The sequence below is a fragment of the Chrysochloris asiatica genome, unplaced genomic scaffold, assembly GCF_000296735.1.
Source record: "Chrysochloris asiatica unplaced genomic scaffold, ChrAsi1.0 scaffold00018, whole genome shotgun sequence".
Classification (NCBI taxonomy): Eukaryota; Metazoa; Chordata; class Mammalia; order Afrosoricida; family Chrysochloridae; genus Chrysochloris; species Chrysochloris asiatica.
The window spans coordinates 21129199-21201021 of NW_006408536.1; the positions used below are offsets into that span (position 1 = coordinate 21129199).

General features: G+C 43.3%; 3 protein-coding genes across 5 annotated transcripts in view; all 3 read left to right on the forward strand.

The window, feature by feature from the left end:
• The first annotated feature begins 1741 nt into the window (after nt 1–1741).
• Nucleotides 1742–18409, forward strand: FIGF (c-fos induced growth factor (vascular endothelial growth factor D)). The gene is given in 8 exon segments (XM_006835691.1): nt 1742–1751; nt 2016–2246; nt 7595–7785; nt 11070–11218; nt 14314–14414; nt 16652–16847; nt 18279–18366; nt 18368–18409. Coding segments are annotated over 8 exon segments (1008 nt in total).
• Nucleotides 18410–32844: 14435 nt separating this feature from the next.
• PIGA (phosphatidylinositol glycan anchor biosynthesis, class A) lies at nt 32845–39856 on the forward strand. The gene is made up of 5 exons (XM_006835692.1): nt 32845–33559; nt 34688–34820; nt 35451–35583; nt 35738–35944; nt 39587–39856. The coding sequence occupies exons 1-5, from the start codon at nt 32845–32847 to the stop codon at nt 39854–39856; spliced, it is 1458 nt and encodes a 485-aa protein (XP_006835755.1).
• A 9772-nt stretch (nt 39857–49628) lies between these two features.
• ASB11 (ankyrin repeat and SOCS box containing 11, E3 ubiquitin protein ligase) overlaps nt 49629–71823 on the forward strand; it is a 31724-nt gene continuing 9529 nt past the window's right edge. The window contains exons 1-4 of one of the 3 annotated variants that reach the window (XM_006835612.1): nt 49629–49826; nt 62434–62513; nt 67574–67681; nt 70479–70629. In XM_006835612.1, coding sequence (XP_006835675.1) covers nt 49646–49826; nt 62434–62513; nt 67574–67681; nt 70479–70629 — 520 coding nt within the window. In that variant the 5' untranslated portion in view covers nt 49629–49645. Of the gene's footprint in view, nt 49827–50893; nt 51073–62433; nt 62514–67573; nt 67682–70478; nt 70630–71823 lie in introns of those variants that run through there. The other 2 variants (XM_006835613.1, XM_006835614.1) reach the window with 2 other exon arrangements.

Consider the following 71823-nt stretch of genomic DNA (forward strand, 5'->3'; position numbering starts at 1 on the left):
GTTGTACATAGGTTTGTTATGAGTCAGAACTGACTCAAAAGTACCGAATAACAACCGTTATATTTACAATGTTGTGCAACCATCAAAAGTATTTTCAAAATGTTTTCGACACCCCAAACAAAAACTCCATATTCATATCCGTTACTCTTCCCCCTAGCCTTTGGTAACCACCAATCTACTTTATGTCTGTAAGCATTTGCCTGTTCTACATTAGACAAGCTTAAGGTGCTCAAGGTTGATCCGTGTGGTAGCATGTATTAGAACTTGGTTTCTCTTTTTAACTGAATAATATACCATTGTATGTATGTACCACGGGTTTTGTTGTTGTTGTTGTTAATAAGATTTATTCTGAGCAGTTATTCTTCATGAATATAGGGATACATTTTTGATTCCAGAAAAGGTAAATGACTTGAAGAGGTTAGGTAGAATGGGGTTTGTAAAGAGAAGAGGAGGGAGAAATACAAGTCTAGAAAAGAAACCATTGGCTAATTTTAACATGATTGATTGAACGCTGCCTTTCTCCCACTTTACTGAGAGCAGTTGATATCACGTTACTTTGGTGGTGGTGGTAGTGTGCTGTGGAGTTGGTTCTGACTCATAGCAACCCTGCATAGGGTTTCCGAGGCTGCAAATCCAAGGCTGCAAATCTTTATGGGAGCAGAAAGCCTCCTCCTTCTCCCATGGAACGGCTGGTAGTTTTGAACTGCTGGCCTTGAGGCTAGCAGCCTGACTCATAACCACTGGTACTAGAGCTCCTTATCAGGTTACTTTAGGTCTGGCTTTTAGACCCACCTGAGCTCTAGCAGTGTAAAAGGAGCTCTGATAGTGTAGTGATTCCGAGTCAGGCTGTTACCCTCAAGTTTGAATCTACCAGCCGTTCCGTGGGAGAAAGATGAGGTCCTCTGCTCCCGTAAATATCCACGCCTCAGAAACCCTACATAGGGTCACCGTGAGCCAGACCCGACTCCACGGCACACCGTCAGCCCCCACCAGAAGTCATGACAGCCTTTGAGATTTAAATTTGGAGGTAATGGTTTGACAGTTATCCTTTTCTAATAGGCTAAGACAAATTGTGGCACTGTAGACTCCGCACTGGATTGCTAACCACAAGGTCGTCGGTTCAAACCCACCAGCTGATACTTGGAAACCCTAAACAGGACTGCTATGAGTCAGAACTGACTCAATGGCACTTAACAACAATGAGAACAATTTCTGGCAGGCTTTTGCAGCTTCAGTCAGACATTATATGCTTATATTTGGACCTTCCGCTACGAACCTCAAACCCACCAACCACTCGGTTGATGAGAAAGATGAGGTAGTCTGTTTCCTTAAAGATTTACCATCTCTGAAACCCTATATGGGGTCCCTACGAGTCAGAATTGACTCTTTGGCAGTAGGTGGGTCCATTGCAGTGTGAAACCACTAGCATTCTTTTTTATTTTTATTTTTTAATGTTTTATTGTGAATTATGTGATAGTTTACATGGGAGAACATTAGTTTTACATTCATCCTATCATATATCGTTTCGTTGCTATGGTTACAATCCCCTCCATGCATCATCAACCAACCAAAGGGTATATATACCCTGCAAGGCTGCCCCCCAGTCGTCAGCACACAGCCCCTCTCCCTCTCTGGATCTAAAGGCCCTAGCTGCTTATGTACCACGTTTTGTTTATCCATTCCTATGTTGATGGGACACTTGAGCTGTGTACGTCTTTTGGTTACTGTGAACAATGCTGCCATGAACATTGGTGGGCATGTGTCTGTTTGGGTTTCTGCTTTCGATACTTTGGTTTACACCTAGGAGTTGGAGTCCTTGCGTGGCACTGGACTGCAAGGTTGGTTTGTACTGCAAGGCCGGCTGCTCAAACTCACCAGCATCTCCTCAGAATGCTATACAGAGCTGCTATGAGTCAGGATGAACTCCATGGCACTTAACAACATCAACAACATCACAGTTCTATGTTTAACTTTTTGAAGAACCACCAAACTATTTTCCAGTAGCGGCTTTTAAGTCAGTATTTTTTCTTCCAAGCAGGCATCTCAGTCCATGCTAGAACAATCTGAGCTGCAGATTAGGGCTGCCTCGAGTTTGGAGGAATTGCTTCGAATCACACACTCCGAGGACTGGAAGCTGTGGAGATGCCGTCTAAAGCTCAAAGATTTCAACAGTGCCGACTCTCGCTCAGTGTCTCATCGGTCCACCAGGTTTGCGGCAACTTTCTATGACATTGAAACACTGAAAGGTAGGTGTGGAGGCCAATCCTTTCTCTTCACCAGATAAATGTGCCAACTCCTTCCAAACATTGGAGGAGGGCAGGCACGAGTCAGAAGGAGATCCTGAGGGAGCCTTTCTTTCACAGTGCAGGCGTCACTTCAGTGTCCTGATTCCCTGTTTACTCAGCAGCGAATCTGATTGAAATCATATTCAATCTGATTTCAACATCAAGACCAACACAAGAGAACAATTCAAAATAGAGAGACAGATTTAACTCAAGGATGTAAAAGGGGGAAAAAAAATCCACAAAGACTGTTCTTAATAGAAATGAAAACAAACCCAAAAAACACTCCTTGGATTTACAAGAAAATAAAACAATTCACCAAAAAGGAGCATTTGCTTGTCATATGTACATTGATAAATACCAATAAATTGTTGTTGTTAAGTGCTATCGAGTAGGTTCTGACTCATACCAACCCTGTATAGAATTTCCGAGGAGCAGCTAGCTGGTGGATTTGAACTGCCAACCTTGTGGTTTGAAGTCCAGTGCTGATCCTGCAGTGCCACACTAGGAGTCCCACAAATAGATTGTTGTTGTTAGGTGCCATCAAGTCGTTACCAACTCATAATGACCCTACACACTGCAGAACGAAACACTGCCTGGTCCTGCGCCAAACTCACAATCGTTGCTATGTTTGAGCCCATTGCTGCTGCCACTGTGCCAATCCATCTCGTTGGGGGACTTCCTCTTTTTCTCAGACCCTCCACTTTACCAAACATAGATTAAATATAGCTTTTAAAAAAAAATTTCTTTCAAATTGTGTGACTTTTAGTAAAAATGAGAAAGTAAAGTTAGAAGCTGAGTTGTAATAATGGAGACTGGTTTTTGTTGTTGTTTAGCGCTGTCAAGTTGGTTCCGACTCATAGAGACACTGTATAAGTTTTCTGAGGAGCAACTGGTGGGTTTGAACCACCAACCTTGCAGTTAGCAGTCTAGTGCTGATCCTACAGCACCACACCAGCACTCTTCTAGTGGTGACTGGTATTACTAGTAAAATAATGGATGGGGAGAATCCTGCTGGACAAAACACTCAAGACTCCTGCCTAGAAAATAGCATCATGGGAAATTGAAGAAATGATCACTCCCTAGGCAAGTATGGTGGCTGGTCACAAGGAGACACTTATACATATGTACTGTGGTGTCATAATGACCGCAATGCTTACCAAAGAAAGTTGTGGGACCTTCCAGTTAGGCGTATCACCCTTTTGGTGGCATGTCAAAACAACACAAGAAGGTCCTCTGGCCATGCTGAGTTGGCATTGTAGATTTGGGTTACATATGATTACTTGGTAGTTGATTGTATTTATTGCTTAGTTAAAAGTGACCACAAAGTCCAAATTATTCTTTTATTTCTCTCTTGAGTGTTCTTTTATTTTTCCATTTGTAAATAGCCAGTGTGGTGCCATAGGTCTCCATTGTTGACTGCACAGGTTGGACCATGTCCATCAGACATACCACGTACATGGGGCTGCAGAAGGCCCTGTGTGCCCATGTGTACAACTGTGCATCTAAGTGAGTTGAAGTGGTTGGAACAACAACCTAGAACCCACTTTAGCTAGGGATTTGAGGCTTGAGTTATTTCTATGTGGTGAGTTAGCATGTTACCTGTAACATGGAGATACTCTTTGAAGATGCAGGTAGACCCATTAAGCCAAGACTGTTGTTAAGTGCCATCGAGTTGGTACTAGGTGATAGTTAGCATGTTACCTGTAACATGGAGATACTCTTTGAAGATGCAGGTAGACCCATTAAGCCAAGACTGTTGTTAAGTGCCATCGAGTTGGTACTAGGTGATAGAAAAGGTCACTAACTCTGACAGGTTCTAAGGAGGAAAGCATGAAAGATGATGGAGATCAGAACTCTTATCAGCTCTCTCCTCATGACATGGGGGCTCATCCAGCTGAGTGAGGAGCAGTAATGAATCCGTGTGCTACGTGGGCTCAGGCTAGTTCCTGGAGCCAGAGAAGTTCTTCTGGGCTGTAGTAAAGAATAGTGGAATGTCTTAGGCTGACTTCTCTAGAGAAGCGAAACTAGTGAAACTTATATATGTACATATGTGTGTGTGTGTGTATGTAAATAGAAGTTTATATCAAGGAAATGGCTCACAACTGTAGAAGTGGGAGAGTCCCAAGTCCGGGTCAGATGAAGTAAGATCAGCAGGTAGGCAGACAGATAATACAGCAAGCCACTGGCTCAAGTCCAAAGAACCAGGGGTTGGAAGACAAGCCAGATGCAAGATCCAGATCATATGCCTGCTCGTAGCCAATCATCATAGAGTTAACTACACTGCTCATAGCCAATCATCATAGAGTTAACTACACTGCTCATAGCCAATCATCATAGAGTTAATTCAACTGTATTAGGCTTCACCATGGGGATTACTACATCTCAACTGCCAAACCACTGGGAATCCTGGCCCAGTCAAGTTGGCACAAAATCTTAACTATCCCATGGAATTAAGGAGGCTGGTAACATTGGTCATAATTAACATGTGCTTTTGATAAAAATCTTACCAGCTCTAATTTTCAAAACTTAGCTTCATAAAAGTGGAAAAAAAAAAAAAAAAAGCAAATGGAAAGCCACCTTTAAGTAGAATCGGAAATAAAGAATGTTGTTGTAAGTTGATTGTTTATTTGTTCAAGGATTCATGATCCCTAATAGTGACCTTGATTTACAGCTAATTGAGCAAATCCTGTCTCATTTTATAGCCCTCAGGCTTTTTAGAGAAATATTCATAATCAGAAAAATTTCAAAGGTTTTTCATGACTCAAGATTTTAGTAGGAAAAAGAAAAAAAAAAATCTTAGGTGAATTGTATAATATCTGTATCTCTTCAGCTACCCAAACATCTTGCATTTTGTGTTTTCAGTGTTTGAAGAAGGAATATATGAGGAAAACTGGGATGAAGGGGGTGGAAATGGAAAAATTGTTTTAAGGGAGTAGTTGAGAGACTGGAGTAACATCTCAAAAAGTAATGTTATATCTGTACTTCAAGCAGAGATGAAACTATGCTAATATATATGGGAATCCAGAGCAGCCTGGGATAAGAACAATATAATTTAGTGTTGCTAGAATAAAGGTGGTACTGGCTTAATGTTTTATCTCACCATTTCTGTGCATCAGGAGCCTAGTCATGGTTTAGTTAGGGGTGTCTTCTTCAAGGTTTCTCAGGAGATGATCTATAATTAAGATGTCAGCTTGGACCACATTCATCCTAAGACTCAATTGTTTCAGGATCCCTTTCCAAGTTCACTCGATGGATGTTGGCAGGATTCAATTCCTCATAAGCTGTTGGACCATTGTCTCAGCTCCTCGTCAGTTGTTGGCCAAAGTCCCAACACGGTAGCTAGCTTCATCAAAATATACAAACCAAGAAGACAAGAGAGAGAGAGTGAGAGATGCCAGAGTGAAAAGAGAGGTTGATGGAAAGGCGGAAGTCAGTCTTTTGTACCATCATCATGACAGTGGCTTCCCATCACTTCTTGCTCTCTTCAGTTCATTGTTGTCGTTTCTAAGTGCCATTGAGTCGATTCCGACTCATAGTGACCCTGTATAGGGTTTCCAAGGAGCAGCTGGTGGGTTTGAACTGCTGACCTTGTAGTTCACAATCCAGGGCTGATCCTACAGCACCACTTCAGGAGTCCATTCAGTGTATCAGAAGCAATGAACTAGACCCAGTCCACAGCCAGGGAACAGGCTGACCCAAGGGAGGGGATACTACGAGGAAAGGATTTTGGGGAGTGAATTTAGCAGCAGCACCGCCACAAGAGGGTTTTCACCCCCCTCCAACATAGGATAAACTCTGCAGTTCCATAGCAAGGATGTCTTAAAATGTTGTCCATATCATATAATTTACTCTTTTCCCAAAAACACCCATAGAGAGGCCTATCCAATATTAAGTATCAACATGGCAAAATCAGTTTTAAAAATAGCTAATTTATGAGAGCAACACAAATACTGCTTCATGGGAAAGATTGGCTTTTGATTTCCAGAGGCCTTTTTCTCTCTTTCTTTTTTCCTCCAATTAGCTAGACTAACCAGCTTCATTTCAAATGATGCGATTTTCTAGCCTGGAGTCTTGATTGTTCGTCGAGCAAGATACCACCACCACCACCCCCTATTATTTTCCCAGTAATGCCAGTCTCCATTAGGAGTCCTGGTGCGGAGCATGGGACTGCTAACCACAAGGTTATTTAATGAAGACCTGTGTAGCACACTGGTTAAGTGCTCAGCTACTAACAGAAAGGTTGGCAGTTCAAACCCAGCAGCTACTCAGCAGCAGAACAAAGTGGCAATCCGCTTCTGTAAAAATTCAAATCCACTGTCTTTAAGTCCATTCTGACCTTATAGGACAAAGTGAAACTGCCCCAGAGGGTTTCTGACGCTGTGACTCTCTGTTCTTCTGAAGACTGGCTGGTGGGTTCAAACCTTTCTATTAGCAGCGCAATGCTTAACCCACTGCTCCACTAGGACACTTTCTGTAAAGATTACAGCCTCAGAAACCCTATAGGGCAGTTCTAATCTGCCCTAAAAAGTCAATATGAGTCAGAATTGAATTTGCGGCAACAGGTATAGTTTTTTAAGTAACCAACAGACTGTATTTCTTGATGGTACCTAAACCTATCCATACCTTGCTGAATAAAAGCAATTCTATCCAGTTATATCCTGTAAATTGCTTAATAAATAGCATTGACATGTTATTTCAAAGAGCCCAGATGGCATAGTACGTTAGGAGTTGGCCTGCTAACCGCAAGGTCAACAGTTTGAATCCACCAGCTGCTCTACAGGAGAACTCATCGATGAGGCTTTCTCTTCCCGTGAATATTTATGGCCTCGGGTCACTGTGAGTTGGAACCGCCTCGATGGCACGCCACCACCAGCACCCTATGTTATTTCTCTATGTACTTCCTTTTATTTCCTTGTTGTTGCTGTTGTTAAATGCTGTCGAGTCTGTTCTGATTCATAGAGACCCTGTATAGGGTTTCTAAGAAGCAGCTGGGGACCTTGAACCACCGACCTTGCAGGTCCAGTGCTTTATCCTACAGCGCCATACCAGGATTTCATTTACTTAGTGGTCAGTTTTTCCAGATGTATCCAATGTCATTATATACTATAAAGAAAAGTAAAGGAACTACATTCTCTGAATGTTTAAGAAGGTATCCTAGTGGTGCAATGATGAAAGGGCTTGGCCGCTAACCGAAAGTAGGTTTGAACCACTGACCTGGTGGTTAGCAGCCCAGTGCTGATCCTACAGTGACAACATGAATGTGTTAGACCTACGTAACCCTGAGCTACAAGCTCGCTTCCTCTCCACAGCTATAGACGAGGAGTGGCAGAAAACCCAGTGCAGCCCGAGGGAGACATGCGTGGAGGTGGCCAGCGAGCTGGGGCAGAGCACCAACACATTCTTCAAGCCTCCCTGCGTGAACGTGTTCCGCTGTGGCGGCTGCTGCAATGAAGAGAGTTTGGTCTGCGTCAACACCAGCACCTCGTACATCTCCAAGCAGGTAGGAGGCCGTCAGTCAGCGGGCCCTCCCCCAGGTCGGCCTGGTGACTCTAATGGTGCTGTGTTGGCAGCCACCTTGCTACCTTGCCACCAAGCGCCCTGCTCAGTGCTTGATGTGTGTTATCTCATTTAAGTCCTGAACTAAGCGGCAAAGGTAAGTATTTTATTAGCCCCTTCAAGAGATGAGAAAATAGAGGCTCAGAGAGGTAACTTCCCCAAAGTCACTAGGCTAGTGAGAGGCCGAACTGGGGTTCAAACCCATGTCCACGAGGCTCCAGAGCCTGAACTCAATTCAGTTATTCTCTCTCTGAAGCTATAATGTCAAGAACTGGAAACCCATATAGCCATGACTGGAGCAAAGTGTTAGGAAACAAGACAGCTTCGCGGTCTGAAGGTTGGGTTCTGTGTTGCTCAGTTGCAGTGAGCACGATGAATTTGATGAGGAGGGTGGGCAGGCTTAGGGGAATGAGGAAGGGCCATGGAGGCACGAGGTTAACAATCTCACCCTTAGATTGATAAGGCAAGGGGAGGGGGCAGTATGGGCACTTAGAGAGAAATGGATTGCAGGAGTGGTGGCCACAGGGCCACCTAGCCTGGCAAAGAGGCCCGATAAGTGAAGGTCACTCTCTTTAGGCACAGAGTCAGGTGAAGAAGGAAGGTTAGAGGATGGCGTCTCGGGAGGGACAAACCAAGACTGTCCAGCACAAAAGAGCTTTGAACATAGTTCCACAATCCCCATGGAAGAAAGCACCTCTCCATCTTTTCAAATCCCCTTTGTTCTCACTCAGTTTTTCATTCTGTCACTACAATATTGTTTTCAAATATAAGTCAAGTCAGTGCTGCACAGGGGAGCAGTAGTAACACACTTAAGAAAATGATCTTAAAAACCCACAAATCAAATGACATCCCTTTTGATTGTTGTTGTTGTTAAGCACCGTTGAGTCGGTTCCGACCCATAGTGACCCTGTACAGGGTTTCCAAGGCTGGAAATCTTTACGGGAGCAGAAAGCCTTAACTTTCTCCCGCGGAGCAGCTTGTAGTTTCGAACTGCTGACCTTGCGGTTCACAGCCCAGCTCGTAACCACTACGCTACCAGAGCTCCTTTGAGTCTGTTCTGATTCATAGCTCCCCTATATAGGGTTTCCAAGGAGCGGCAGGTGGATTTGAGCCTCCAATCTTGCAGTTAGCAGTCCAGTGCTTATTCTACAGCACCACACCCCATTGTAATAGGTTAACTATCCTTAACTGTAACTACCCATTCCCCAAATAGCCCTTAAATTGGAGTGTTTCTTCATTTACCTCCTTTTACAGAATCTTGGAGCTTCTGGAAGCTCTGACCACTACTGTTTGACAATTTAGGCGGGGGAGATGATTCAAGGATGACTCAGCCCCAACTATTGGCAGAAGCAAAGCTTGCAGACCAGCTATACCCTGGGGTATAGCTGGAACATTGTATGTCAGAAGGTGAAGTTTCTGCAAAGTAAACATTCTAAAAACAGTCTCTTCCTTAGACTCATGTGAGTTCCATTACACGTTGAAAGAGCAAACACAGTTTTAATGGATTGTTTCCACTTACGAAACAGTTGAGCGCTTTATTGTGTCTACCGCACTCAACAAATGAGTATTTTAAAGAGTGTACGTCAGTATAAGTATACAGCAGATTTTCTTTTCAAATATGTGTGTTTCAACACCATTCAACTGACCCACTGCTCTCAAGTAGAGTCTGACTCAGAGCAACTCTATAGAACAGAATAGTGCGGCCCTGGAGGGCTTCCAAGACTAAATTTTTACGAGAGCAGACAGCTTCATCTTTCTCCTGTGGAACGGCTGGTAGGTTTGAAGCGCTGGCCTTGTGGTTAGCAGCCCAGTGCTTACCCACTACTCCATCAGTGTTCTTTTTGAACACTGGTTAATAAAAACAAAACAAAACAACAAAACTGCCTCTCACCCCAAAGTTGTGGGCTAAGTGAATACTCTGTATAATGAGAAGTGCATGGCAGGATGATAGAATAGAAATCAAGCTCAAATTCTTCTGTACATTATAGAACCACTCTAGAAACCAAGTAATTGACATTTCTGTGAGTTCTGCTGGCCAAGGTCCCAGATGGCTTCTTCTTGTGGCATCAATTTCCTTTCTTTAAAGCAATAAAACGGATTCCTAAGAGCTTCACCTCTGACTTTAGAGTAGATTCCTATTGCTGCTGTTAATTGCTGCCGAGTCGGTTCCAACTCATACCAGCCCTGTATAGGGTTTCTGAGGAATGGCTGGTGAGTTTGAACCGCCAACCTTGTGGATCAAATCAACTTTGTGGTACAGTGTCCTATCCTCCAGCACCACACCAGGACTCCTTAGAGTAGATCACCCAGCTTCAAATCCCCTCTCTCCTAACCAATAGCTGTGTGGCTTTAGGCAAGTTATACAATCTCTGTGTATATCTGTAAGGATGGGGATAGTAAAACACCCACCCCATAACATTGTTATAAGGGCTAAGTGGATTCATAGAAAAATACTTACAGCAGGGTCTGGCATACGGAGACATAGGAAGAATAACATAAGTGTGCGCTCTAATTATTCGTGTATGCACGATCTTGCATCAGTCAGCTATTAGTACACAGCACTGAGTAACAAATGCCCTAACACTCAGCAGCTTCAAACAGCAATTCTCACTCATGTGCCCAAGTTTGATTATTGGAGAGTGAGCCAGGCAGGGTTGGATGCTCAGCTGCAGGTTCCGGTCTGCTCCCGGGGTTCTTCATCCTTTGGACCAGCGGCCAGCCAGATCTTGTTTTCCTCATGACTGTGGCATACACAGCAGAGAACACGTCTCACAATCCATGCACTGTTCAAGTTTGTCCTTATGGCATTGACCAAAGCAGGACCAAGTCCAAGGTCATCGGACAGAAAACTTTAGTCCTTCAGTGGAGATGGTATGGGAAAGGAAAAGGAAATAGTTTCAAACAATGAACAAATCTGCCCAAATTTCAAAGAATCTTAATACCCATAACCTCATTTCATCGTTACAATGCTGCTTTCCAAGGGTACCAGAGACACCAGAAAGTAAAGCGGTTTGACCAAACTTAAACACTTGGCCAAGTTGGCAACAACCCTGTTCTCCCAACTCACAGCTTTCTTGCATGCCGCTGCTTATCATTATTGGCTGTATTCTTAATGGTCAACTTTGCTAAAGTTAATACCATTAAAGGATAAAGACAATCATGTTTTTGTTGTTTAGAAATTGGGTTTTAGAAATACATAGGTATTCATGGTTATCTTTCCTGCCATAGCTCTTTGAGATTTCAGTACCTTTGACATCAGTACCAGCATTGGTGCCTGTGAAAGTCGCCAATCATACAGGCTGTAAGTGCGTGTCAACGGCTCCCCGCCGTCCACATTCAATTATCAGAAGGTCCGTCCAGCTCCCGGAAGAAGATCGGTAAGCTATTCTTTTACTCAATTGCACACGTTCTTGCCTTTGTTAAAGCTGTATGCAGAGTACTTCCCATTTGATGACTGTAAACTTATTGCTGTTCTGCCAAGTTCTTTAGCCTTTAGCGCTACTGGTAATACGTTTTTGACAAACATATTTTATATTAAGTGCTAGATGAGTATTGCAGTAGGACCAAAAAAAACTGCGCATGGCTCTTTGTGAACTCCTATGTTCTTAATATGAAATGTCTATTACACTGGTGGAGTCCTGGTGAGGCGCTGGACTGCTAATCCCAGAGGTTGGTGGTTCAAACCCACCAGCCACTCCTTGGAAACCTTATATAGGGCTGGTATGAGTCAGAACTGACTCGACAACACTCAAGAATATTGTTGTTGTTAGGTGCCATCGAATCGGTACCGACCCATAGCGACCTTATGCACAGCAGAACGAAACATTGCCCGGTCCTGGGCCAACCTCATTACTGTTGCCACGCTTGAGTCCATCGATGATGCCACTTGACCAATCCATCTCATTGGAAGTCTTCCTCTTTTTCTCTGACCCTCCACCTTACCAAACATGATATTCTTCTCCAGCGCCTGGTCCCTTCTGACAATATGTCCTAAGGATGAGAGACGAAGTCTGGCCATCTTGGCCTCCATGGAGCACTCTGGCTATACTTCTTCCACAACGTATTTATTGGTTTTTTGGCAGCCCATGGCACTTTTAATATTCTCCTCCAACACCATAACACAAAAACGTCAATTCTTCTACGGTCAAGAATAACAGCAACAAAACACATCACAGTAGTGGAATCCCTGGGTGATGCAAATGGTTATAACTACTAACCTAAAGGGTGGTGGTTTGAACTTACCCAGTGGTGCCATGAAAGAAAACCCTGGTGATCTGCTTTCAAAAACATTGTTGTTGTTGTTGTCAGGTGCCATCGAGTCGGAACCGACTCATAGCGACCCCATGCACAGCAGAACGAAACAATGTCCGATCTTGGGCCAACCTCACTACTGCTGCCACACTTGAGTCCATCAATGATGCCACCTGGCCAATCCATCTCGTTAGGGGTCTTCCTCTTTTTCTCTGACCCTCCACCTTACCCAGCATGACATCCTTCTCCAGCGACTGTTCCCTCCGGACAATATGTCCAAATTTTTATATGTCCAAAAACATTATAGCCTAGAAAACCCTATGGAGCCGTTCTACTTCTGTAAGACATGGGATTGCCAACAGTCAGACTCAACTCAATGGCAATGGGCTTTAATACAGTTGTCAAAATGTGCTCCGGCCTTCAGTTTGACAAACGCTCCCTTTTCCAGACCAGTAATCAACAAAACTCACCTCAAGCTGTTTCTATGTTTAAATCTTGAAATTGGAAAGTGGTGAAATGACTGGTTTCTGACATTCCTTCTCATGATTTCCAAATGGAAAAGTTTCTATTTAAATTAAAATGACTGAAAATTCATTTGATGTGCATTTCTTTTTCTTGAGAGTATTTTGTGATTCTTCATAAGACAAATTATGACACTTCGAAGTGTTCTGCAACCCAAATTAGGAATACTGATTTGGAAAAGAGCAAAGTAATGTAGAGAAGCAGATGAAGGGCATATTACAAACACTGAAGGAAATCATAAAGGAACAAATTGGCTACAGACATTTTGCAAAAGTGAAGCAATAAACGTGTTGTGTGAGAGAGAGTAGAGGTTAAAAAGGTGAGCCAGTGGTTATATATAAAATCACATGGAGCCTAGAAGACCATGGATGGCACAAAAGGTCACTAGGCTGATAACAGAAGGGTTGGTAGTTTGAGTCACCTAAAAGGCACTGGTGTGGCGCTGTGGGTTAATGCGCTAGACTGCAAAGTCATTGGAACTGTAAGGTCTGTGGTTGCAGCTCACCAGCCGCTCCTTGGAAACCCTATACAGGGTCGCTATGGGTTGGAATCGACTCGATGGCACTTCACAACAACAAAGGCACCCCAAGGACCCCTGGTGGTGCTGCAGGATAAGCATTGGGCTGTTCATCGCAGGATTGTCAGTTTAAACCCACAAGCCAATTCTTGGGAGAAAGATGAGGTTGTCTGCTCCCAGAAAACATTGCCAGCAGTGGCAACCTTAGAGAGCAGTTCTACTCTGTCCTACAGGGTCACTGTGCGTCGGAATAAACTCTCAGGCAGTGGTTACTTGGTTCGAGTCTGTTTATCTGCTTCCAAAACTCCGTCACTGAAAACGCTGGGGAACACAGTTTTACACATTGTGTCGCTGCGAATCGGTTGATTTGGCAATACCTGGTACTGGTAGCATCGAGGCCGGAAGACACCTCTACCTCTCTTACCCACAAACAAAAGCTAATAAAAGAGGACTGTTGGTTTTCTCCCAGTTTCCATTATCCTGGACAAAGCTCTCCTCTCCGTTTTACAGAAGGTAGTGTTTAGGAGCGATGCTAGAACAGTATTCACATCTGGTAAATAAACTCTGTTGTCAGCTATAATTTGTATACTCTCTAATACCAATCTTCCCAAAAAGGTGGTAACTTTTCCAAACGACAGTTTAGTTTCCAAATCGATGGTACAGAATTTCAGAATTACCATCTCTTACTGTACAGCCCATTCAGAAATATCAGTTAACAGTTGTTGCGGTTGTTATTATGTGCTGTCGAGTCAGCTCTGACTCATAGCGACCCTATACACAACAGAACTAAACACTGCCCAGTCCTGCGCCCCCCTCCCAGTCATTGTTACGCTAGAGTCCACTGGTGCTGCCACTGTGCCAATCCATCGTCTTGGGGGTCTTGCTCTTTTTCGCTGACCTTCCATTTTACCCAGAATAATGATGATATGTCCAAAGGATGAGAGACATGTTTTGTTGTTAAGTGCCATCGAGTCGGTTCTAACCTATAGCAACCCCTGTATAGGGTTTCCTAGGAGTGCCTGGTGAGCTTGAACTGCTGACCTTGTGGTCCAAACCGAGTTTGCAGTCCTGTGTATGAACCCACAGTGCCATACCAGGACGCAGGGAGACATGTTAAGATGTTCCAAATATATGATTACCCTTTAAAGCGTCTAAATCTGGTTCATTGTTTTCTTTTACTAGGTGTCCCCATTCCAAGAAACTCTGTCCTGTGGACATGCTATGGGATAGCAAAAAATGTAAATGTGTGTTACAGGAGGAGAATCCCCTTGGAGGAATGGAAGGTAATTATTGTTGTCAGGTGTCCTTGAGGCTGTCCCTGCATCATCCTCATAGTTCTTGTCATGCTTGAGCCCATGGTTGCTAACACTGTGTTCAATCCATCTCCTTGGAGGTCTTCCTCCTGTTTTTTGCTGACCCGCCATTTTGCCTTCTCCTAGGACTGGTCCTTCTCCTGGGACTGGTCCCTCCTGACAACATGCCCAAGTATGAGAGATGAAGTGTGGCCATCTCGGCTTCAAGGCACTTTCAATATTCTCCTCCAACACCATAACTCAAATGCATCAATTCTTCTAAGGTCTTCCTTCTTCACTGTCCTGCTTTCACATGCATATGAGACTTGGGCCAGGCGCACCTTAATCCTCAAACTGACATCTTTGCTGTTGGCTACTGGAGGCAGCGTGGAAGGGACACATGGGAGAGGCTGGGGACACGTAAGAGAGGAAGCCAGACAGGCCTCCAGGGGTGGAGTGGAAGGACCTTGTGAGCTTGATCTAGAGCCTGAATGTGTTGCTAAGTGCCAAGCAGGAGATTGACACTACCCATGTGAATTGCAGTGACATCAGCCTAGTGGCCACGTAGAAGAAAATGGGCTGGTATGGATGGGTTGGCATGAGAAGAAGCAGGGGATCTTTATGGAAACTAGCAATGATCGACATGAGAGGCGGGGTTTGCCTACATCACCATCACTTCATCCCTCATGATCCCATTCCTGTGGGCCAAGTTCATTGTCACTTCCTCCGTGACCCCTTCAAATTGATGATATACACTGAGCATCTTGTCTATACCCATGACTGTTGAGTCACCTGCCTTGTTTCCACAGCGCCTCCTCTGTTCTGATTGCACATATTTGGGTTACGGAATCTGAGTCCAGTTTCATTTCATCTTGCTAGATCCAAGTCATTACTGTCAATTATTTTATTTTTAAAGAAAAAATTGAGAGGTCCTGCCTCTGTATTTTAAAGTATGCAGTACTTCTCTTCCATCCTCAAGAGGGCCACACTTTTAAAAAGTTACTTTGCAAAGTGTCATCAAGTTCTTCATTAAAATGATAAAGGGTGGAGTATGGAGGACAAAACATCTTTATCCCATCATCAACCTTCCTGTGGTTGTTAAGTGCTGTCAAGCTGACTCAGAGGAGCAGTTGGTGAGCTTGAACCACCAACCTTGAGGTTCAAACCGACCTTGCAGTCCAGTGCATTAGCCCACAGCACCACACCAGGACTCCCATCAACCTCCCTAAGGATTGAAATCCATATTTTTTCAGGGTATTTCACACCTTGAATCCTGGTGTGGCTCTGTAGGATAAACAATGGATTTCTCACCAAAATGTCAGCAGTTCAAACCAACACAATCACTATGCGTCGGAACTGACTCAATGGTACTTGACAACCACCACCACCACCCTTGGCTAGTTGCTGATTTACCCAGCTCCCCTGTGTCCTGTACGTGTTGTGTTCCTTTGAACTTGCCCAGACTGATAGTGAGAACAGTCCTTGACAATAACCCTACCGGAGTTCAGAGAACATATGTGGACTGTTCCTTTAAGACACTCTGCCCAAGAACAGAACTGGTTACACCTAAAAGGTTTTTGCGTGGATCTCTGCTGCCACCTAGTGATCAATGCATGAGTTTTAAGGGCTTAGCCTTCAGAAGTTCCTGGGTGATGCAAATGCTAACGTGCTTGTATGTTGCTTATTGAAAGGTTGGAAGTTCAAGTACACTCAAAGGCAGCTTGGAAAAAAGTTGTGGCGGACTACTACTACAAAAAAATAAATAAATTAAAAATTAAAAAACCAGCCATTGGAAACCTTATGGGGCATAGTTATACTCTAACACAAATGGGGTCATCAGAAGTCAAAATCAGCTCCATGGCAACTGGTTAAAAACTCATGACTCTTTGAGTCACTAAAGCAGAGTCCAACTCATATGATCCTTGGCCCCCTATATTTATTATTGATAACTGCAGGGAGAATTTTCCAGTTTTAACAAGTCACTAACCTTAAAAGCTCTGAAAATGTTATCCAAAAAATATTTTTCATCTCAAGCTCAAGAACTCACGTAAGTTTCACCATTGTACTATAAATTCTAAAGCAAATCTCCATCCCTCTATGAAGGGGTGAGGGACTCAAATCTTTCAGAAAGGGGAAATCCAACTTATTTTAAGATACTGTAAACTAGGCAGCCTAGGGGTCATATGATCCGGGCTCAGTTACCCAAACACTTTTCTATTTCTGTTTAGAGCACTCTCATCTCCGGGAACTGGCGCTCTGCGGGCCGCACATGAAGTTTGATGAAGATCGTTGTCAGTGTGTCTGTAGAGCACCGTGTCCCCAAGATCTCATTCAGCACCCGGAAAACTGCAGTTGCTTTGAGTGCAGAGAAAGTCCAGAGAGCTGCTGTCAGAAGCAAAAGATCCTTCACCCAGACACCTGCAGGGGAATAGCCGTTCCACTTTCGCCTTGATTCCATACATCCACATGGAATATAAATGTAAATGCCATTGCAAAGAACAATTTTTGGGGGGGTAATAAAAGAGATTTGGTAACTAGGGAATAAAAAAGAGCATATACTTCTGGTGTGGCACTGTAGGATCAGCACTGGATATGAACCACAAGTTCGACAGTTAAAACTCACTAGCTGCTACTTGGAAACCCTATACAGGGTCACTATCAGTCGGAACTAACCCGACAGCACTTAACAACAAAAGAGTGATGGTTAATTATGAAATCAAGAAAATATAAGACGCCCCTGTAGCATAGTGGATTGCAAACTGGGATGCTAACCATAAAGTCAGCAGTTCAAATCTATTAGCCACTCCACAGGAGACAAATGAGGCTTTCTGCTCCCATAAAGATTTACAGTTTTGGAAACCCTATACAGGGTCTCTATTAGTCAGAACAGATTCGGTGACACACAACCACAACCAACCTCAGATCCCTGGTGTCTCTGTAGGATAAACAGTGGACTGCTAACAGGAAGATTGGTAGTTCAAACCCAACAGCAGCTGTCTAGTCCTGTAAAGATTTACTATCTCAGAAACTTTAGATAGGTCAGCTATGATATGTAAATTTGTGAAACAATCTATCTATCTATCTATCTATCTATCTATCTATCTATCTATCTATCTATCTAGTCCAAGGTCGGTGGTTCAAACTTACCAGCTGCTCCTCAGAAACACTTTACAGGCAACTCCACGACACTAAAACAGCAACATGAGTCAGAATTAACTTGTTGGCATTAGTTAGTTCAGCTGCTAACTAAAAAGTTGGAGGTTCTAGTCACCTAGAGGTACCTTGGAAGAAAGGGCTGGCGTTTTGTTTCTGAAAACTCAGCCATTGAAAACCTTATGGAGCACAGTTCTATTCTGACACACATGGGGCTGCCATGAGCAGACTTGTCTCAGCAGTAACTAGTTGGTTTATATTGATTTGTTGTTGTTGTCTAGTGCTGTCAAGTTGGTTCCAACACATAGCGACACTGTATAGCGTTTCCAAGAAGCAGCTGGTGGGTTTGAACTGTCAACCTTGTGGTTAGTCCAGTGCTGATCCTAAAGTGCCATTTCTAAACTGAAAGAGGGGTTTCAGATCAGCAAACACTTTGGTTCAATCTCTCACATTATAGGTATGTATGTTGCTGTATGCCTTCAAGTCAGTTCAACCTCATAGCAACCCTATATAGGGGTTCCCAGAGCAGCTAGTGGGTTTGAACTGGTGACCTTGCAGTTATCAGTTCAGTTGTGCATACCAGTCCAGATATGTATGCATATGTGTATATTTTTACTTTGATGGCTTAAATCAGAACAGAATCATTCCTTTGAATTCAAACCTTAATTCTGAAATCTCCTGTTTATTTCCTTTTGCCACAGCTGTGAGAACGATCGCTCCTTTCACATCCACCAGAACATGTGCTAATGGAAAACCCGCATATGCAAAGCACTGATGCTTTCCAAAGGAAAAAACGAGCTGCCCATGGGTTCCAAAGCCCAAAACAGCTCTGAATCTGCTTTTGCTCTCATGTTCCCCACCCCCCTGCCATTGTAAACAGCATGCTGCTTTGCCAAGTTGAAATCACTGTTTCTCCCAGGTGTCAGAAAAAATCCACTGTTCATAGTGTCAGGGTGAATCCCCAGCCTTGCAACACCTGCTAAGTAGTCCATGGCTCATGATAGATGTCTTCTAGCTGAAGATTCCTCCTCCTCACAAAGGATTGAAGAACAGAAATGGCGTGTCACCATGTGTTTGTTGTTGTTGTTGTTAAGTGCCGTCGAGTTGATGCTGACTCATAGCGACCCCAGTATAGGGTTTCTGAGGCATCATCTATTTCCCGTGGAATGCCTGGTGGGCTCGGACCACTGACCTTGTGGTTTGCAGCCCAGTGTTTATCATGCAGAGCCACCACGTTCCCCATCACAGTTTGGTGGTGAATAAAGAATCGTCCTGGGGTGGTGACAGGTACCATATGATGACTGATTACTCCAAGCACATCAGGAAATTCTATGTAGCCTCTGAGTCCTTTGCTCTTGTGAATTATTGGGGTTCTCTCGTCTACATAATTTGGTTCATAAGACCCGCACTGATTTTCTGAGTACTCCCCAGCTTGTAGTTTCCAAGTCTACTGAACTATTGTTCAAGGTTTCATATTTAAGTGTATTTAAAGAAAATAAACACCATTATTCAGGCCATAAACTCTCGTGTAATTCTACGTGCTTCCACTCTAAATTTTAGGCTAAAGCAAACACAGGTTTTTAAGAGAAAATAATTTAGAAGTCGGAGGTGGAGAGAGATGGGAAGTTTGAGAAACTGATCGCTGGGAACCTTAAGGCTTTATACCAGAGTAGGCAAACATGACCTAAGAGCACACTGCGAATCCTCCTTTCCTTTGAGATTAAATGAAACTTGACTAACCCCCTAACCTGTCATGGAAGCGAACCTACCAGATGCCCCTGACATCTTGGAAAGCCAAGATTTCTTCTGGCTGCCTCTAGCTTCACGTTTCTGCACTTGCTGAAACTCTCAGCCTCATCACATCTCAGCTCTGTTCCACGGCTGTCCAGAAAGGGCGAGGAAGCCTTTGGATGTCACTTGTCTCTCTCACAAACAAATTCCATAAATAGCTTGTTGGTGAAGGTTGGAAAAGTTGGCGTACTGCATCAGCAAAGCAAATAACTTGCAAATTTAGAAGCAAGGCAAATCAATTAAAATTTGCTGCCCCTCCCATAACATCTTTCATAGATAGATAAATTGCACACATATGCATCTTACATATATGTACATACATTAACCAGTTGCCATTAAGTCATTTCACATTCTTGGTGACCCATGGATGTCAGGGCAGAACTGAGCTCCATAGGGTTTTCAATGGCTGATGATTTTTGCTTCTTTTACTTTCTTCCCAGGTACTCATGGGAGGACTTAAACATTCACTTAGCAGCTTAGCACACTAACTATTCGTGCTACCCAAGGAGCTCTGGTAGCGTAGTGGTTACAAGACAGGCTGCTAACCTCATGGTCAGCAGTTCGAAACTAGCTGCTGTTCTGCGGGAGAAGAAGAGGCTTTCTGCTCCTGTAAAGATTCACTGCCTCAGAAACCCTATGCAGGGTCACTGTGAGTCGGAAGCGACTCCACAGTACACCATCACCACTACCCAAGGACATCATATCTTGTTGTATAGTTGTCATACTAATAGTGCTGCAATGTGGTTGAAATTGAAACAAAAATAAGTGAGAAGCCCCAAGAGGTACAATCAAACACAAGTGTCCAGGAATCTATTAATGAGCTAGCATCGATCATGAATCTGTGTCTAAAGCAGAGTGGTGGGAAGTCCCCTCGAGAAAGTGTTCAAACTAAGACAAATTATAGGTATATGATTCGGATGTTGCAACTCTAGAAATGAATTTCATTAACATTTATTCCCAAATATTTATGAGATGAAAGATATCCAAAAAGATTCTGCCATTTTATCATTGAGAGTGTTCTAAAATAGAGCTTGTTAAGTAAGCATTGGCCCAGGAGCTCTGGTAGTGTAGTGGTTACGAGTCGGGCTGCTAACCTCAGGGTCAGCAGTCCAAAACTACCAGACGTTCTGCCGGGGAAAGATGAGGCTTTCTGCTCCCGTAAAGATGTACTGCCTCGGAAACCCTATACAGGGTCGCTGTGAGTTAGAACTGACTCCACCGCACACCACTAACAAGGATTGGCCCACAGATCTGTTTTTGTACATAAAGTTTTATTGAACACAGCCCTGCTCATTTGTTGGTCACAGGTTCTTGGAATGATCTTCCTTCCAATCGCTGCATGATCACACTCTGCTTAGTTTTCTAGTTAGATGCCGCCATCCAGAAATACTTTTTTCCCTCTGAGCACCCATTATTTTTCTTGTATTTCTTTTATAGTCTGTATCATTTCCTAGCTTTCGCCCAAGATATTTGCATATGCCCTAACCTAGCTGAGTTCCTTGGAGTTTGTAAAGTTCACACCAGACATGCCCTACAAGTAAGTGACTTGGACACAGGTAACGGGCTCTCAGTACTCCAGAATGATGGAAGAGGGCTCATTTACATAAGAATTGCAAACACTGAATTTCAAGAGAAAGCGATTTCATGTTTATAGGCCATTGTCTTCTACAGCTGACATTGATTGGCCTCATATTTTATTAATCAGAACATAAAGTATCTAAGTATTTTATTCTAATTTTCGTGGTTACAAAGAAAATCTCTAAAGGTGACCTTGAGGTCATATCTTTCAGCAGAAGGCTATAATTAGAATGATCCTCAGATTTAGATTTTAATCCAGCTGCTACAACTTTCTTTGGCCTTTTAAAAAATACCCTGAGCCAGAGACCTTTGCTTAAGATTTCATGGACTATAAATGGAGTGTTCTGAGATGGTAAACCCAGGAGAGGTGGTGGTGGTTGTTAAGTGCTGTAGATTCAGAAAGGTGGAGTCAGAATTTGTTTACTTTTCTGTGTGCTCGCTCAGAGACTGGCTCGTGTTGGATGCTTGCAGCTAGCTGCAGCCTTCATTGGAACCAGCTGATACAGCCAGCCCACTGCTTGGCCTCCTCCTCCTTTTGAGTCCACAAAGGACTGAACCACATTGTGCCTTTGTGGGTATCTATTTATTAAAACCAGCCTAGTCTATGGTATTGAAAACACAAAGAAGCTGTTATGAAAACTTGACCTCTTTTTACTATTGAAACTGAAAAGAAGAGGCTAGGAAGGATAAAAGGCTTTGAAAAGACAGGGACTAGGTTTTAATCACGCTTGTATTACCCACACAGCTTTTTGCAGGTGGGAACTCATGAAATTTTTTCATGCTAAGACACAAAAACCAATCAACAAACACACACGCACAAAACAACAACAAAACACAAACCCATAACCGTCGAGTCTAGCCTCCGCCCCCCCAACCCCCCACCCCCCCATCCACAGTGATCATATAGGAGAGAGGTGAACTATCCTGTAGAGCTTTTGTGGCTATAATCTTCCTGGAAGCAGACTGCCACATCTAGATAGAGAGATAGAGAGATGGATGGATGGATAGATAGTTAGCAGTCAAGCACTTAATCACTGCTCACCATGGCTCCTTTTGGTGGTGGTGGTGTGCCGTCCATTTAATTCCAACTCATAGCGACCCTGGATAGGGTTTCCGAGGCTGTAAATCTTTATCGGAGCAGAAAGTCTCATCTTTCTCCCACAGAGAGACTGGTGTATTCGAACTGCTAACCTTGCAATTAGCAGCCCACTGCATAACCCACTACACTATCAGGGCTCCTGTAATAAAGATAAAGAATAGTTATTCTGGCCTGAAGAAAAAATGAGTGAAGGCTTACAAAGCAGATGATCATTTTCACATTCAACAAATCAGATATTCAATCCAATGACTGCAATCTGTTCCATGTCATAGCATTTCTTCTACTTCTTCTTTGTGGGTTTTGGGGGTTTTTTTTGTTATACTCTCATAAAGTTTTTCATCACTGTCTAACTTTTTTCCCTTACTTTATTACACATGAGGCAGTCCTCAAAACCATTTCTGAGTATCATAATTCACCATTATAGAGGTGATGTTATTAGAGAAACTAAAATAATTGAGATGGAATCAGAAGTCAGACTGTCCTGTATGAAACATGTCAAAATAGCATTGAAGATGCTGCCATGGTAACCTGACCTCCATGTTTCAAACGAAAACAATGCATAAGCTCTTTTTTTTTTTTTTAAATCAGAAAACAAACATACATGATTTCCCTTCCAGTACATGGGGAGAAAAAAGAGAAAAAAAAAGGCCAAAAATAAAGAAAGAAGAAAGCAATTTCCTCCAAATCCCTTTCTTCTTCTCCTTTCTTTCCTTCCTTTTATTTTTAACTGTATTCCCTTTCACCCCACTTAGCACATGTGTAGACTCTACCCAGTGAATAATTCTCCCTTCCCTCCCACCCCTGGTACCACTGTAGAAATTTTATTATGGAATGAAAATCTTTTCTTGACTTTTTACAGTAGTGGTCTCACACAGTATCTGTCCCTTTGCAATCAACTAACGTCACTCAGCAAAAATGTCCTCGAGGTTTCTCCATGTCTGCGGCTTTTTGCAGATTCATCATTATTCTTCAGTGTTGCATAATATTCCACTGTGTGTATGTAACCCTATGTAAAAGCTACTGGGTAATCGACTAAATTAAAAATGAAATGAAAAAGTCCCTATAAATAAATGAGAATGAAAACACAACATTCCAAAACCTTTGGGATACAGGAAAAGTAGTGCTGAGAGAATAATTTATAGCGAAAAACGCATATATTAAAAAAGAACCAACGCATTAACACAACACCTCAAACAATTAGAAAAAGACCAGCAGAGTTAACCTACAGTCACTAGTAGAAATGAAATAGTAAATATTAGAGCAGCTATAAATGAAATAGAAAACAGAAAAATAGAATCAACAAGATAAGAAGCTGGTTCTTTGAAAGCAATGTGTGTGTGTACCAAAGTTGGTTCAACCATTCCTCTGCTGATGGGCATCTAGGCTGTCTCCAGGTCTGTGCTGTTGTGAACACGGACATGCAAATACCTATCTATGCTATCGCTTTGATTTTTTGAGGATTTATACCAAGTAGCGTAGTGGTTATGAATCGGGCTGCGAACCTTAAGGTCAGCGGTTCGAAACTACCAGCCGCTCCGCGGGAGAAAGATGAGGCTTTCTACTCCCGTAAAGATTTACACCCTCGGAAACCCTGTACAAGGTCGCTATGGGTCGGAACTGACTCGACGGCACTTAACAACAACAACAAGAGAGATTGTTGGGTCATACAGCACTTTTATTTCCAACCTTCTGAAAATGTCTTCTTGGTGAAGTGTCTGTTCATGTCCTCTGCATATTTTTAAAGTGGATTGTTTGTCTTCTTCTTACTGAAGAAGTTACACTGTACTATAAATTTCAGACAGTAGTCCTTTGTTTGATATGTCATTGCCAAAAAATGTTTCCCAGTCTTTGGGGTCTCTTTTGACTCTTTTGATGAAATCTTTTGATGCACTTAAGTGTCTAATTTTTGGAGGTCCCAGTTCTCTATTTTGTCTTCTGCTGTTTGTGATTTCAGTTATGCTTGATATTGTATTTATGCCAGGGATCAGAGCACCTACATTTGTCCCTATTTTTTCATGGATTTTTATGGCTCTAGGTTACACATTAAGGTCTTTTATCCATGTTGAGTCCCGTATATGGTCTGAGATATGAGACTTACTTCATTTTTCTGCGAATGGATTTCCAGTTTTGCCAGCACCATTTGCTGAATCTCTTCCCCCATTTAATGTGTTTGGTCCTTGGTCAAAGATCAACTGAGTGTAGGGGGCTGGATTTCCTTCTGGGTTCTCAGTTCTGTTTCATTGATCTATGTGTCTTTCGTTGTACCAGTACCAGGCTGTTTTAATTAATGTGGCTGTGGAGTGAGAAGCTTCCTATCTTGTTCTTCTTTTTAAGTAATGCTTTGCTTTCCATATGAAGTTAATGATTAGCTTTTCCATCTTTTTAAAGAATGATGTTGGGACTTGGATTGGGATTTCATTACATCAATAAATTGCTTTGGGTTTTCCTCATTCCTTTTTCAGATCTCTCTTTATCAGTAAAAGGGACTCCAACTGAGTCTTGTGTGGTCTTGTAACCTGACATTTTGCTGCATCTTTCAAAGAGTTCCATTATTATTATTATTTTTAAACAACTATTTTGAAAGAGCATTGGCACCAGACTCTTAGAGGATATTCATGACAGGATTTTGAGTGGTAGCGCTGTGGTTAAGCATTGAACATTGTTGTTGTTGTTAGGTGCTTTTTTATGCACAACAGAATGAAACACTGCTAGGTTCTATGCCATCCTCACAAATGGTGTTTACCTTGAGCCAACTGCTGCTGCCACAGTGCCAATTCACCTCGTCAGGGGTCTTCCTCTTTTTCCCTGACCCTTCACTTTACTGTGATGTCCTTCTCCAGTGACTGGTCCCTTCGGATATTATGTCCGAAGTATGAGAGACGAAGTCTCGCCATCCTGACTTACAAGGAGCATCCTGGCTATACTTAATCCAACACAGATTTGTTTTGCCAGCAGTCCATGGCACTTTTAATATTATTCACTGTCCAACTTTCACATGCATATGAGGCTATTAATAATACCATGGCTTACGTATGGAGCACTTAAAGTCTTTGCTCTTGAACACTTTAAAGAGGTCTTGTGCAGCAGATTTGCCTAATGCAATGTGTCCTTTGATTTATTAACTGCTGCTTTCATGAGTGCTGATGGTGGATCCAGGCAAAATGTCTTTGACAACTTCAAACTTTTCTCCATTTATGATGATGTTATCTATTGGTCCATTGGTGAGGATTTTTGTGTTCTCTACACTGAGGTGCAATCCATAAAGAAGGCTGTGCTCTTTGATCTTCATCAGTAAATGTTTTAAGTCCTCTTCATTTTCAGCAAGCAAGATTGTATCATCTGCATGTCGAAGATTGTTAATGAGTCTTCCTCCAATCCTGATGCCACGTTTGTCTTCATAGAACCCAGCTTCTCAGATTCTTTGCTCAGCATACAGGTTGAATAAGGATGGTGAAAGAATGCAACCCTGACACGCACCTTTCGTGATTTTAAATCATTCAGTGTCCTCTTGTTCTGTTCGAATGACTGCTTCTTGATCTATGTACAGGTTCCTCATGAGCACAATTAACTGTTCCAGAATGCTCATTCTTTGCAATGTTGTCCATAGTATGTCACGATGCATACTTAGTCAATAAAGCAAAGTACACATATTCCTGGTAATCTCTGCTTTTAGTCAAGATCTATCTGATGTCAGCAATGATATCCCTCTTCCACATCCTCGTTTGAATTCAGTTTGAACCTCTGGCAGTGCTCTGTCAAATGTATGGTTGCAGCCATTAAAAAATTATCTTTAGCAGCATTTTACTTGCATGTGACATTAAAGCTATTGTCTGATGATTTCCACATGTTGTTGGGCCACTTCTCTTTGGGATGGGCACAAATATGGACTTCTTCCAATCAGTTGGTCAGGTAGTTGTCTTGCATATTTCTTGTGAATGCCTCCAGTGCTGCATCAATCTGTATTCCATCAATTCCCAGAGCCTTGTTCTTAGCCAATGCCTTTAGTGCACTTTGGACTGCCAGCTGCTCAGTTAGAGAAAAATGAGGCTATTCGCTCCTGTGAAGATTTACAGTCTTTCGGAACCCCAAAGGAGTCTCTGCCCTGTAGGTTCGCTGAGTCAGAATCCACTTGAAGGCTATTGGCTGGGTTTTTGGCTTTATGTGTTTGTTTTTACAGTGATAAACCAGGGGCTCATAAATGAAACCTTACTGTCATTCATCCCTTCCAAGATTTCTGCCCATCCTCTACGAGTGTCTGAAAACCTACTGCAGAAAATGAGAAGAGGACCTCATTGCTTTGATCTAAAGCTGTCCATCTCGTAGTGTTGCTGCAAGTTAGCAAGTCGAATAAATGTCATGAAGTCTTTATCATCGTTAAACTCTGATGCTTCACTATTAACACAGGAGACAAAAAAACAGTCGCTGTGGAGTTGATTGCAACTCACGACGACTCCGTGTGTGCTGAGACAAACTGCACTTCATGAGATTTTCATGGCTGTAAACTTTCTTCTAAGCCACCTCTGGGTGGACTTGGACTGCCAACCTTTGGGTTAGTACCCACTGGTCAGTACTTTTTGATTAGTAGTCAAGTGCTTAACCATTAAGTCACTGTGGATAACAGAACCAAACACTGTCCAATCCGGCACCATCCTCACAATTGCTGCTAGGTTTGAGCCCACTGTTGCAGCCACTGTATCAATCTGCCTCATTGAGGGTCTTCCTCTTTTTCACTGACCGTCTACTTAACTAAGCATGATGTCCGTCACCAGGGCCTGGCCTGACAACATATCTAAGTATGAAAGATGAAGTCTCTCCATCCTTGCTTCTAAAGAGAATTCTGGCTGTACTTCTTCCAAGACAGATTTGTTAGTTCTCTGGCAATCCATAGTACTTTCAATACTCTTCACCAACACCATAATGCAAATGCATCAATTCTCTTTTCTTCATTTCTGGCTTATTCATTATTAGCTCATTAACACACTTCAATGTTGTTGTTGTTGTTAAATGCCATCGAGTCGATTCCGACTCATAGCGACCCTATATAGGGTTTCCAAGGAGCAGCTGGTGAGCTTGAACCACCGACCCTGCAGTTCAAACGGCTTTGCAGTCTGGTGCATTAACCCACAGCGCCACACCAGGACTCCAACATACTTGAAATACTGCAACCAAATTACTCTTTGAATTATTGCACTTTTGATACATTTTATTGGATATCTATGAGTTGGAAGCAGTGGGTTTGGTGCTGTTGGTCGAAAATGTCAGAGACTGTGTTGGCACTGGGTAAAGAAATTCATTAATATAAATAAAACTTATTTAATGTCTATTATCAGGAACAGACCCTTCCTCAGCTTACTATCTGATGGGGGAAGTCTGACATTTAACAAGCAAATGTAATTGTCAAATTTCAGGTGAAAAAACACAAAACAAAACCCATGTGAGATCCAAGAAGACACAAGTCATCAAGCATCAGGCAAAGGAAGTGTGCCTGGAAAATGGCATGGCACTAGTATGGCCAGAGTCATATACACAAGAAGGACTGTCCCATTCTGTCTGGAGGTTTGAGGAAGACATCAGAAAGGAGCCAAGGTCTTCCTGGATGAATAGATTTTCTCCAGATTTAAAGGTATGTTGGTAATGGTGTGGTGATGGTGCTCTGAAAGATTGTCTGTTCTTCAGAATGCCAGGCACCATGACAGGGCTGGGGAACTCTTAGTATCATTGCTGAGGGATGGATGATCGTCAGACCACTTCCACTGGTTCTCAAGCCTCCTGGCCAGACAGATATTTGAACCAGGCTTGCTAAATAGAGTACAAGACATTCAGTTAAATTCGAATTTCAGATAAACAAGGAATAATTTGTAAAGCATGCCCCATTACATATTTGGGACATAATTAGATTGCAATTGTTGTTTTTTTACTTATCTGAAATTCAAATGTCAGATTATTTGCTTTATTTATTTATTTATTTTTATTCGTGTAGTTTTATTTCCTAATCCGGGCAATCCGACCACGATGCTAAAATGCAGCACGGTTGTACTACGGCACAGGTATTCAACAACAAAACAACCCACAACCCTGGCTTTCTGTTGTTTTCCCACGTAAAAAATTTCTCACGCCTGAAGCAAGTCTAGAGCACTCAGGTTTCCTGAAAAGAGACGCTGTAACTAGGTAACCGTGCAGCTGACTCACCAGACCTTTCGCAGCTTTCTGGTGACGAGTGCGATGCATCTTGGGAATGGTAGTTCTCTAAGTGAGGATTCGCCGCTAAGCAAAGCTCATTAAACTACAACTCCCGGCAGTGCTAGAGAGCCGCTGCGAGGCAGGCTGGGAGTTCTAACATAACCCTGCAAAAGGAAAATTCCTGGTCGGCTGTCTCTTTAAGACAACCGGGCTGTTTCCGAGGAGCTCGAGAAGCCAGAAATTTATTTAAAAGTTAAACTGAGGGGTACTGCTTTCAATGCAGAGAAAGTAGGTCTTCCGGAACGTCTTGGCGTACTCGCCAGCGCGGTGACGTAACGTTACATTGTGATTGGCTGGGGCGGGGCTCCAGTTGCAGCCGCGGGAGGTCCGGACGTTGGCGGCCATGGGGTTCGCTGGTAAGTGCGCGTCCGGTAGTGGGAAGCTGGCCCAGCACTGGACCAGGAAGTCGGGTTAAAGGGTCTCAGGTGTTGAGCCGGGTTGAAGGTGGGTAGAAGCGGCGGCGCTGAAACCGGTTCTTTGGAGGCTGGCGACCGGCCTGCCTCCTTCCCTCAGGCCTATCCCAATCGGGTCGCGCCGTGGCCGGGGACTGAGTGGGAGCGACTTAATCGCGGCCCTCATGCTACCCAGACAGCCCTCAGCGAGTGATGCCCGGGTCGCGCCCAAGGGCACAGTGCAAGGACTGTCCTCTTGACCCCAACCCCGCCGGGCCTTCCCATGGCTCCGGAAGCTTTGCTGTTACTGTCTGCGCCCGGGAGCTCCATGGCCCTGGTCGAATTTGCCACCTAAGTGGTTGAATGGGGACTTTTCGCCACATTGCACAATTTGTCTGGCTCCACAGATATAAAGTAGGGGAGTTTAGGTCTAGATCTCCAGCTTTAAAATCCACGATTCTGTGATCGTGTCTCCGTTCGCCACCCGGTTGTTAGGGGTGATGAGGCCCACTCGTTGTAGAACGTTGCCAAGAACAGTTTTAAGGATTTCATTTGGCTCTTGACTCACTGTTTGTATTATCCTTCATCGTTTTTTTCAGTTGAATAGAACTGGAAGTTCAAGTTCAGGTGATGAGCCCCAGGAAGAAAATGTTAGTTGAGCCACTGACAAGTATAAGCTTGAATAATTTGAATAGGGCAATAGTCAGTTTGTTCGTATTGACATTTCATGAGTAAAGCCAGTTCTACAGTGGCCTGTTTCTGAAGAAGTAGTTAAAATGGAAAAGCCAGGTGTTGGCATGAATCCTTGCAAGGGATTGGCACGAATGCCCATTGTATGGGGCTGGGGACTTGCCATTTGCAAAGTTGAGGACTATTATCACTAGATCTTGTCACTGGCTTGCCCAGCCTCTGAGAATCTGTAATAATGCTGTCTGAGGGGGACTTCAAAACGTTCGTGGAAAAATGTAATTGAGTGATCATGAGATTTTCCCAAGAGCCTTTGGATGCCCCCTCGTAAGTTTGGTGGGGATCATGGGCAACCCTGAGAGACACGTTTCCTACTTTGTGGTTGTTAAGTGCCATCAAGTGGCTTCTGACTCTTGGTGGCCCTGTTTTCCGAGGAGTGGCTGGTGGGTTTGAACTGCTGACCTTGCAGCTCAATCTGACCTTGTGGTCCAGCGCATTATCCTGCAGTGCCAAATGGCCCTGGAGCCCGCCCGTTTTGAGTTGACTCTTAACCTTCAGTTTTCCAAACCCAGGTGAAGGACACACCTGGAGGAAAAACAGAAAGGGAAACTGAAAGAGGCAGTGAGGAAAAAAATGGAGGGAGCCGGTTGAGTTTTGTTATCCTGGAATAAAAAAGGAGAAAATGTGGATTTCCTTTAAACCTGCTACAGCGACAGTGAAAATGGTGCTCAGAAAAGTGCCAAGTCCAGGTTGACAGGACCAGCAGAAGTAGACTAGAGTTTATACCATTGAATCTTGGGTATTTGTGATTTTTTTTTTCCCTTTACCCTCTCAGGTAAGGAGCTCTGGTAGCGTAGTGATTATGAATTGGGCTGCTAACCTCAAGGTCGGCAGTTTGAAACTACCAGCCGTTCCCGCAGGAGAAAGATGAGGCTTTCTGCTCCCGTAAAGATTTACCCTGTGCAGGGTCACTATGAGTCGGAAACGACTCCAGGGTACTTAACAAAAACAAACCCTCTCAGGTGTTAAGTGTCTTCTAGTCAGTTCCAACTCATAGCAACCTTGTATAGGGTTTGCAGACTTTTAAATCTTTCAGGAGCAGAAACCATCTTCTTTCATCAACAGAGCAGTTGCTGGGCTCGAACCACATACCTTGTAGTTTTCAGTCCAGTGCTGAATTTGGTAGTATAAATAAATACTGATTGTATACATGATTCACTGAATACAATCTGTAAATATTTGCAGCCTTTACAATATAGAGGGGAGTCCGAAGTCAGAGCATTTAGTGCTCCTGTGTGCATGTCACTGTGGGTAGATTAAGCAGTAGGGGCACCTGTAGGAAGTTGTTGTTTGCCAATGAGTAGATGCCACCTTGTGAGGACCCCATGCATCAGTAGACCTGCTTCACGGGATTTTTCAGGCTGTAATGTTTATGGAGTCCTAGTGTGACACCCTAGGATAAGCACTTGACCTCATGGTAGATTTGAACCAAAAGGTCTGCAGCTCAAATCCACCAGCTGGTCCTCGGAAACGCTATACAGGGTAGCTATGAGTCAGAACCAATTCAATGACACTTAACAAGAATTTTATGGAAGCAGACGTCTTTCTGCCTCAGAACACGGGTGTGTTGAGATGCTAACTCTTTGGTTAGCAGCTGAACACGTAATTCTTTTTTGGACCACCAGGGCTCCTTTGAAGGAAATTTAGAGCTGCCTCAATCTTTGGGCTCCTTTTGAGAAGAAATATACAAGGGCACTTATCTTGGGACGGAAAATCGGAAGTTTGTTTGGGAGTAGGCTTACAGCGGGTTCCTTTCCATCACTTCTAACTTCAGCTGCTCACTCAGTGTCCTACCCTCTGGAAAACAATCTCCTGTGGAAGACTCCTCAGAGAAGGTAGACCAGAAACTTGAGCAGTCGGCAGACATACTCTATGTTGGACCCGATAGCAAATGTTTTTGTCTCAGTGGGCCATATTGTCTCTGTTATTATACTGTGCTATTGTAGTCAACAACAACAACAGCAACAAAACATAGATATTGTGTGAATGGGCAAACTCAGACATGATTTACAAAACCAGGTGGTGGTCCAGTATAGCTTGGTTTGAATCCTGGCCTGGTATCCATTACTATAGGACAAACCATCCAAAAGTTAAGGGCTAAAACAATAGCCATTTTGTTATTTTTTATGATTCTGCAACTTACTAGGCTCAGCCCCGTGGTTCTACTGGTGTTGGCAATGGTCACTAACAGGGCTGCATTTAGCTGCCAAGTTGGCTAGAGACTAGGCCTGGCTAAGAACATTGGATCGCCGAGGCCTCTCCCTAACTCCATGGGCTCAGCTTCCACCTTTCCACCTGATCTCTTACATGCTGGCTGGACTTCCTATTGCTGGCTCAGGGTCCCCAAAAGTGTACAAGTGGAAGCTCCCTGAGCTTTTTCAGGTTGAGGCCGAGAACTCACATAACATCACTTGTGCCCCATTCTGTAGGGTGAACCAAGTCCATATATATAGGCAGAGTGGGCTGCACAAGGGGAAAATACCAGCAGATGAAGCACTAATGAAACAGACTGAGTGGTCTCAGATAAATTCCTTAACCTCTCTGAGGTTTAGATTTTCTGTGTATTATTATTGTTGTTACATGCCTTCAAGTCGGTTCCGACTCATAGCAACTCTGTATAGGGTTTCTAAGGAGTGGTTGGTGGGTTTGAACCACTGACCTTGTGGTTCAAACTGACCTTATGGTCAAGTGCTTATTTCTACAGCGCCACACCAGGACGCCATCTTTGTATTAGATGATGATAATACTTCCTAAGGTTTTGCCAATGCTGTAGTAAGATCTGGAAACTTCTTAGCACATAGTACCCAGTGTGTAGTGGCCATTCAACAAATACAAGCTGGTATCGTGATTAATGTGTCTGTGTGTGTTTTTTAAATTATTTGAATGGACTGGTTTGTTAGCTTGGTACACCGTTACTTTATTGTGATGTATTGTTACTGTGATGTGCCGTTGAGTCGATTCCGACTGATAGCAACCCTGTATAGGGTATCCGAGGAGTGGCTGGTGGGTTTGAACTGCTGACTTTGCAGTTCAAATCAACCTTGCAGTCCAGTGCATTATACTGTAGCAAGCTTCATTTTATCAATTATGTTTAGCAGTATTTTAGAGCAAAATTAAGAACCTAGTTTTGCTGTATGGCACATACGTAGTAAGTGCTCACAAATCCACTGTTGTCAGGTAAAAGCAGTTAGGGGGCTTCAAAAAGTTCATGGAAAAATTTCGTCACCTTTTCATTCCATTTTTCCATGAACTTTCTGATGTTCCCACACATACTTTGGCTTCTAGGGGTACAGCGAGCACATTTTCACGACTCTGAAAGCAGCATTTATATCTAGATGCGAAAATTGGGCTTCCTGAGCTAAGGTGCCGCTTTACTCTCTTGCAGGTAGTGGACGCCACACGTCTTGACTGGGTTGTCAGGATGGCCGCTAGAGGGAAAGATCCTGACCCGCCTCCCCCAGCTGCCCTCACCTGCGCCAGCCCTGCCGAATGTTCCCTGTCCAGCACTCAAAGCCATACAGTATGCATGGTGTCTGACTTTTTCTACCCCAACATGGGAGGCGTGGAAAGCCACATTTACCAGCTCTCTCAGTGCCTGATTGAACGAGGGCACAAGATCATCATTGTCACCCATGCTTATGGAAACCGGAAAGGCGTCCGTTACCTCACAAATGGCCTCAAAGTCTATTATTTGCCTCTGAAAGTCATGTACAACCAGTCGACAGCCACGACCCTCTTCCACAGTCTGCCGTTGCTCAGGTACATATTTGTGCGGGAGAAGGTCACGATCATCCATTCGCATAGCTCGTTTTCTGCCATGGCCCATGATGCCCTCTTCCATGGCAAGACCATGGGGCTCCAGACCGTCTTCACAGACCACTCCCTGTTTGGATTCGCTGATGTCAGCTCGGTGCTAACCAACAAGCTTCTAACCGTGTCTCTCTGCGACACGAACCATATCATCTGTGTCTCCTACACGAGTAAGGAAAACACGGTACTCAGAGCCACGCTGAACCCCGAAATAGTGTCCGTCATTCCGAATGCTGTAGACCCGACTGATTTCACCCCAGACCCGTTTCAAAGGCATGATGACGTCGTGACCATCATCGTGGTCAGCCGACTGGTTTACAGGAAAGGTAATGCATGAAACGAAGTAGCTATGATTGCGGTGCACCGACCTTTCCTGTCCCCCTGTGGGAAGGCTGTGGAATACTTGTGAATACTGATTGTTTGGCTTGTCTTTTTGTTTCCTGAATAACTCTGTATGAAATGTAGCAAGAAAAGCCTCCAGGAAGACATTTGTTGGAGCAGTGCCGAATGCTGCCCTTCTTTAACCTTTAATGCTGTTGATGCTGTGTGCCGGGGAATCGGTTCCGACTCATAGCAACAACCCTGTATAAGGTTTCCAAGGCTGTAAAGCTTTGAGGAAGCAGAAAGCCTCATCTTTCTCCCTCAGAGTGGCTGGTGTCCCCAAACTAGTTGCCTACCTTATGGTTCGCAGTCCAGTGCTTATCCTACAGAGCCACCACACCCTCTTAAATGTTTGGATGTTTTAAGAGTGACTAAAAAAGTCACAACAGTTACTGGAGACTGTCTCTTATTAATTAATGTTACAAAGTCAGATCCCCTTGGAAACGAAAAGAGGCCCTGTACGTGGACCTTTGGGTGGGAAGGGCCAGTCTTTGACTTTGCCAGCATTATTGGTTTCACTGCAAAATTCTCTACAGTTTGAACAAACTAGAGGCAGCAATTATTCTTTGTTGCTTAGTCTTTGGTTCTGGCAGAAAGCGGAATCATAGACTGGTGGAATTATGTTGCTGAAAGAGACTTTGGACTTGAGGTACATCAGTCTCCTCATTTTACAGATCAGAAAACAATTTTCCCATGACCCAAGGACTCACTGATGAGAAAGCAGGGACCGATGGTAGAACCCCAGTCAGCTCTCCTGCTCAGTAGCACTATATAAATTGCAGGTGAATCACTGAAAGCTCCCAGTATGCTGAGCTGTGGAACAGTAACACAGAGTGTGGTGGGTGTGTGCGAGGGAGCAGTGACTGTCAGGGTGTTCTGCCTCGGGAATTGCTGTCCTGACAGGACCTCTCCATGTATGTAACAGGATCCACCCTCTTGGGAACGAGCTCAGGGAGTTCGTTTCTCCGCTTTAAGGAGTGCATCCACTACCTTTCAGAGTGAGTCAGTTCTAAAGCTTTTTTTTTTTTTTAAAGCATTAAATATATCTCCAACAGTCTATTTTCTGTTTTCAGGGACTGATTTGCTTAGTGGCATAATCCCTAAGCTCTGTCTTAAATACCCAGATTTAAACTTCATAATTGGAGGAGAGGGACCAAAGCGCATCATTTTGGAAGAAGTGCGGGAAAGATACCAGCTCCATGACAGGTACTGATGGGTTTCGTGTGGTCGTAGGGGAGGAAGTAGTGACCTTCTGTGTTCCCTTTGGACTCCATGCCTGCTTTAGACGTGCTGCTTCTCCCCAGTGTAATTGCATGGCTTATGTGTTTTTATTTATAGAAAATTTGGGAAACATGGTTAAAGAATTCACCATTTTACTTTCCCCCATAAGTCCAATAATATCTGGTGGTGGAGGCAGGGGTTGGAGACGTGAAGGGAGAAGCTCAAAGAAGCAGCAGTTTTGACTAGAAACGTTTGCAGATTTCCAGACCCTTCTGTGTTGTGATTTCAATTGTTGGCTGTTGTTGTTAAATGCTCTCGAGTCAGTTCCAGCCCTTGGCAACTCTGCATAGGGTTTTCCTAGAGGCGGCTGATGAGCTTGAAGCACATATTGCGGTTCAAACTGACGTTTGCAGTCCAGTGCCTATTACACGTTCCTCCAATGCTGTTGTTTTGAGGTCAGAATTTGGAGATAAGAATTGTTTGAGATTGAAAACTTTAGAACCAGTAAGAACTTCAGTATATCATATGAAAAACCAACTTGACTTACATAATACACTTCTTTTGAAGCATGATTTTTCACTCCCTTCTTTCTTCCTCTCTCATTTCAATAATTAGGGTGCATCTCCTGGGAGCCTTAGAACACAAGAACGTTAGAAATGTCTTAGTTCAAGGACATATTTTTCTTAACACTTCCCTTACCGAAGCATTCTGCATGGCAATTCTGGAAGCGGCCAGTTGTGGTTTACAGGTAAAACAGCTTAAAGGTTTCAGTTGTTGGCATTTCTTTACTTGAATCTTCAAAAAATAATCATAATCATTCAAGAGTACGTTTCTTTTTTTAGTTTTATTTTCCCGAGATATGAATTCCAGTGGATTATGTGTTCTTTTTTCTTCTTTTTAAGGTTGTAAGTACCAGGGTTGGTGGAATTCCTGAGGTACTTCCAGAAAGTCTTATTATTTTATGTGAGCCTTCAGTCAAGTCTTTGTGTGAAGGATTGGAAAAAGCTATTTCCCAACTAAAGTCAGGAACTTTGCTGCCTCCAGCAGATATCCACAACATAGTCAAGACTTTCTACACCTGGAGGAATGTTGCAGAAAGAACTGAAAAAGTATGTCCGACTCTAATTCTGAATCTCTGAAGATTATGTCTGAACTATCTCTTGATACCACAAACTATCTCTTTATGTTTTGTTGCTAAAGCTTAGGAATCCATGTCAAATCCAGAGAAATGAAGTTTGTATAACTTTTGGTGCATGATGGGCTAAGTAGGGCTTCAAACCAGTTGTATCCAGTTCGGGTATGGCTGATGAAATGAAATCCAAATGGACTCTTGGTTTGTAATTTGTGGGTGTACTGGGACAGGAAAAAATACAGGTTGACATCCTGCTAAAAACAGAATCACCTGCTTATCAAACCAGGGCAGCATCGACAGTGCATAGCAACCAAATCTCTTGATTGGCAGGAGCAGAAACAACCAGACAACCGTGACCTGCTTAAAGGTGGTGGCTGACCACCTCACTTTGAATGTGCGTCACTCCACGTTCCTGGCAGTAATCCCGTCTCCAACATCAGGCTCCTGAAATGCCTTACTGTGCCTCTCCTGAGTCTCCCATTTTTGTCAAGGCTGCCACCAGAATTTTCCCTGTTCTGATGATTTTTCCAGTACACCCACATTTTACAAAGTCGAGCTGTTCCCATTTTACTCTGAGGGCCATGGGTGGGTTTTAACTGCCAACCTTAGCAGCCGAGAGCTTAACAATTGTGCCATCAGTCTATAAACCCCTCATTAAACTGGGCATGGCCTGAAGAAGTGACATGATTTTATAGAAGTCACAGAAATTGGAGGCAGCACTACTATTAGGGCTCATTTCGTGACCTACTTGGCGACGTTTTCCTGAGTCTGTTTACAATTCTAATACATACAGGTCCATCAGAAAACAAATAGTTTTGCTGAGCCCAATTGTGGTGACTTTACCACTTGTAGGTATAACTCAGTGGCACCTGACACCACCAACAAAGTATTTCAGGCCACTTGCTAAAGTTCTTATGTCAGTATTGCTAGCTTTTGTAATTTTCCACAGGAAAAGGAATTTTACCTCTTTGGGCTGATTAAGAACCTAATATGGTAGAATTCAAAAGAACAGGCTGAACTCTGGAGAAATCACCACAACAAGGATGAGTCCAGAAACAGAGTGGAGGCAAAGGCTCTGCGTTAGAGACTTCGTGTCTTCTACTGACTTTTGTCCTTTGTTAAAGTAACTTTCCTTTATTTGCTTGCCTCACCCCTCCTCTCACCAAGGTTAACAGGCTGAGCGGAAGCTCTTCTGCCTCTTGGAAAGCTGGAAGCTACCAGTGGGAGCCTGGCGGGAAAGTGTAGACTCCTGCTTACTCTATACTGTTGATTAGTTCTGTGGATCAGTATGTTTTTTCCTAAAGTAGCTAGCCATCAGGAGCTGAGGTAAAAGACGTCACTCTTTACAGCCAGGCTTTATTGTTTAGTATGGATTTGAAAATTCTAGTACCTAAGAGGAAGCCTTGTTTGAAGACAAGTACAAAAATTCTGATTCCTAAGAATTCCCTTACCATCTTTTTTGTTAGTTTGCGGAAGTTGACAGTCAGACATCTTTGACTGGAATAGCTGGGGACAGGCTCACTTTGTAGCAGTTTCTTAGTCTGACCACCTGTAGGAAATGAAGGCCTTCTTGTTTTCCTCTGGATGCTGCCGTCTGGCCATGGTAACGTGTCCGTACCGTCTGCCGTCCAGTCACTTCCTGGATTCTGTCCTGAGCCTTCAGTAGCAGGACTGGGCTGGCTTTTTGAGTGATAACCATTTTAGTGTCCACCCTGTTGAGGGGCCCACAGCTCATAAAGTGATGATCTGACTCTGTCAGACATCGTGTAAAGTCACAGCATTTGCAGATGATCAAGTCAAGGGAAAGAGCTGCTTTTAGGATCACACTTGTGGGCATATGTTAAAGGAACTTACCATTATCTTTGTAATGACAAGTTAGCTTTTAGTTATGACACTTGTAATAAAAGTAAAATGCCTGTATTATTTTAATGCTCTTGGTGATTGATAGTAAACATTTAAAATGCACTAAGTCCCTCTCTGTAGTGATTAGTCATCTCTGACCCTGTCTTCATTGTTGTTGTTGTTAATTGAATTGCGTTCTGACTCATAGTGACCCTATATCGGGTGTCCAGGGAGTGATTGGTGGGTTCAAACTGTCAACTTTGTGGTTAACTGTGGGGTGCTTAGCCTACAGCACCACGTGACTTCTGTCTTCATAGTAATAGACTATCATTTTATCACTTAAGGTCACAAATGAATGGGCTTTGGGAATAAAGATGGGCAGCCATGTCATTCTATAGCTCTTGTTTTTAACTCTCCCTTTTAACGCAGGACATTTTGATCCATTGCAGCTAACTTCTCTCTCTCAGTTTAGCTGTGCCATTTAGAAAATAGGTCAAGAAATTAAATTGGGAGTTCATTTTGGAATTAACCCTCTGAATGACAACTTGCCCATCCCAGCATATTATTAAGTAAAAGATTAGCATTCAAGATGGCCTTATGTTCGAAGAACAAACTGGGAACCCCTGCACCTTTCTGAGTCGTTTGTTTCTAGAACTTGCACTGCATGTTAGAAATTGAGTTCCAAAGGTCTGATTTACAGGTCTGATACGTGAGCATGAGCACAAATAATTTCCAAATTCAAGTTAAAAACATGATTGCTGACCCATTTGGTCTGTTCATTTAAAATATTATGTCTTAAAAGTTTTTGATTTTTGTTTAAAAAATAGTTGAGACCATAGGTCTGTGTTTGCTCCATACCATCAATAACATTTCCCCATCTCTTTCCTCTTCTTTTGGTTTGAAATCATTTGAAGTCCATGAGCTGTTTTTGCGTGCTCTCACTGCCTGAGCAAGCTCAAAGACAGGGCTGATGTGGGTGTTGACATGAAGAGTTTGTAACGCATTCAGGGTCCCTGTCTGCCAGTTCCAGGAGGAGTAAGCTGTCTTAGCAGTCCGTGAGCACTAGATGGTTGAGCCTGCTTCAGGGAGGCTCTGCCGAGTTCCGGTTGCCACCAAGGTGCTGATCCAAAAAGCCGCTGAGACTTCTCAAGAATTGGAATTCTAGTTGTTGCTACTGTTGTGTGCTGTCAATCCGATTCTGACTCACTGTAACCTCATAGGACAAAGTAGAACTACTGTAGGGTAAGCCCTGGACTGCACACCACCAGGTTGGCAGCTTAAAAACCACCAGCTGCTCCTTACAAAACCTCTACAGGGTTGCTGTGAGTCAGAACCAACTTGACTGCATTTAACAACAACAACAATCATGTTTACAGGCTTTTTCATGTGTGGAGCTGGTGGGTTCAAACTGCTCCTTTTTCGGCTAGCAACCCGGACTCCTTGGAATTGGAGGAGTCCATGAAAGTTGATGGTAATCGCTTAGAGGAGAGGAACCAGAGCTGATTCGTCTTCGTTTCACACGGTGGCTGGTCCAGTGTTGGGCCCAGAATAAGTGCTAGGTGTTGTAAGAATTACTGTGATTAACCTCATTGATTAAATTTTGTCATTATTTAAAAACAGCAGTCACAAGAAAATGTAAGCCACTTGGTTGTGTGCTACTATAAAAGCCTCTTGGTGAGCAGATGTCAGCATTTGCCCAGGGCCAATAGTGGGTTGCTAGTGGATCCCAAGTGGTTCCAAGTGCTCATTTCCTGTCTTCTCCCTTTCCCACCTCCAGGTGTATGACCGGGTGTCCAGGGAGGCTGTTTTATCCATGGACAAGCGACTGGATCGACTCATCTCTCACTGCGGCCCAGTAACAGGCTGTATTTTTGCTTTGTTGGCAGTTTTCAACTTTCTCTTCCTTGTTTTTCTGCAATGGATGATCCCAGATTCTCTTATTGATGTTGCGGTAGATGCCTCCGGCCCACAGAGCACCTGGGGTCGACAGTGTTCTTACAGTAAACAAAGGGACCAGAATAGTAGTGAACCTTCTAAAACCAGGTAGAAAAAGGCCAGGACAGGCAGATTTTAAACATCTGTGATAGTTTTAGGACGACTATTGAAAATAAGCTTTGTTTTGTTTTTTTTTACAGTTAATCTTAGTAAGTTATGCTACCTCTTTATCATTCAACGTTTTCTTTTGAGGAGAGAGAAAAACATATGCAATCCCTGAGTGTAGAAGCTCCTTGCACTTATTTCAGATTTGAGAGAAAACCTTAATTCCACTCAGGTATGCAACTTTTCAGGCTACTGAAATATCCCTCGAGCCAAAAGGTTGGAACATTATATTTTGGGTGCTGAAGGGCCAAATGTTTTCTGAGTATTTATTGGCCAATTTTTAATGCTACCCCATTAGACATTTACCAGATGTTTACAAGTTTTCTTTAGGGAACTACAACAAGTACGTGAACTATTCTAAGTCTGTGCTTAAATATTTATTGGGGTGCTCAATAAAGAACCAGCAGGCTTCTCTGGTGAGATGATCCGTTAATTCCCAGCCTCTTGGGAGCACCTGTTCTATTAGATCGTTAGGCTGGCTACTTCCTCCCTTCCTGCTGGTTAAGGAGCAAAGATTCATTCCCCCTTTGCTTTGTACCCCAGTGACTGACTGCTTTGTACAAACATTTGACATGCCTGGGTGTACACAAGCCAACATGTCCCCAAATGGCTGGCCTTGTTTGAGCACTTTGATCCTACTTTTTCCCCTAGCTAGAGCCTTGGTCTTCAGTTTTGTTTCTGAGAAGCCTTTTACATTGGAACACTAAGGACCGAGATCACTGTTGAGGATCGTGCAGAGAAACTCCCCATCTTTCGGTGCATGAGTTCATCGTCTGTAATTGCCGCCTTGTGTTCTGAGCAGAACGGAGGACAAGACAAGGTGTGCTATCCCCAAGTCACCTGCTACCCTGCACCGTGGCCTCGCTGATGTCGCTAAGTATTGTCAGTGTGCAAAGTCTGCCCCAGAGTTGTTTAGTTTTATCTTATTGTGAGCATTTTAGAAACATGGTCTTTTTGTGGGTGAGTATTGTTATTTATGTAAGTTTTGCCCAGAGCCATGGGTTTTTTTTTAACCCCAAATTAGTCACACCATGCGTATTATTCATTCTTTGAACTCTTTTGAGGATGATGTTTTTGTTGATCAAAGACTGAAATGGAAAGGCTGAGGCGCTTGTAGGCAGACTGGGTGAATTCCATCAGTATTGTAATTTTTCTTAATGCTAGCATTCACAAAGCTTCGGAGTTTCTTCACATGACTGGGAACTGGTTGCTACTGATATCAAAGAAATGTATTGTGTTCTGTTTATACTAAAGCAGCAAATGCAAGAGTGTCTTTATAAAATTTAGAAATTAGATTGGTTTTTCTGTTGTTGTTCGAAAAAACCAGTGGACTAAGCCAAACCATTGAATCTCACTGGGATTTTCATATGCAGAAATGGAATTATATAAAAATGAAATGCATTAGTGCCAATGTTTGTGCTCAAGTGAAAAGCTGGAGCACTTCGTTTTATTGATTTACTCAGCAGGTTTCGAAGGCATACTATTCTGCTTTTGTTTTTCAAAGAAATTGTCGTTTGTACTTGATGTAAATTATTTGAGACAAAGATTTTTAAGTTGTCATTAGATTTGTCATTTGTAAATGAGCATTGTTTTCCTTGGATTTTTCTCTGTTCTGTAACAAATGGAAAGAAAAGTTATGTCTCTTCTCTAAATCTTCGTTTTCCAGCTTCCGTGTTGCTCTGGTCAGTCTGTGGAAGCATGCTGTGCTACCCTGCTACTTACATGTCTTTGAACATACACTGACAGTGATGAGGATTTTCCAAAAAGGAGGCTGTATTTCTTTTTGTAGTATGCAAAATCAAAAATGTAAAACGGATTTACTTAAACATGTTCCAAGTCCAAAAATAAAGCTCAATATGACATTTTTGACAATTTTCTGAGTTTGTCTTATTTTATAAATAGAGTATTATTTGCTGGCAGAATAGCTTGCCACCCCTCAGTTTTGTTCTGTTTTTTCCAGGGGAATTTCATGTATTGATTGGTTTGCTAATAAATAGAAATATCCTTTAAATTGCACCTTTGTGTCCCAATTTAAACAAGCCCTTGTCTTTCCCTGCTCAAAAAATCATGCTATAAAACCATAAACCTGTATTACACACATATCAAAATGTGAAGCTATTGTTTCTCCACATATCCTCCATCTGGGTCTGTTGTTGTTAAATCCCTTCAAGTCGGTTCCGACCCATAGCAACCAAGGAGCAGCTATGAATCGCCAACCTTCCTGTTCGAACCAACTTTGTAGTCCAGCGCATTAACCATAGTGCCACACCAGGACTACATATCTAGGTCTAAACACATCTAAAGTGGTGTTTCTCTCTCTAACCCTTCCCCTAAAGAATTCTGTACACTTCCATTTACATCAAAATGGCAATTTTGGCTTCCTGTTGCAGCAGCTGTGTGCCATCTAATTAGTTCTGATTCACAAGGAGCAACTGGTGGATTCAAACTGCGAACCCTGCACTTAGCAGCCCAATGCGTAACCCATTACACTACCAGGGCTCCTTTGGGCATCCTAGGGGACTTACATCATGTACCTTTTCAATATTCTTTTTTTGTTGTTGTTTTTTAATGTTTTGTTGTGAATTACATGATAGTTTACATGGAAGAACATTAGCGTTACATTCATCCTATCGTATATCGTTTCATTGCCATGGTTACAATCCCCTCCATGCATCATCAACCAACCAAAGGGTATACACTACAAGCCTGCCCCCCAGTCGTCAGCACACAGCCCCTCTCCCTCACTGGGTCTAAAGTCCCCAGCTGCTTCATCTCTCCACGTCATCATCTCTGCGTCCATCTCTGGTGTGACTGCCTTTTCAATATTGTTTTGAGTTTTAGGAACAAAAAACTCAAGAGGCTTGATCAGGGCTGTAGGATGGATGGCATGATATAAAGTTTCCCCTTCAAATTTTTCAGAGAATGGCCCTTGCTACCCTTGAAGAATGTGGTGCAATGGGTTAATGCACCAGACTGCAAAGCTGTTTGAACTGCAAGATCGGCGGTTCAAGCTCACCAGCCATTCTTCGGAAACCCTACACAGGGTCTCTATGGGTCGGAACAGACTCGACGGCACTTCACAACAATAGCCCTTGAAGAATGAGAAGTGGGTTGTGATGGGAAAAAAAACGCCTGACAAGACAACATTCCTAGTCTTTTTCTTACCAATGTAGCTTGCCATTTCTTAAAAACTTCCTAATATGCCCCCATGATCGTCCTGTGTCCTTTGAGAAAGCTTATCTAAAGATGACCCTTTGAGATCCCATAAAACAGTCACCCTAACTTACCTGTCTTGAATTGGGATCTGGTGGACCAGCTCAATTCCAGACAGGCCCCCTAAGAAGGCCCTGAAGAGTGCTGGGGTGGCACTGGGCTAATGCGCCAGACTGCAAAGCTGTTTGAACTGCAAGGTCGGCAGTTCAAGCTCACCAGCTGCTCCTTGGAAACCCTATACAGGGTCGCTATGGGTCAGAACCGACTTAATGGCACTTCACAACAACAGCAAGGTCCCAATAAGACCAGGAGTCCTGGTGTGCTGTGAGTTAATGCACTGGACTGCAGAGTCAGTTTGAACCTCAAGGTCAGTGGTTCAAGCTCACCAGCCGTTCCTCAGAATCCCTATACAGGGCTGCTCTGGGTCAGAACTGACTCAACAACAAGTCTAAGGAGTACTGGTGTGGAGCTGTAGGATAAGCACTGAACCAAAAGGTCAGTTTGAACCTCAGTCAGCAGTTCAAAATCACCAGCAGCTAGGAAACCAACTCTGCGGCACTTAACAATAACAACAAGTGTCTTGCTGGGAGAACCTGTCTGCAACTAGCCATGGATTGCAGAAACGTTTAAACATGTTTTCTGTGGGATCGACCCATGCATGTAGGAACTGGAACCCTAATACCAACACATTTTTACAGATCTCGTATACAGAAAAAAGCAGGTCAAAAGAGCGATAAAGTAAGAAATGAGTCCAAGGTTTGCCCACAGGAGGGTTCTCCCTCCAGACTGTAAATAGATTTGTTATTGTTGGTGATGCCACTGAATCAGTCAGTTTATCCAGTCGATTCTGACTCACAGTGGCTCTATACAGGGTTTCCAAGGAGCTGCTGGTGGGTTTGAACCACCGATCTTGCTGTTCAAAGTGGCCTTGGAGTCCAGCTCATTAACCCGTTGCCATGCCACACCAGGACTCCTTGTAAATAAATACCCTCGCTAGAATTCTCTTTTCTTCATCAGAAACCAACCTGCCTATTTGGCGACATACTATAGGGATTGCCCTGGTAGTGTAGTGGTTAGGAGTTGGACTGCTAATTTCAAGGTCAGCAGTTCGAAACTACCAGCCATTCCATGGGAGAAAGATGAGGCTTTCTGCTCCCGTAAAGATTTACAGCCTCGCAAACCCTATGCAGTTTGCAAACCCTTTGAGTCAGAACTGACTCCAAGACACATAACTAATCAACAAACAGCCTGACCATTTTGAATTTGCCCAAACTGCATGAACCAATTCCTCAACACACAAACATGTACATCTTAACTGGTTTGGTTTCTCTAGAGAACCCCAACTATGACACCAAGCCTTCTGGTATGTAAAACAGAAAAGACAAACCATGTTTTAAATGAAGAGGTCAAAAGGTTGAGTGATGTACAGTACGCTGTATAATGCATATAACTGGTCTGGCAAGAGCAAATGATTGCCTTTTCAGACTACAATTAAGAAAGACACTGGAGAAGAGCTCAAATACTTCGGTTCCTCTGGTTGTTTTTATACACTAGCATTCTACCAGGTCATCCATGCTCAGTAAAGTCAAGCCTATATGTTAATAGCCTTTTCTTGAGAGGGACAGCACAAGAGCTGGCCAGATGGATGAGCTGGATATTGTGGCTCTAGGGAGCTTTCTCATGTGTCTGGCTTGTTGAACAGAGTCAAGTATAAGTAGGCACTGGACTCATTTGCCCAAGTGCTAGGAAAATCAACCCTATTTTTACTTAAAGCATTTCTTAAAGATGATTTCATGTTGTCTGTCAGTTTGTCACACTGTGGTAACTTGGCATCACTGTAATGCCACCGGTATTTGAAATGTTAGCAGGGTCACCCATGGTAGACAGATATCAGCTGAGCTTCCAGACTAAGACTAAGGAGAGGCAGAATACTTCTGAATGTTTAGCCAATTAAAACCTTCGGACTAGCAGAGCAACATGAGGAAGAGCACGAGAATATTGCCAGGTATTGTGTCAGAACATGAGCCCCTCAGGTTGGGAGGAACTCAAAATTCAACGGAGAAAGAGCTATGTCCTAAGAGTAGAGTTGACCATGATGATGCAAATGGAGTAAAGCTTTGGGGACCTTCATTTGCTGATGGGGCACAACTCAAAATGAGGAGAAACAGCTGCAAACATCCACTAATAATTGGAACATGGAATAGATGAAGTATGATTCTAGGAAAATTGGAAGTTGTCAAAAATGGAATGGAATGCCTAAACATCGGTATCCTAGGCATTTGTTGTTGTTGTTGTTGTTGTTGTGAAGTGCCGTCGAGTCGGTTCCGACCCATAGTGACCCTGAATAGGGTTTCCAAGGAGCAGCTGGTGAGTTTGAACCGCCGACCATGCAGTTCAAACGACTTTGCTGTCTGGCACATTAACCCACAGTGCCACAGCAGGCATTAGTGAGCTGAAATGGACTGCTCTTGGCTATTTTGAATCTGACTATCATATGGTTTGCTTGTCGGAAGTGACAAATTGAAGAGGAATTAATCACATTCATCATCAAAATGAACATTTCAAGTTCCACCGTGAAGTACAATGCTGTCTGTGATAGAATAATATCCAAATGTCTACAAGGAAGACCAGTTAATACCAGTATTATTCAAATTTATGCACCAACCACTAACACCAACATCTTCACTGTGAAATTGATCAAACATGCAATCAAAATTATTGTTAACTACTGGTGAATGAAATGCAAAAGTTGAAAACAAAGAGGAAAGATTTATAGTTGGTAACTATGGCCTTGGTTATGGAGATAGCATATAGAATTTTGAAAAATCACTGACTTCTTCCGTGTAAATAAATACCTTTTTAAAAGAACGTAAAAGATGACGGATGATACACATGTACATCACTAGATAGAATACACAGGAATCAAATTGACTACATCTGTGGGAAAAGACAGTGGAAAAGCTCCATATCATCAGCCAAAACAAGGCCAGGGACAGATTGTGGAACAGACTATCAATTTGCTCATATGCAAGTTCAGGCTGAAGCTGAAGAAAAAAATGTAAAAGTCCACAAGAGCCAAATTATGAGATCCTCTCAGTAACAGACTTGATGCATTTAACACTAATGACCAAAGACCAGAGGATTTGTATGATGACATCAAGAGCATCGTACAGAAAGAAAGCAAAAAGGTCATTAAAAAGACAGGAAAGAAAGAAAAGATCAAAATGGATGTCTCTGAAACTTGGTCTTAAACATACAGTAGCTAAAACATATGAACTAAAAGCTGTATAGAAAATTCCAAAGGGCAGCTGGAGAAGACAGTCAAATATTATCATGAAATGTGCAAAGACCGGGAATTTAAAAACCAAAAGGGAGGACACATTTTTCAAGCTGAAAGAACTGAAGAAAAAATTCAAGCCACAAGTTGCAATATGGGATTCTATGGTCAAAATATTAAACAATAAAGAAGGCATCAAAAGAAGATGGAACGAATATGGAGAGTCGTTATACTATTCCCGGAGGCAGCACATGATCATGAGCCTATGGTACTGAAGAAGTCCAATCTGCACTGAAGACATTGGCAAAAAACAAGACTCCAGGAATTGACGGAATACTAAATTGAAATGTTTCAACAAACTGATGCAGAGCTGTTGGCGCTCCCTAGTCTATGCCATACCTGGCCAACTGATTGGAAGAGATCCATATTTGTGACCATTCCCAAGAAAGGTGACCCAACAGAATGTAGAAATCATCAAACAATATCATTAATATCACAAGCAAGTGAAATTTTGCTGATGATATTTTTAAATGGCTGCAGCAGTACATTGTCAGGGAGCTGCCAGTAATTCAAGCCAGATTCAGATGAGGACGTGGAACTAGGGATCTCATTGCTAACATCAGATGGTTCTTAGTTGAAAGCAGAGAATACCAGAAAGCTGTTTAGTTGTGCTTAGCCTATGCAAAGGCATTGGACCCTGTGGATCATGACAAACTATAGATAACATTGAGAAGAATGGAATTTCCATTTAATTGTGCTCATGAGGGACCTGTACATAGAACAAGAGGCAGATGTTTGAACAAAACAAGGGGATACTGTGTGGTTTAAGATCAGGAAAGGTGTTCTCTAGGAATGCATTTTTCCACCATACTTATTCACTTTGTATGCTGAACAGATAACTCAAGAAGCTAGGCTATCTGAAGAAGAATGGATTGGATCAGGATGGATCCAATTAAAAACCTGTGATATGCAAATGATACAACATTGCTTGCTGAAAGTGATGAGGAATTGAGGCACTTATTGATAAAGATCAATTATATCAATGTCAAGAAAACGAAAGTCTTCACAACTGGACCCACAAACAACATCATGATAAATGGAGAGAATATTGTAGCTGTCAAGGATTTCATTTTAGTTGGATCCACAATCAATGCTCATGGAAGCAGCAGTCAAGAAGCAAATGACGTATTGCATTGGGCAAATCTGCTGCAAAAGACCTCTTTTAAAGTGTTAAAGAGCAAAGATGTCACTTTGAGGACTAAGGTACACCTGATCCAAGCCATGGTATTTTCAATAGCCTCATAGGCATATGAAAGCTGGACAGTGAATAAGGAACACTGTAGAAGAATTGATGCATTTGAGTTATGGTGTTGGTGAAGAATACTGAAAGTACCATGGACAGGCAGAAGAACAAACAAATCTTTCCTGGAATAAGTACAGCCAGAATATTCTTTAGGAATGAGGATGGTGAAACTTTGTCTCATGCACTAAGGGACATGTTGTCAGGAGGAATCAGTCCCTAGAGAAGGACATTATGCTTGGTAAAGTGGAGGATCAGCAAAAAGAAGAAGAAGACCTCCCCCAATGAGATGGACTGACGTAGTGGCTACAACAATGGCCTCAAACATAACAACCATTGTGAGGATGGCGCAGGACCAGGCAGGGTGTCGTTCTGTTGTACATACAGTCACAATGAGTTGGAGCCAGCTTGAGGGCACTGAGCAATAACTCTTTAAAGCAGCTAACTGCCACATCTTTCTCTTGAGGAGCAGCTGGTGGGTTCAAATCACCAGCCTTTTGGTTAGCAGCTGAGTGCTTAACCATTGTGCCACTAGGGTTCCTGAAATCATGGTGATGGTGTTGTTAAGTGCCATTGAGTTGGTTCTGACTCACAGCAACCTTATATAGGGTTCGCGAGAACGGCTGGTAGGTTTGAACTTCTGACCTTGCGGTTAGCAGTCTAGTGCTTATCCTACAGCGCCATACAAGGATTCCAAATCAGGGTCTGCTGCTGTTGTTGTTGTTAAGTTGCTGTAGAGTCAGTTCTGACTCATAGCGACCGTGCATAAGGTTTCCAAGGAGCAGCGGGTGGGTTTGAATCGCAAACCTTTTGGTTAGCAGTCCAGTGCTTATCCTTTAGGACTCCAAATTAGGGTCTTTTCTTGTTGCTAAGTGCCATAGCGACCCTATATAGTATTTCCAAGGAGCGACTGGAGAGTTTGAACTGCCAATCTTGTAGTTAGCAGCCCAGTGCTTATCCTACAAATCAGGGTCTGTTGTAATTAAGTGCCATCAAATTGGTTCCAACTCATAGCAACCCTGTATAGGGTTTCCGAGGAGCAGCTGGTGGGTTTGAACTACTGACCTTGTGGTTCTCAGTCCAGTGCTGATCCTACAGTGCCACACCAGGAGGCTGGCCATAAATCAGGGTCTAGGCCATGTCAATTCCTAACTCATCAGCAGCCTCACGCATCCCCTGTTTCCTTGACGGTCTCCAGGACCTCCACACGGGAGCTGGCTTCCCGTGTGTGCCTGTCTTTCTGTGTCTAATTTGCTTTTTTAATGCTTTATAATGGATTAGATTAGATTGAATGAACATAACAAAGAGAACCCTATTTACAAACAGAATTACATCCACAAATGTAGTATCTATCGGCTTCCAACACATTTTGGGAGACAATAAACCAACTGCCATCGTGCTGATTCCAACTCTTGCTCTTGTGGAGTGATTCATGGGTTTGAACCATGGACCTCTGGGTTAAGAGCCCAAAGTTTATCCCACAGCACTATAAGGGGTCCTTTCTGGGGTGGGGGTGGGGGGCACAGTTCAATGTATAATAACACTCCTTTGTATGAATGTCAAAGACCTGGCTTTGTGCCCATAAGATCTGAGAAGTTTGCGTCTTCTTTCCAACCCTGTCTTCCAATTATCATGGTGCAAAATCAGACTTTAGGTGTTAAAAAGATTTGACTGTGAATCCTGTGTGGTAAATAGTACTTGCTTAGTCACGTGGCTCTGGAACGCTTGGCTGTGTCTAGTTGAAAGGCTGAGTCTCCAGGCATTTAACTTTGGCCGTGACTGTCAGCACATGCAGTCGCCAAATCACAGTTAGATTAGAACTTACAAACTAACTTCCCAGTAATAGGAGCATCAAGTGGTAGAAGGTTTAAAATAGATGTCCTGTGATACCAATTATAACTCGGTGCAGTTTTGCAGTCCTAGGGACCTATACAGAGTAAGCCAAAATGGACGATGGTCCTGTGTTCTATGGCTTTAAAAACATTTTTATTACAATGTTTGTTACCTTTTTTTTCTTCAAGCTTTTAATCAAAGTTTTTTTGGCTCTCCTAACCCATTTCTATATCGTCAAAGGAAATAGGAAAGAAGCTGCTAGGATAGCAGAAGAGATCTATGGAGGAGTTTCAGGTAAAAATACATGAATTTGTTCCCAATACTTAAATGGAAAACGAAAAAAACCCCTCCTAGATAACGCAAATGAGTACTATTTCTTGAAGGCACATTGTAATTCTTCTTCGGTGTTGAATGAGTAGTTAAAAGAATGATCTATTATTTAAAGTAACAGAATGGTTTGGACGGCACCAATTTGTGTAGGATTCTCAACTTTACTTATTTCTCTATATTTTTTGCAAGTTAGTAGATCTTTGAGTATTTATTTAAGAAGTAAATAAAATTGTGAATTTCTAAGAGTATTTTGAGAACCTTGTTTCTGCTGACCCCCAAGAATTACTTTGATCAGGTGATTTTCTTTAATATTTTAAAGCAAACTTGAACTATGGAGAACATTCTAAAAAGAAGATTTAGTCAAGGAAAGAATGATTGGCAAGTTTGCATTAAGGTAGCAAACATGGCATAGTATATCTTTCTCTATATTTATATCTGTATTTATAAACAGACAGACAGACAGATAGACAGATTGATAGATGAGGGGGGCTTCTAAAAGTTCGTGGAAAAATGGAATGAAAAGATAATGGACATTTTGCGACCCCCTTGTGTATATAGATAGATAGATAGATAGATAGATAGATAGATATAGATATAGATATAGATTTTTTTTTTGGTGTAGTAATTTGTAATCCAAGTTGATTAGCCATTTAACACTGCCAAGAGACAGACTTCACCAAATCTATTTATGCATGGCCCTCTCTGTCTTTTGTTCCCAAACAAAGGTGCTTCTTTGAAATGCCAAGATTCTGGGCAAACATTTCAAAGTCGTAGGCTTTGTAAAAACTTCTCTCCATGTCTGTCAAGAAATGATTCACTTACATTGAAGTAAAACCTCCCTACTAGTCACTGAATCCAATATCCCTGTGGCAGCTGGTATTGTAACATCAACCGAAGTTCAGCATTCCCCTCCGTATTTGTAGGGTTAGCCGGGGCTCCATTCTTTACCCAGAATCCATTTTCACTTTGCACCCAGGACTCTGTTTCAAAATAGGCTGCTGGTATGCAATTTCAACCCATGAGGTAACCTTGAATGCACTGGACAACAAGCAGTCTTAGCCAGAGAATGCAGACCTTTCAAGACGAGGCCTCAGAATGCTTCAATTAACTGGGGACAGTGAGAAGAACCTCGAAGTTTCAGAAAGTAGAAGGCCCTGGCTGTGGAAAGAGGTGTCATTTGGGGATTACATTTGCCATACTTTTCAGGGAGGTACGTTACTTTGACTAGGTTAAAATAAATAAATAAATAAATAAATAAATAAATAAATAAATAAATAAATAAATAAATAAATAAGGAGAATGTTGCTCTTCAGTTTCAAGTTAAGCGCATGACTCAAGAAGCTATTTTCAGATTAGATTTGTAAATCTGGGCAGGGGCTTTCTAAAAATTTCAGTAACCTTATTTTTGGTGGTTTGGTGGTTTTATGGCTTAAAGTCAAATCCAACAAACTAATGACAAGAGTGTGATACAAATGTTTCCTCATGTTGCTTATGTGTGGTCCTAAATTGAGTAAGTACATTATTAAAAAATAGGTTTTATAATCGTTGAAACGTCTGTAAAGCATGGTTTGAAGTTTAAATTGGAACCAGAATACAAAGATATTAAATACGGTTCGTTCATTCTTCAGTTCAGCTACCCTGGTGGAGCAGTGGTTAAGTGACTGGCTGCGGCACTGATCAGTCATGCTACGCAGGAGAAACCTATGGAGCAGTTCTACTGTGTCCAGAGGCTCGCTGGGAGTCAGAACTGATAGGAACCTAGGAGCTTCAGCAAATTAAATAAATAGAGCCCATGGCAAGGGGGCTTTATTTCTTTAACTTGCTCAAGCTCCTAGGATCACATCCATTTAATGCAAGGAACATAGTGTTATTATGTAAAAAAAAGAAAGTTGTTTAAAAATTATTGTTAGCAAGAGATTTGCCTTTCTTTTTACACAAGTATGGGCATATCTCTAGAAGTATGTGCATATCTCTACAAGTATACATGTTTATATATTACATATGTATGTCATAGTATGCCCAGATTTAGTAAATAAGACTTTCTATCATATAAAGGAGCTCTGGTAGTGTAGTGGTTACAAATCGGGCTGCGAATCACAAGGTCAGCAGTTTGAAACTACCAGCTATTCCGCGAGAGAAAGATGAGGCTTTCTGCCCCTGTAAAGATTTACAGCCTCGGAAATCCTGTACAGGGTCGCTATGAGTCAGAACCAACTCCATGGCACATAACCACCACCACCATAATAGCCTGGAAGCTTTCTGTATTAGGTTGGAGTCCTGGTGTGGCGCCATGGGTTGGTTAAAGCGCTGGACTGCAAAGCCAGTTTGACACAAGGTTGGCGGTTCAAGGTCATCAGCTGTTCTTCGGAAACCCTATACAGGGTCGCTGGGGGTCGGAACCGATTAGACGGCACTTAACAACAACAACATACTAGCATGGCAGTAAGTAACACGCCAAAACCATTAATTTTTACATAACTCGAAGTGGTTTTTCTTTTGACACTGTTAACAATGAGATACTATCGATTGGTTCTGATACACAGTGACCCGGTATAGGGGTTCCTAGGAACAGCTGATGGGTTTAAACTGCCAACCTTGTGGTTTGCAGTCCGGTGCTGATCCTACAGTGCCACACCAGGACTCTTGATTTAGAATTGTTGTTGTTGTTGTTAAGCACCATGGAGTCGGTTCCGACTCATAGTGACCCAGCACAGGGTTTCGGAGGCTGTAAATCTTTACGGAAGCAGAACGCCTCATCTTTCTCCCGTGGAACAGCTCGTAGTTTCGAACTGCTGACCTTGAGGTTGGCAGCCCGACTTGTAACCACTTAGAATTGTTGTTGTTGTTAAGTGCCGTCGAGTCGGTTCCGACCCATAGCGACCCTGTACAGGGTTTCCTAGGGTGTAAATCTTTACGGGAGTAGAAAGACTCATCTTTCTCCCGCGGAGCAGCTAGTAGTTTCGAACCGCTGACCTTAAGGTTCGCAGCCCGATTCGTAACCACTACGCTACTTAGAATTAGATGTATTAAAAATCATGAAAAATAATTATAAAAGTGTTTAGCTCAACTCTGAAATGACCTTTGCCGTTCATTGGTCAAACAGATGTTTCTTGGGGAAACATGCAGTGTTTAATCCATCAGTTAACTTACGAAGTCTCAGCCCAAGGTTAAATTCTGCAGTGCCGCTAGTATATTGTGTTCTAGTAAATGAGCGTCAATACTGTCTAAAGTAAGGGGAGGACCATGACTAGCTTAGCACTATTTCTTTTGGAAGGAGTCCTGGAGTGGCGCTGTAGGTTAATGCAAAGCCGTTTGAAGTGCAAGATCGGCGGTTCAAGCTCACCAGCTGCTCCTCGGAAACCCTATACAGGGTCGCTATGGGTCGGAATCGACTCCACGGCACATAACAACAACATTTCTTTTGGAAGCAGTCCCTGGATGTTGCAAATAGATAAGCACTCCACTATTAACCAAAAAGTCATCGGTTCGAGTCCACCCAGAAGTGCTTTAAAGAGTCCCAGTGTGGTGCTGTAGGATAAGGCTGGACTGCTAACCATGGTTCAAACCCACTAGCCACTCGGCAGGAAAAAGAGGAAGCTTTCTGCTCTTGTAAAGATTTCTTGTTGTTGCCACTACTGCTAAGTACCGTCGAGTTGATTCCAACTCATAGTGGCCCACTACAGTGTTTCTGAGGAACAGCTGGTGGGTTTGAACCGCCAACCTTGTGGTTCGCAGTCCAGTGCTTATCCTACAGCACCACAGCCTCTGAAATCCTACATAGGGTCACTATGAGTTGAAAAAGGAGCTCTGGTAGCATAATGGTTACGAATCGGGCTGCTAACCTCAGGGTCAGCAGTTCCGGGGGAGAAAGATGAGGCTTTCTGCTCCTGTAAAGATTTACAGCCTCGGAAACTCTGTACAGGGTCGCTATGGGTCGGAATTGACTCCACGGCACTTAACAACAACAACCTGAGTTGAAAACGACTCAATGGCAGTGAGGTTTTTGTTTTGCAGGGGTCGGGGGTGCCTTGAAAGACAAGCCTGGGAATCTGCTTCCAAAAGGTCACACAGCCTTGAAAACCGTATGGAGCGGTTCTCCTCTGCACATACGGGTTACTAGGAGTTGGCGTCACACAACGGCAATTTCCAATTCCTTCTGGAAGCCCCACCCTCACATCATATCCCTCTTTAAATATCCTTTTGGCTGTAGAATCTTTTGGAGAGAAGTGTTTTGCTCTGAAATTTCATGTTCTGGAACTATGTCTCTGTGACTCAAACCATGACTTTTGTACATGGGTGACTCATGCGAGCAGCCGCACTCAGCTGTGCTTCCCTGTTAGGCCTCTTAGTGTACTTTGTAGACAAGACTTAGTTTTCACTCCGAAACATTGTCATAGGCCCTTCAAAAGCTTACAGCCCCTTGGTGCTGTGCCTAATGGCTACACGACCTCCACTCCAGCTTACAGAAGTGCCCGAGGAGTTGGAAGGCGCCCTCTTTCTCTGAGTTCACAGCCTTTCCTAATTTGAACCAGAATGGGTGCTAGAGTTCGTACAAGTCACATGATCCTTGAACTTGATAAAAAACAAACAAACACACACACACACAAAACATGTATTTAAAGGCAGAGAATCTGCTATGCCAGTCCTGTAGACCAGATGTGTTTCAGAGCTCAGGAATTGTTACGTATTAGAACACTTCACTTACACACTGTATGAATGTGTGCCAGTCAAAAATTACCCTCACTCTGGCTGTAGAATTTACTGAAATTAACTTTCAGAAACGACAAATACATCAGTTGTCGACATAATCTCCTTACTTTTCAATACACTTTGTCCATCTGTCAACAAGCTTTCATATTCTCCTGTTAAACAATGTTTTAGGCTGAGCTGTGAGCCACGAATGCACCGCTGTCTTCACTTCTTCATCAGAGGTGAATCTTCTTCATCTTCGAAGGGCTGCCTGCTTTCAGGAGATCAAGCAGGTGCAAATCTGGTGAGCAAGATCAGGACTCTAGGGAGGATGCTTTAACACCTCAAAACCAAGTTTTTGCAGTGTGGGCAGAGGTGTGTGGACGTGCATTGTCATGCAAGATCACAACGCTCTTGTATAACAGACCTCTGAGTTTAATCTGAAGTTTAGGCTTCAACTCTTCAGTGAGCATCTCTCTGTAATGAGTCCTGTTCAGAAGTCAACCATTAGCTGGAAAATTGATGCTTACACTTTTCTGGGATTCTGTATAGGGTTTCAGAAGCTGTGGTGCTGTCAGATGTTGAACCTTTTTTTACCTGATAGTGTTCCCATATTGGCTCTTGAGAATCCCAGAAATCTGTAAGCGTCAATTTTCCAGCTGATGGTTGACTTCTGAACTTTTTCATGGTTGGTAATTGAGGATGTTTCTATTCCATACTTTACCATTTACTCTCAGGCGCATAGTGATGAATCCATGTTTTGTCACCAGTAACAATTATTTTTTTAAAAAAAACAACCTTCCTTCGAGAATCGGTCTAAATTTTGTTTGCAGATGTCCAAACACTTTTGTCTGTGCTTTTCCATGAGTTGTTTGGGTACTCATCTCCCACAAACTTTTTGAAACCCAAGTCTGCTGTGGATGATTTTATAGGCAGAGCCATGGCTGATTTGCAAATGATTTGCCACATAATCCACTGCCACTCATCTGTTCGGCAGAATCATTTCATGTGCACGCTCAATGTTGTCATCAGCCGTGGATGTGGAAGGACATTTAATATAACCAGAGTGCAGATAATTTTTGACTCACCCTTGTATATACTTGTGTGTTTTTACTTGCTCAAGCTCCTAGTATCACATCCATTTAATGCAAGTAGCACGGGGTTTTAGGACCTCGCCACATGGAATACATAGAAATCAAATTGACTACATCTACAGAAAGATATGATGGAAAAGCTCCTATCAGTGAAAACAAGGCCAAGGGCAGACTGTGGAACAGACCATCAGTTACTCATATGCAAATTCAAACTGAAGCTGAAGAAAATGAAGCTGGGTTCTATTTAGAAAAACGTGGCATCAGTATTGAAGCAAGACTCATTAACAACCTGCAATACGCAGATAATACAACCTTGCTTGCTGAAAGTGAAGAGGACTTAAAATATTTACTGATGAAGATCAAAGAGCACAGCCTTCGGTATGGATTACATCTCAATGTAAAGAAAACAGAAATCCTCACCACTGGACCAATAAACAACATTCTTATCAATGGAGAAAAGATTGAAGTTGTGAAGGACTTCATTCTTCTTGGATTAACCATGAACACTCATGGAAGCGGCAGTCAAGAGATCAAATGACATATTGCAGTAGGCAAATCTGCTGCACAAGACCTTTTTAAAGTGTTGAAGAGCAAAGATGTCAGCTTGAGGACTAAGGTGCGCCTGACCCAAGCCATGGTATTTTCAATAACCTCATATGCATGCGAAAGCTGGACAGTGAATAAGGAAGACCATAGAAGAATTGTCGCTTTTGAGTTATGGTGTTGGAGGAGAATATTGAAAGTGCCATGGGCTGCCAAAAGAACGAATAGATCCGTTTTGGAAGACGTGCAGCCAGAGTGCTCCTTGGAGGCCAGGATGGCCAAACTTCATCTCTCATACTTCGGACATACTGTCAGGAGGGACCAGTCACTGGTGAAGGAGATCGTGTTTGGTGGTGGTGGTGGTGGGGGGGGTGTCAGAGAAAAAGAGGAAGACCCCAGTGAGATGGGTCGGTAAAGTGGCAGCCTCAATGGCCTCAAGCATGCAACAATAGTGAGGTTGGCAACAGCAGTCTTGTTTTTGGGATTTTGTTTTTTTGGAGGATAAAATTACAAGTAATAAATTGTCTACTGAGTCCGGTCATGTTTTGCTGCGAAAGGAATTTGCATCAAACTTGGGGAAAGACTTGGTTTTCAGAATATGGGGGATTTTTACAATTGCAGGTGAAAGATTGTGTGATTATAGTACTTTTTCTTAAAAAAAAAAGAGACTATTTTAAGGCTATTTAAAGAGGAGTTCTGCTCTGCTATGTTGAAAACCAGTTGTTCTTGTTGTTATGACGCCCACACCTCTGCCTGACTCATCAGCCTGCTGTTTCTCCTCCAGCCTCTCTGCCTTCTGCTTTCCTTTTATTTTGCTGGTTCTCAGTCAGTCCTGGAGCAACTATTCTGAGTTATTACAGATGCCAGATGCCTGCTGGCTTCTTCCAAACTGCGGCCACCCGTCCCCCACCTGGCTTCTGCCTCCCCACCTGTCTGTCACCTTAATTTAGCTCTCCCGCTCCTTAGAAGGAAACTTCTTTGGAACAGACTTTAAAGGGAATATTGTGTTTCACCCCCAGGTCAGAACGGAGAGATCTCAAGATAACTCATTTGAACTCAATTTTATTAGTATGATGGCTGTGTTGGTCTTAGTCTGGCCCACACACATGGTAAAGCCATGCACAATGGAACAAAATTCGGCTTGGTCCTGCACCGCTCAGATCAGATGGTCGGTTGTAGATCAGACCGTTGTAATCCATGGAGTTTCCACTGGATAATTTTCAGAAGTACATCACCAAGCCTTCTTTCTAATCTGTCTGAAATTTGTTCATCATCATTTTTGTTGTTATTGATGTGTGTTTTTGAGTCGATTCTGACTCAGAGAAACTACCCCATGGGGTTTCTCCCCCTGAACCTTTGGATAGGTTTGAACTGCTGACATTTTGGTTTACATTGTGTTATCAGGGTTCTTCATTCAGCATGGTAGCAACACATGATGTACTGGCTGGGAATCCAACTTGAAGGTGAGATTGCCAGTGCTCTGGATCTTGTTATACTATTTTAGATAGCTCAGGAAATTTATTATCATATGCTTTTTCTCAATGACCTTTGTTTTACCTAAAATATCATTATTCATTTTGGTAGGCTCTTGCCTATAGTTTGCGTCCAAGCTGAAGTTCCTCTTGAATTGTCTTTTCTCTGATAAATACCAGAGAGAAGATGTTGCTTCAAGTTATTTCAGAATTTGAATAAAGAGGAGAAATGTTGGCCTGTGAGTACTCGGGGATTATATCCAGCGAAATGGTTTTGTTAGAATAATAAACCAGTAATCTCAAATCCTTGGTGGAATTAGGCAGACTATAAAATGCAAACAAGTAAAACTATAATTTGTGTTTCTTTTTATCTTGTATACTTGGAGCTCAGTCAAACTGTACTTCATCTGAACCCATTTGGTTTTTGAAATTGAGATATATATCCCATTTTGAGAAAAAAATGCAAAGGGGAGAATGAAAAACTGCTCTGGACAGCTCATTAGGAACAAGCAAACGGTAAACTATCTTCATAACGTGTTTGCAGCCCCATGACCCAGGAACTCAGCCAAGCAACTAAAAATAGATTGCCTCCAAAGAGAATGACTTTTGATTACTACTTAAGCCAAATAGCTTTTAGTCTTCATTTCTCACAATTTGCTCTAATTTACAAGGCAAGATTGATAAGAGAGGCTATGCATTGGGAACAAGAATAGACAAAAATAGGAGAGCCCATGATGGCAGAGTTTCTGGAAAAGGGTCTTGTGTGAAACTCATCAAGTCCTCTGAAGCCAGTGCTGGAAAACAAGCAATAAAACTTTCTTCAGCTTAGCTTTGTCTCCAGTTGGGAAACAAAGGTGATTTCTGCTGTTAAGGGGCTGCTAGTGGTCCTGGTGTGGCACTGTGGGATAAGCACCAAACTGCTAACCACAAGGTCAGCAGTTCAAACCTACTAACCTCTCCTTGGAAACCCTATACAGAGTCGCTATGAGTAGGAACTGACTCAGCGACACTTAACAACTACAATGATCTATATATAGAGAGAGAGTCCCTGGATAGTGCAAATGGTTAATGTGCTTGGCTGCTAGCCAAAAGGTTCCAGTTCACCCAGAGGCATCTCAGAAGAAATACCTGGTAAGCTGCTGCTTCTGGAAAAATCAGCCACTGAAAAGCCTATGGAGCACAGCTCCTTTTCCACACACATGGAGTCATTGGGACTTGGGATCGATGTTTTACTGGTTTGTTTATTACTATTGTCATTGTTTTTGTTTGTTTGTTTGTTTAATCTATAGCAGCTATGAAAGCATCCAGGACAAAGAGATCTACCATGACAACAGGCAGAATTCAAAAGTCAGTAGTTCTCAGAATGTAATCAGTACCACTAATGTAATCAGTGTCCTGGTGTGGCACTGTAGGATAAGCACTTGACCAGAACGTCAGTTTGAACCACAAGATCAAACTCACCAGCAGCTCCTCGGAAACCCTATACAGGGTCACTATAAGTCTGAACTGACTCGATGGCACCTAACAACAACAACAACAACTGGTACAGGTAGAAACTGTTGAATTGGTGTATGTTTTGCTGTGCATATTCTCAGCAACAGTAACAAAAATTTAGGTGAAATAAAAGCCAGTCGTTTTAAAATCTAGAGCAGGGTGCATTCTGAAGTCTCAGAACTCTGGATTTATGGCCTATTTCTGCCATCTGCTCTCCATGAGACCCCCTTCATGTAAGAACGGGTTGTGGAGTCTTTGGGGGTTCTTCTGGTCCCTCCCCTCCTGAAAACCAGGTGGGGGTCCAGGAGAAAGCCCGGTTTAGTTCAAAGGTATCTGTAAGAAGGGGAGGTTGGCATTTCACATTTGAGTTGGAAGTCGGTAAAGTCAGAAGACTTGCTGAACTGCACCCTATTTCATCACTAGGATACTAGGAGGGATTTGAGGTTCTTTGGATTGTGGGCCCTAACACAGACACTCCTCAGATGCATGAAAGGCAGAAAGAACTCTGTTACTTACAGTTTCCACCGGGGGAAGGCTGCCAGCCAGGGCCATGCAGGGGTGCACCTGGGACAGGATAGCAGCAAGCTGGAATTCTTTTCTTGTCAGTTACAGCCAAGTTGGCTCCAACTCATGGCGACCTTTTGTATAACAGAATAAAATGTTGTCTGGTCTTGAGCTGTCTTCATAATCGTTGGTATCTTGGAGGCCAAACTTGTGTGGCTATTGTGTTAATCCATCTCACTGACGGTTTCCCTCATTTTTGATGACCTTTTCCCGACCACGATGTTCTTTTCCAGTGATTGCTCTTTCTGGATGACGTGTCCAATGAAAATGAGTCACACTGCCATCTTCCCTTCTAAGAAGAAGGGAAGATTGTATTTCCTCTAAGACTGCTTTGTTCGTCCTTCTGCCAGCTTGTGTATGACAAGCAGGGCTCCTGAGGATTGAATACTTTGAACAAGAAGGGGTCGTCCCTGCCTGATAGGCATCTGGGAGTCTCAGTGGGAGCCAGGAGTGTTAGGGCTTCATAAGGGAAGGAGTCAGGAACCTGCCTGCAAAGGCAAATTGAGAGGTTTTGAGCCAGGATCTGAAAACTAGGTCAAGACAGTCAGATGGGGTGGTGAGGGAGACCCCAAGAAACTCAGTACCATCATTTTCTCTGCCATGGTGGGATGGAAGATGGCCATCCATCTACCACTGGCTGGCCGTTACCTGAGAAGTGTGGGCTGGGAGTACAGGCAAAGAGGGCGCCGTGTTGATGGGGAACAAATGTTTTGGGTGAACCCAAGCTTGAGGACTGCAGGTGAGGAAGCACCTGCTTCTAGGTTAGCGGGGAGGCAGCTTCTCTGTCCCTCTCACTTCTCCACACCGTCCTGGCACCAGAGAAGCGGGCATCTCGAAGGAGATGGCACGGCAGTGTAGGAAGCACATCTGCCATTCTTCTGCTGCGAACTGCTAGGACCTGAGATGGCCACAGCCTCCTTTGGCCATGGGGAAAGGAGAGGAGCTTTAAAGCGACTCGGAGATGGCAGTTTCAAACAGAACTAGCCGACTTGTTTGTATAATCTCTTTATTCAAGTACCAGTAACCTTGGGATTTCTGAGCACAGAAATCTATTCTCTTTCAGTTCTGGAGGCTAGAAGTCCAAAATCAAGGTGTCAACAGAAACCTGCTCTCTCTGAAGGCTCTAGGGAAAAATCGATTCCATACTTCCCTTTTAGGTTCTGGTGGTTCAAGCAATCCTTGATGCGCCTTGGCTTGTAGACAAATTGCGCTGATTTCTGCCTTCATCTTCACATGGCCTTCTCCTCCTTGCTTATGTCTGTATATCTGTCCTCTCCTCTTCTTATAAGGGCGCCAGTCACTGGATTAGGGCCCACACTATCCAGTATGACTTCATTTTAACTTGATTACATGTGCAGACCCCTTCTACTAAATGAGATCACATTCAGAGGTGGACATGAATACTGGGTAGACAATATTTAACCCTCTACAAACATAAATGCAGAGAAGTGCACACAAGCTACGATCAATGTATTTCCATGAAGTGAACCTAATAGAGAAGCAGTTAGCGTAGTGGTTACAAATCGGGCTGCTAACCGCAAGGTCAGCAGTTCAAAACTACCAGCTGTTCCGTGGGAAAAAGATGAGGCTTTCTGCTCCCGTAAAGATTTACAGCCTTGGAAACCCTATACAGGGTCGCTATGAGTCGGAAGCGACTCCACGGCACATAACAACAATAACCCAGGAACAAAGACATTGCATATTCTCAGCGTTGCCCCCAAGCATGCCTGTTTTCAGGTAGCCCCACCCTCCTTGGGTTGGTTTTGACTCCTAACTCCCAAGTTGCAAGTCTGGCCTCATTTTTTTTTTTTTATTTCTAGAAAAAACAAACATTAGGTTTGTGGGGTTTGTCCATGTTGTGTGTGTGCACTTTGGGCTTTAACTACTGAAATGAGATCAATCGGCAACAGAAAGTGACTTGTGATCGTGATGTGCCGTGGAGTCGGTTCCGACTCCTAGCGACCCTGTACAGGGTTTCTGAGGCTGTAAATCTTTACGGGAGCAGAAAGCCTCATCTTTCTCCTGCGGAACAGCTGCCAGTTTCTAACTGCTGACTTAAGGCTCGCAACCCTGATAGTTTAGTGGTTACAAATTGGGCTGCTAACCTGAAGGTCGGCAGTTCGAGGTGGACTCAGCCTCAGGAAGTTTGGCTGCACTGGCCCCTGACTCAGTCAGTATACTGTAGTTCCCACAGCAAGCAAGCTGTTTCAGGAGGACTCTGTCATCCGAAACAGAACATTCTGCTTCATGATAATAGAGTTGTGCCATTACCAAAATAAAACAGAGACTCTTTCCGAGTGAATTTGGAACAAAGCCATTGCCTGACCCCTTAGCGCCACCATTCGAGTGCCCAGGGTGATGGTGTCCTTGGGGTGGGTTGAGTGGGAGACAGAGGGACAATTAAAGTAGGGAAGCTCACTGACTGACTTTGTTTTATATTTTGCTTTCTTTGGAGTCATTGAAACCAACCCTGAACTTAATCTATTTTACTGAATCATCTGTTGCTTGTTCAAACTGACCCTGGAAAGCCAGAGAGCATGATTGAGTCCCTGCTCTCCACTCAGCAGCTTGTCACCCTGAGAGGGGCTATCAAGAGACCTCATTACATAGCCGATGCTGCCCTCTTCTTCCTGCAGCCCCCCTCTCACATGACTGGGCAGTGTGGACAAGCAGCTGGAAGAAGTTTGTTGACTCTGAGCTTTGTTTGTGTTGTAGACTGCTGGGCTGATCGGTCCCCACTTCATGAAGCTGCAGCCCAGGGCCGTTTACTGGCCCTCAAAACTCTAATTGCACAGGTGAGTAAACCGAAGACTCAGTGCCTCCTGGTACTAAGGATAGAACCCAGCACTGTTCTGTAGTAGCTTGGCTGTGGCAGAAGCTTGGCTTGCCCATCCGGTAGCCCCTCACCATTTCTTTCTCCTGACTCTACCTTCCTGGGAAGCTGGCTCGGTTTCTGCCTCGCTGCCTCCCTCTCCTCCTTACTTCTAACCAAAAGAATATGGTCTTCCTCTCGGAATGTTTCTCTGGAAAAGATGATGAGGGAGGCCTTCATATCTGTCTCGTGCCTTACTGGTGACAACTCTGAAGTCACACCTGTTGTCTACTGCTGCGTAACAAATTACCTCAGAACACTGGTGGAAAACAACAGACGTTCGATAGTTTATGTTGCTTAGCTGCCTGGTTTTCTCTCAGGGTCTCTCCCAGCTGCAATCAGTGTTGGCCAGGCCTGAAGTCAGTCATCTCAACTGGGAAGGATCGACTTACAAGCTCACTTGTGTAGTTGTGTGCTGTTGAGTCAGTTCTGAACCATAACGACCCTGTATAGGGTTTCCGAGGAGCGGCTGGTGAGCTCGAACCACTGAGTTTCAACTTCTTGCCACATAGGCCTCTCCACAGAACTGCCTCATGAGATGACAGCCGCTTTCCCCAAGCAAGAGTGTGAGCAAGTGCTAAGAAGGAAGCCACAGCCCTTTTATAACCTTATCTCTGATGCAAAATCCCATCACTTTTACCATATTGGTTAGACATGAGTCGCTAAATCTAACCTACACTCCAGGGGAGTTGTTGTTAGGTGTCATTGAGACAGTACTGACTCATAGCGACCCTATGCACAACAGAACAAAACCCTGCCCGATCCTGGGCCTACCTCACAATTGTTGCTACGCTTGAGCCCACTGATGCTGCCGTTTTGCTAATCCATCTCGCTGGGGGTCTTCCTCTTTTTCTCTGACCTTTCACCTTATCAAACATGATACTCTTCCCCAGTGACGGATCCCTCCTGACAATATGTCCAAAGTTTGAGAGACGAAGTTTGGCCATCCTGGCCTCCAAGGAGCACTCTGGCTGCACTTCTTCCAACACAGATCTGTTTGAATCCACGCCAGGGGAGAGGATTCCACAAATGAACGGCTATTAGGAGTTGGGGACCTAGTGGCTGCCTGCACCCAGGATATGCTATCTTAAGAACACACATTATAATAGATCGACACACAGGTAGATCTTACTCCTCAGGAAAGATTTATAAGGTCTTTGTTATTAAGATGACTTTGCCTGTTTTTGTTTATGACTATTTCCCCAGCTCCTTGTACACCGAGCAGAGGAGCAGAGACCTAGTAAATAGCTGGGAAATGAATGAAAGTGCCCACACACCATTGGTTCTGTTTGTTTTAGATGTACATAACTCCACAGGAAGTGGTCAGTATATCATTTGTCCACATCCTAGCTCCTAAGGAGCTAGCCCTGTGTGTTAGACATCGGGCTGCTAACCACAAGGCTGACGCTTCCAAGCCATCAGCCATTCCACTAAGAGTTGCAGTCTCAGAAGCATGAAGGAGTAATTGTCCTCTGCCTTAGAGAGTGACTATGAGTTGGAATTGACTCTTGATGGCAGTAGGCTTGTTACTTCAGAAAGCAAAGGCAATGGCACCAATGACATGGGCTGTGTACTGGATTTGATTTTAAAGCGCCTCCAATTTGATTTGGGAGTCCTGGTGTGGTGCTGTATGTTAAAGCAAGGTCAGTTTGAGCTTCAAGGTTGGCAGTTCAAACCCACCAGCCACTCCTCGGAAATCCTATACAGGGTTGCTATGAGTCGGAACTGACTCAATGGCACTTAACAACAACAACACATTTTATTTGATTACATTATTTTCATATGCAATATGTAATTTTGGTAGCATGGTGGCTCCATATGGTAAGCACTGGACTGCAAACTGTAAGATCGACCATTCGAACTCACCAGCCATTCCAAAGGAGAAAGGGTTTTCTGTTCCCACAAAGATTTAAAGCCTCAGAAAAACCCTATACAGGGTCACTGTGAATCAGAACCGACTGGACAGTACTTAACAACAACAATACGTAATTTTATACGTGATAGAATTCTAGATGTAATAGCAGATGTAATTCTACATGTAATGTTGTTGTTGTTAAGTGCCATCGAGTCGGTTCCGACCCATAGCGACCCTGTAAAGGGTTTCCAAGGGTGTAAATCTTTACAGGAGTAGAAAGCCTCATCTTTCTCCCGCGGAGCGGCTGGTAGTTTCGAACCACTGACCTTAAGGTTCGCAGCCCGATTCGTAACCACTACGCTACCAAAGCTCCTTTCTACATGTAATACTAATAGAAAATATATTTGAATGCATATATTTAATTTTATATGTGAAATGTAAAATCTAGCTTTTAATATGTAATTTACATCATTCATAAATGGAAAATGATATAAAAAGAGACACAAGCAACAAGTCTTGCACCCACCTCCTCCCTTTCAGCCATCCACCTTGACACTTTTATGTGCAGTCGGTTCCAACTCATAGCGATCCTGTACAGGGTTTCTGACGTTGTAAATCTTTACAGGAGCAGAAAGCCTCATCTTTTTCCTGCAGAACAGCTGGTAGTTTCGAACTACTGACCCTAAGGATGACAGCCCGATTCATAACCACTACGCTACCAGAGCTCCTGATACAGTAGTCAAAAATCCAACACTGTTAACCAAACTACAGATAACGGGGGCTTTCACCAGTTTTCTGTTCTAGGATTGAATCCAGGCTAACACATTACAGCCAAGGCTTCTTTATTTTTAACTACTCCATACCAAGGAGCTCTGGTAGTGTAGTGGTTACGAATTGGGCTGCTAATCTCATGGTCAGCAGTTTGAAACTACCAGCAGTTCCATGGGAGAAAGATGAGGCTTTCTGCTCCCGTAAAGATTTACAGCCTCAGAAACCCTGGGTCGCTATGAGTCAGAACCGACTCGACGGCACACCACCATCACCACCATATGCATACCAGCTTCTACATCACTATTCTGTAATGCCATTAATGGTAAGAAGCATTCGTCATTTAAAAAAGAAAAAAAGTTCAACTTCTTGCTCCATCTTCTCTACCCCTAAGCAAGTCAAAAATAGATGATCCTATTTCATCCTTTGACTTATTTCCATTTAGATTGAGTGGTGCGCTGTGAGTAAATCATTTAAACAGCACCTGATTATCATGTTGATTGTCCCTGGCAGCCGGGGAGCCACACGTCTTCTAATAATTTTAAGTTTCTACTTCTCAATTTTCTCACAACCCACTGACGTCCTGACCAGCATTCCATTTCTACAATTAAGTGACCCAGGGCTTGGAGCTAGGAGCACTGTTTAGTACACTGCTGCCCCCTGGTGGATTCCCACAGATTCTCCCTCTGTTTTTCTTTAAACGAAATCATAAAAGAAAAATACTTTTCTAACTGGTTATCTAATACCCGTACTCCTGATGAGGCGCTGTAGAATAAGCATTGGAGTGCTAACCAAAAGGTCGGCGGTTCAAGCTCAGCAGCTGCTCCTTGGAAACCCTAAACAGGGTTGCTATGAGTCGGAACTGACTCGATGGCACTTAACAATTAAATATCCTATTTGAAATACATAGTCAGGACATGGATGTGGACAGGACTGAGGAGACAGAGAGACGCTCTGATGAAGGGACAGATAGTTGTGGGAAGTCCCACACGGGGAGCCAGTCAGCACCAAAGAGCTCTGGCAGGAGACAGCGGGGACTTAGGTTGGGGACCTGGATTCAGAGTCGTGGAGGGCACTAGTTTCTGGAAGCTTTCAGAAATGCAATTAGCAGGCAAGGGAATCAAAGGCACAAAGGCAAGATTCAACTTGAAAGGCTAAGCCAGAGAGCTGATTCTAAAGCAGTAACCATTTGGTGAGATGTTGTTGTGTGCCGTCAAGTCAGTTTTGACCCATAGCAACCCCGTATAGACTTTCCAAGGAGCGGCTGGTGAGCTTGAACCACCGATCTTGCGGTTCAAACCGACTTTGCAGTGCACCGCATTAACGTACAGCGTTAAAATCAGTGTGTGAAGTCAGAGTTGACCAGCAGCCAGACAGACCTTGTCCTGGGTCACAGGAACTCCAGGGTGAGGACGGCATGAGGGTTAGCAGAACCTGTGGGTCAAGGCCCTGATATTTTAGACACTTCTCCACTCAGTGGACTTGGGACAGGCAGCGGCACTGCTACCCAGGCATATGACCCTAGAAGCATTAGCTTCTTAAACTTCTGTTCAGATCCGAGTCTACCGCCTGAACTTCTCTGGACTCCTACCCACGGCTGTTCAGGTCCATAGTAACCTGAGTCTGGGCTCTCCCAGCTTGCCTTGCTTCAGTTCTGCCTCCCTCACCTCCGATCAACCCTCTATGTGGCTACCTGCCTGCTCTTGTAAAACACCTCTTGTACGCCAGACTCTTTCAACTTTGCAGACTTCACTCGCCTTTTCTCATCTCCCTCTTCAGTCTCTATCACGTGATATGAGCTCTATCTGCTCCTGAAAGATCCCACCCTCCCACTGGGTCTCCGGCTAAGTCATTGTCTATGTTGCATCTTGCCTTTGCATACTCGATTCCCTTCAAATGCAACACACAAGCTGATTCCCTTCTTTGCCTGCCTCACTTGAAACTTTTCCTCTTTCATGCCTTAGCTAATCACCACCTAACATGCCAAGCTTTTTCTGACTTCCCACCTTCTCCCTGTGCTCCCAGTTGAATTAGAACCAGCTTCCAGTAAAGCAATGTTCTTGCTGTGTGTTTACATGACTGTCTTCCACTACGTTGTTGGAGAAGAGACCCATGTCAAAGCTATGCAGTTCCAGTTCCTAGCACAGTGCCTGGGCCGGAATGCTGAATAACCATTTGTTGAATGAACGAATCCCAGGCTCCAGCATCTTGTTCAGACTCTATGTCCTTGTCTCATCTCCTTTCTACGTGGTGTTAATATGATACCCACAGGCCTTGAGCACCTCAGAGACCAGGTGAACAACATTGCTTTGGCTGCTATCACCAATGTATCATTTAACATGACTCTCTTCAAATTGTAGGGTGTCAATGTGAACCTTGTGACGATTAACCGGGTCTCGTCTCTCCACGAGGCATGCCTTGGAGGTCATGTGGCCTGCACGAAAGCCTTATTGGAAAATGGTGCACATGTGAGTAACTCCCTTGATCACTTGAGTCTGTTGCTGAGGAACATCTTAAGAGACAGTACCTTCTAGACTATGTGGGCATGGACAGGTTTTGAGGACATTGGAGTATAGGCCCCTATGCAAATATTTACATGAGACTATTCCCAGGAATCTTTCAAAATTGTGCTGCTGACTTTTAAAAAATCAAGTTGAACTAAAGTAATTTGTAAAGTGATCTTGAAAAATACACTGTAAATTATCAGAACGAATAAACTTATAAAACCAATCACTCCTAAGTCAACATCCTAAACCAACAGCTACTTTTGTTGAACTAAGTGGTCGAACTAGGTGGGTTTTTAAGAAATAATACACTTGACCTACACCTATGGATGCAGTAGCTCAAAAGAGGGAACAAATCTTTACATCCCCTCAATATACAGGGTAAACAAGGATGGGCAACTTGGACCTTGGCTACCCAAAATGGGGATGGGGGGCTACAAAGGCAAGAAATGACCGGCTTACAAACTTTCAAGAGGGAGCTTAGATCCAGAGGGCACGGAGGAAGGTAGAATCTCCACTAAGCAGTATCTAATCTGTCTGGGTGGGGCTGATGAAAGATAGGGATAGGACTCTTCTGGTACAATAGTGAATAATTACTATCAGAAACTAGATGAAACATCTTCTTGGCCTTTCAAGTCCCAAACCTAGGAGCCACTCTATTTCCTCCTTCTCATCTCATTAACCACAAAACCCTGCTAATTTTGTCCTCAGTATGTTTCAAATCTACGCCCTCCTTTGTCTTGGCCCACATTGTGATCTAAGCATTAATCACAGTATCAGCATGATCTCTTTTTGTGTTTGTGTCCCCTAGTACATTCAAACTACTCAAGGAAAAGCAATCTACTCATCTTTGCTTCCAATGGTCTTCAACTGAACGGAGATAGAAACTTACAGGAAATCACAGAAAGATAGACTTCTTGGGTTGACAAAGAGGATGCTATTTAGTAAAATCAAATTCAACCAGGTCTGCCAAATATTTTTCTGTGAAAATCTAGAGCTGAAAAATGTCTAGTGTATGTAGGCTATCCTAGAACCCTAAAGACAAATCTTTCTTTTGTTTCTGAGGGAAGGAAATTTAGAATCGTGATGATCACAAGTGTCTATTCTTAGTTATGGGGGCAGCAGTGATTCAATGGTAGAATCAAACCTTAGTCCCTTCCATGCAGGTAGAATCAAACTTTAGTCCCTTCCATTCAAGGACTAAGGTCTGATTCCTGGCAAATGTATTGTATGCACAACCACTACCATCTCTCAATGGAAGCTTGTGTGTTGCTATGATGCTGAGCAGATTATTCCATTGGCGCTTTTAGACTAAGATGAACTTGGAAGACAGACCTGGGATTCTATTTCTGAAAATCGGCCAGTGAAAACTCTATGGATCACTGCAGTCTGTCCCATGGTGCACGGGGTAAGCACGAGTCAGGGGCTGACTCAATGGCAGCATATTTTTAGTTAAGAATGGCCAAATGGTTTGACATTAAACCCTCACTGTCTTACCTCTCAATTCTCTCAGAACCTTGGGCACCTGTCATTCTCTTCCAGCACCCTGTTGGTTCTCATGTGCCTCCCACATTGCATGACTTGGTCATGATCTTGTTAGATGTTACAGTGGGCATGTGCAATTTGTGTGGACTCTAGTACACCAGAGAGGGAATACATGGCAAAAAAGACAGTTGCACTGTGGGGAATTGCCAAGGAGACTTTTGTAAGCATAGATTTAGGAGCCTTATGTAACCTGGTTTCTCCAGTACTTTCGCTTGGTCAGAAGTATGGAAGATGGCAATAATTATTGTTGTAAATGTTTTATGGAATGATTACTGGGTGTCAGGGAACATTCTTACTGTTTAATGTATAGTAAGTAGCTCACTTGATCTACTTGATCTGCAGTAACCTCACAGGGTAGATTCTTTTATGATTATCATTCTACAGGTAAGGAAATGGATGCACAGAATATTAGTAACCCAACCAAGGTCACTGAACAATTAAGGGAGTGAGCTGAGCTCTGAATCAAACCTAATGATCCTAAGCAACATTCAGGAACATTCCTCAATAATTAGGAGGCTCCTAAGGAGCTCTGGAATCCTGGTGTGGGGCTGTAGGATAAGCACTGGGCTGCTAACTGCAAGACCGGCAGTTCAAACCCACCATCCACTCCTCGGAAACCTTATACAGGGTCACTAAGAGCTGAAGCAACTCAATGGCACTGAATAATAAGAAAATCACAGTCTCTGGATGGTGCAAATGGTTAAGTGTTTGGCGACTTACTGGAAAGTTGCCAGTTCAAACCCACCTAGAGGCACCTTAGAAGAAAAGTCTGGTGACCTGCTTCCAAAAAAGCAGCCCTTGCAAACCCTATGAAGCACAGCTCAACTCTGACACACATGGGGCACCATGAGTTGGAACTGATTGGGAAGTAACTAACTGGTTTAAAATCCACTGCCATCGAGTTGATCTGACTCACAGCGACCCTATAGGATAGAGGAGAACTGTTCCCCAGAACTTCCGGAGCTGTAAATCTTCACCGGAACAGACTGCCTCATCTTTCTTCCACCAATTGGCTGGTGAGTTTGAACCACCAACCTTCTGGATAGCAGCCCAGCACTTAACCTACAGCACCACCAGGGATTCTTGCAACTGGTTTCGATCATGAGCCTGTGATGACGTGGTGCTCCCTCCCCCACCATGAGACTGTCACAGGCACATACGGAGTTGATGAGAAAGAAACCGCAAATCCTCTGGGTCTCTCCTTGTCCCTCATTAGGTCAATGGTGTGACAGTTCACGGAGCCACGCCCCTTTTCAATGCCTGTTGCAGTGGCAGCGCTGCATGTGTCAACGTGCTGCTGGAGTTTGGAGCCAAGGCCCAGCTGGAGGCCCACCTGGGGTCCCCCATCCATGAGGCCGTGAAGAGAGGTAAGGCAGGCACCACACTGCATGATGGTGGGCCCAAGACACTCTAGGGTCCACCGTGCAAGGCTCACCTCCGCCCTCCTGCCTTAGAAAGTCCTCTATAGCTACTGTAGTTTGTCCTAATCTTCAGGACGCACTCTGGTGATATAGACAGCTCTTCTTATAATACGGGACCATCTTCCTGCCTCTGATACCCCATATCCTGAGGGTTTGGGTGGCAACTGGTGTAGCCCAGACTGTAGTTATGACTTCCAGAAGTTGTACTGTGCTTACAACTCTGTTCTTAATAGGCAAGAACAGCTCAACCCCATAGGACCTCAGCCACTCACATATACTACATTCTGAAAGGGTCTGAAAGGCAAAACGGATACTATCTCTAGTGGAGAATCAGATATAACTGCCCACAACTGATAAGACTCTCTACATGAATGGATGTCTTCAGGGTCATACCCCTTACACCCTTTGGTTGGTTGATGATGCATGGAGGGGATTGTAACCATGGCAATGAAACGATATACGATAAGATGAATGTAAAACTAATGTTCTCCCATGTAAACTATCACATAATTCACAATAAAACGTTAAAAAAAAAAAGTATACCCTTGGGAATCTTGTCATCTTCAGACTCCTGTGTTCTCAGTTACATTTGCAATGAGGAAAAGGGTATATTTAAAAACTACACAGGCATACCTCGGACATATTGTGGGCCGGGTTCCAGATTACTTCTGTACAGTGAATAAAGCAAGTGACACCGTTATTGGGTTTTTTTTGTTGCTGTTTCCCAGTGCATATAAAAGTTATGTGGACACTAAACAGTGGTCTGTTAAGTATGCAATAGCATGATGAAAAAGTTTGACATGTAAGAATTGTCAAAATGTGACTCAGAGACACGAACGGAGCACGTACTATTGGAAAACTAGCGCTGATAGACTTGCTCGATGCAGGGTTACCACAAACCTTTGATCTATCAAGAAACAGACAAAAAAAGTAGTATCTACAAAATACAATCAAGTGAAGCGTGGTAAACTGAGGGCCTCTCTGTATAGATAGACTGGGCAGGAACCAGATGCCAGTGAAAGATCAAGGTCCTTTGTCAAAGGTCATGCCCAGAGAGGAACATTCCCATGTTCTTCATAGGTGGAGTGATTCTCTTATGTTCAGGTAGAAGTGCACTAGAGAAGTTAGAACACTCTAACT

Coding starts and splice junctions, on each gene's coding strand:
- PIGA (XM_006835692.1), top strand. CDS start 32,845: ATGGCCGCTAGAGGGAAAGATCCTGACCCGCCTCCCCCAGCTGCCCTC. Junction 34,821..35,450: donor AGATACCAGCTCCATGACAG/GTACTGATGGGT, acceptor TTCAATAATTAG/GGTGCATCTCCTGGGAGCCT. Junction 35,945..39,586: donor TTGCAGAAAGAACTGAAAAA/GTATGTCCGACT, acceptor TCCCACCTCCAG/GTGTATGACCGGGTGTCCAG.